Consider the following 72089-nt stretch of genomic DNA (forward strand, 5'->3'; position numbering starts at 1 on the left):
ACACCAGCCCTCCAGGATCAAGTCTGAAGAACCCTGTCCTTAACCGATCATCACAGGCTCAAGTGTCTTACGTCATTGGAATCCTTGACTCACACGAGACAAAATGCACGCTTCTGATTCGTTTGGCGAAATTTTCAGGTATTTTGCATTTTTAAAAAAAAAACTACTTTTGCGATGTAGTCCTACGTTTTTCGCCAAATCGGAACTAAACCAGTGCAGAAAGATTCTCTGGAGAGTGAATATCAATAATTATCAAAAAAGTTGAACTTTCGACTCACAGTCGCAAAGGGACGCCAAAACATTTGAAACGGGCAGGGCCAACTTTACTAAAACGGCTATAACTTTTGAACACAAAGAGACATCTTCGCCAAACTCAGAACTTGTATGTAAGAGCTTAATCTAAGTTCACATGAAAAAAGTTGTAGAGCTTGGCCACTTGGTGGCGCTATAAGAGGGAAAAACATAAAAACAGCCATTAATAGGCAGCCGTTTGTCTTTTTGATGGGAAAATCACACGCTCTTGGCCCAATGTGCCACAAGTGGCTACAAGGACATTTGCATATCTCAAAAAAACATGGCTGCCATAGATCAATGAACTTTGAGCACCTATTAGACAAGGTTAATAGAGGCCGATAGTAATGAAAACTGGACTCTCTAGGTCAATAATTATTAAAACGTTGAAATGTACCCTTTTTTGTTAAGCTATAACAGGGTGGTTTAGAAAAGAGCCTGTCCAAATTTACCCAAAAGCCTATAAAGCCTAAACAAAAACTTGCGCACATGCAACACGTGATTTTAAACAAGCATGCAAAGTTTTAGGGAAATCGGACAACAGCTGGTGCTATAATAGTCATAAACGTTAAAAAAAAACCCCATCATATTTCTATTGTAAATGACCTGGATTTGCCAAAAATGCTTTATTTTATCATTGATTTAGGTCGTTACAGGCTTGATAAATAATATGTAATATGTCTTTTTTCATGTCCTTAAATGCCTTAAGGCTTGAACCCTGGTAATTGTTGCTTGCAGCTATATTGTTTTTTTTAATGTCATATGGTCACCATTCACTTTCACTGTTTAGAAAAAGAGCATCAGTTTCTTTCTTCCATAGAATAATCATGAAAGAAGTTTGGAAATGATATGAAGGTGAGTAAACAATGGCAGAATTTTAATTTTATAGGCAAACCATTCCTTGGAGTCACTCACTTTCAAACTCAGAATAAGACTTCAACACAAGCTGTTGCATATAAAATAAAAGCTGATACATTTATTGATGCATTTGAGCTATAAATTTGGTGTTGACTAAAGCGCAATGCAACAATCCCAATCATAATGCATGCCTTTGGAGAAAACAGACATACAGCCAGTGTTTCACAAATCCATCTCCGCTGACCCGTGCTGCGTCTCTCAGAACAAAAGCAACGTTCCGGAAATTAAAATTTACTGCAAGCGTCCCATAAACATGAGAAACAGCGTTAAATTCAAATTGCTGTATACTCTGCAACCTTCAACTATATTTTCAGCCGTATAAATCAAAGCTGGTACTTTTGTCTTGGCTTGTAGTCGGCATCAGGGTTCACTTGGCTAAAGTACGTGTGGTGGAAGTGATGCATCAGCCACTGGCAGGGAGCCAATCATCCAAAGCCACCGTCTGATGCATTTGTAGCATAGCACCTCGCTAAGAAGGGTCATTCACACCGCTATAAATAAAGCGTTAACAGCTACGCCCGGCTTTTACACTGTAAGCTTTGCATTATAATATTTAATCACGCCTACTAACCTGCGGTAAATGAGAGAGTCAATTTCACCGTAAACACAATTTATGTTGTAAACTCATCAGCAAGAGTGATATTTACAAGGTTCTTTATGCGGTATGAAGGGTTTCGTGATTCGTTCTTCAACAGCATTTTATTGGATGTGATTTTTGTAGAGTAACACAAGCGATCTGTTGATCTTCCCCATACTTGACCATTGTTTTAATGTACGGTCATCTCATTACAGGAAGCTGAACATTTATAGCATCTCTCTGAGGTACATTTTAGGTGATTTATATATTTGTGTTCGTCTTTCATTTAAAAAAATGCATTGACTTGCTTAGGACGTGAAGAAGAGAACCTTTTCAATACATATATTACATTATAGCTTAAGTCTGACGCTGTACTGAGTACCATCAGGAAGATAGCAGCAGTTTTGAGCCACTTCTGCCAAGCTGCATCAATGATAGAGGACAACAACATTAAGTAACAAAACTGGCCATCTATCAGCTCTTAATAATATAATTTCATCTACAATTCTGGTGGACGTTTTTCGCCGTCCCTTTCAAAAAAGCTACACTTCAAAAAGTTCTACATAAACGCCTCCTGGTACAAAAAGCAACAAAATCCAAATAGTGTCATAAAAATAAGAGTAGAGTGTAAATATATATTCATATTTATACATTTCTAGATGTATTTACAAGAAAGGCTGTCAGTCTGATAAACCGCGTGGAGTACATTTTCTTACGAATTTGGTCAAAAGTCCTTGTTATTTGAACACTCCCAGCATCCATTAATCTTTTCCTCATTCGATGATGCTGATGTCTCTACTGCAGATGGCAGGAAAATAGTCTAGAGAAACACACGTGTGCCACTTTCTGCTCAAGTGCCCTATAGCTTTATCGCAACAACAGGTAAAAGGGTCTGTGAAGGACCAGTTTGTTCTCTTCCAGCTTTGTGAAGCTCGCTGTCTCATTATGTGGAGTCCGTGCCGAGCTCTTGGCCGCTCTGTAGTGTGCTCTGTGGCAAAGCTTTGTCTCCTAGAGTTCACGAGTTCATGAGTCCAGCCAGGTAGCACACTGGAGACTAACTGAAGGCGAGGGAGCTCAGCGCTTTTTAAACGCCACTCCGCGGTTGGGATGAGGGGGGAATTTGGGCAGGCAGGGCTCATCAGCACCGGGGTCGTGGGAGAACACAGAGTCTTCACCGGAAGAGCACGTAGAGCTGCGTGTGTCGGGGAAATTTGGAGAAAACTGGTCCAGAGACACAGACAGGTCCAGATACTCCTGAAAATGTAAAATACACAGAAAATGTATTATTTTTGTTAATACAAAAACAAATTATTATTATTATTATTATTGATATAATAATAGTATATTTTAACTAACAATTACTCAGTAACAACAAATATAAAATATAAAAAAAATTGACTAATAATATTAATTATTGAACTACTACAATTATGATACAAATTATTACTACTACTACAAATGAAGAACAACAACAAATTATGTTACTATTATTTGTTATTATATTGTTATTATTGTAGTTATTATTATTTGATCATTTTTTCTTACTGACTTATTAATCCCTGAACAACATTATTATTATTATTATTAGTATTATTGTTGTTGTTGTTGAATATTATTACTAATAATTGATAATTTATTTGTATTATTATTATTATTATTATTATTATTATTATTATTATTATTATCATTATAATTTCTGATGAAGATAATTATTAATATAAATAGTAGAAGTTATTTTACTATTATTATTATTATTATTGTTGTTGTTGTTGTTGCTGTTGAATATTGTTAATGTTAATATTATTGAACAATTATAAAAGTTATGTTATTATTTGATAATTTATTATTATTGACTATTATTATTTGACATTTTATTTGTATTATTATTGCTGCTGCTGCAGATTATTATTAATATGTAATAATAATATTTGATTTTATTACTATTTAATAATAATAACAACAATAATAATAATAATAAATTAACAACTATTTGTTTAACACAATTTGTCATTGTGTTATTATTTGATAATATAATAATTTGATCATTTTTATTATTATTGATTTATTAATCCCTGAACATAATTATTATTATTGTTATTATTATTACGTTGTTGAATATTATTACTGAACAATTATAAGTTATTATTTGTTATTATTATTATTTGATATTTTATTATTGACTTATTATTTGACAATTTTATTATTATTGTTATTATTATTATTATGATTATTGCTGCTGCTGATTATTATTAATCGTAGTAGTTATTTAATTTTATTCATACTATTCTTATTATTACTGAATAATTATAAGTTGAGAATTTATTATTTTTATTATTATTATTATTATTATTATTATTATTATTATTATTACATTATTTCACTATTTATTTGTATTATTATTATTTTATCATTATTATTGATCTTTTATTATTATTGACTTATTAAACCCTGAACAACATTATTATTACTACTACTACTAATAATAATAATTATTATTGTTGTTGTTTTTCCTTTTTATTATCCTTGATGATAATCACTGATGATAAAATGATTATTATAGTAATTTTTAATAATTTACATTTTTAATAATAATAATTATTAGCAGTAGTAAATAAAAACAACACTGAATAATACAAAATGTATCATTATTGATATTTAATATTCCTATGCTGTTATGCAGGGTTGCACTTTTTAGAAAGTGGATTACCAACTGTCGTGATGCAGTTTCTGTAGGGGCTCACCTGATTGGATGTCATAGAGAGGGTGCGGTCTAGATCTTCCACCAGCTGTTTGAATGTAGGTCTCTGAGATGGAACGGCATGCCAGCAATCTCTCATCATCATATACCTGCAAGAAGAACACGGGTTTAAAAACTGTAGGAAGAAACCTCTCCCATCATGACAGAAGATACAGCATTAAAACAAACTTACAGTTCGTGGGTACACGAGGAGGGGCGGTCCATGCGGTGACCTTCCTTTAGCAGTTTAAAGAGTTCCTCCACAGGCACACCTGGGTACGGTGAGCCGCCAAGAGTAAAGATCTCCCACAGCAACACCCCAAAAGACCACCTAACATGCAAAGAATGACTATTATTAACAGACAAATGCATTTAGTATGCGAGTGAGTTTGAGAGAATATATATATACAGACGTACACGTCACTCTGATGGGTGTAGATGCGGTCGAACAGAGCTTCAGGCGCCATCCATTTCACTGGTAAACGACCCTGTGGAGAACACAAGCATTTCATTTACTTACTCATTATCTGTTTCTGATTAAAGAACTGATACATCTGCTTGTGACAAATGCTGCCTTCAAATCTCATCCCAACCCGTTTGTCACAGACCCACAAATGAGGCGTCAAATCATGAGGCTTATTAAGAAGTGGTGTGCTATGACTTTTATAAGTGACCTACATTACCGTTCAAAAGTTTGGGGTCAGTACATTTTTATTGTTTCTTTTTTTTTTTTTTTTTTTTAGAAATTAATACTTTTATTCACCAAGGATGTATTGTTAATAATTAAAAGTTTATTAAAAGTTAATAATAAATAATTTACATTGTTATAAAATATTTATATTTTAAATAAACACTGTTTTAAACTTTTAAACTTGTTATTCATGAAAGAATCCTGAAAAAAAATTACAGGTTCCAAAAAAATATTTGGCAGCACAACTGTTGATATTATCCAACATTGATCATTCTAATAATAAATCCGCATATTAGAATGATTTCTGAAGGATCATGTGACACTTAAGACTGGAGTAACAGCTGATAAAAATTCAGCTTTTCATCACAGGAATAAATTCTATTTTTAAGTATGTTAAAATAAAAAACATTATTTTATATTGTAAAAACATTTTGCAATATTACTGTTTTTTTTTTCTATATTTTTAATCAAATACATGCAGCCTTGATGAGCATAAGAGACTACTTTAAAGACTATTACAAGTCTTACTGACCCCAAACTTTTGAACGGTAGTGTATATCTCTACATCCGAACATTGTATAGACATGGTGGTTAGCTCTTTTGACTCATGTGAGCAAACAGGACTTCCAATGTTACACATGCTAGCACTGAAAAGTTACATGCTAACAGCTGCCAAGCCACTCCCTAACAACCAAACAAAGTACCCTAGCAACCGTTTAGCAGGACCTATATCTCTGCATCAGAACATGGCATAGACATGGTACTTGTCTCTTTTGACTCGTGCTAGCAAACAGGACTTCCAACATGTTACACATGCTAGCACTGAATAGTTACATGCTAACAGCTGCAAAGCCACTTCCTAACAACCAAACAGAGTACCCTAGCAACCATTTATCAAGACCTATATCTCTGCATCAGAACATTGTATAAACATTGGGTTGGGTCTTTGGACTCATGCGAGCAAACAGGACTTCCAACATGCTACACATGCTAGCACTGAATTGTTACATGCTAATAGCTGCCAAGCCATTCTAGGGCTGCACGATAAATCAAATTAGGCAATTGCACGCAATTGCAATTAGGCTGCGATTGTCATGCACATCTTGTCAGGGAAGCACAGTTCTGTGATCAGTAGTAAATCTCCATCTGAAGGCCAGAGCATGCTCTTGCGCGGAAACAGAATACGCCCCGAAGAAGAAACCCAGGAAATCACGATCGCTGCAGCTGAATAAACAGAACATTTAACTGCTTTCATTGATTCAACGTGACTAATAAACACATGACTACGACAATATATGGTTTATCTGAGTTCTTCTTATTATAATTTTCCTTATAATAAAATATATAATAAAGCAATGATTTATCAGTGCTTAGAAACCTACGAAATATGTTGCAAGCCTTATTCTATGTAAGAAGCCACATCATCTCACAGAAAGATTTATTTCAAACACTCAACTTAAGTTATGAAGTGAGTTTGGAGTAAAAACGTTATTAAATGTGGTATTTTCACACGCTTTCAGATGTAGCAGCATTTACTACACAGAGCCGTAGTTCACTGAGAAGCTACGCAAACACCTGTCATTATCGCAGAATGATGCCTTTGACTTCTTTATCACGTGATTAAATCGTCTACGATAATGAACCCGATATCGTGTGGCTTGTCAGTGAACTACGGCTCTGTGTAGTAAATGTTGCTACATCTGAAAGCATGTGCTGGAGATTTACTACTGATTACAGAACCAGATTTACTGACAAAACACCTATGACAATTGCCTTCAATTAATCATGCAGCCCTAAGCCACTAGCTTACAACCAAACAGGTTCTTTGTAGCCACTAGCTTACAACTTGGACAGGTTCATTGTACTTTAAACAGCAAAGAGCAAATTAACATTTCTATATTTAATAAAGTGACTTTTCTTATGCCTCAGTCCAAAATTCTTACATTGGTGGTCTTCTTGTAGTAATCAATATGATGGATGTCTCTGGCCAGGCCGAAGTCTGCTATCTTCATAACATTATCTTCCGTTACCAGGACATTACGGGCAGCCAAGTCTCTGTGAATACACTACAACAGAGAAAACACATATGCATATTAATCAAGCAAATAATTCATCATATAAGTCATGTGTTAATTTGACTGATATGAGAACAGAAGCATTTGAGATGCCAACCTTCTTGGATGCGAGGTACTCCATGCCACGCGCCACCTGGTAAGCGCAGGAGACCAGGTCTTTAATTGACATGTTCTCCACAGGCACCTGGTCGGGGTTGTAGCAGTACTCCATCCCAGGTGGACGACGTGCACGCAGATACTCCCTTAGATTGCCCTTTGCAGCAAACTCCACAATGACGTAGAGCGGACCTGACAAATAAACATATGAACACATTCCAGTCACACAATTTATGGAGAAATATAACATAAATGATCAAAATTAGTGGTTAAACGCAGAGTTTTGCTAATGAAGGTGTTTCCACCTTAGTGGAAAGTCATTATGATGCCAGTTTTATATATATCATACAATATTATGACAGCAAATGTGATTTAAATAAACTTTTTTTTTTTAATAACATCAATTTTACAAAGGTTGGAGTTAATAAAAAGCAACTGCAATATTGTAAAATATTATTACAATTTAAAAGAACAGTTTTTTACTGTAATATATTTTAAAATGCAATTAATTCCTGTGATCAAAGCTGAATTTTTAGCATCTTTAATCCAGTCTTCAGTGTCACATGATCCTTCAGAAATCCACAATATGCTAATTTGCTGCATTTATTATTATTATTATTAATTTTGAAAACAGTTGTGCCGCTTCATATTTTTGTGGAAACCATGATACATTTTTATTTTTCAGAATTTTCGATGAATAGAACGTTCAAAAGAACAGCATTTATTTGAAATAGAAATCTTTTGTAACATTATAAAAGCCTTTTGATCAATTGTTGATCAAAGATTTTAGCATCCCTGCTGAATCAAAATATTTTTTCCTTCCAAAAATATAAAAATATAAATATCTTACCAAGCCAAACTTTTTAAACAGTATTTTTAATGTTTTGAAAAAAGTGGAAAAAAAGTGTTTTTATTGTTAACTAAAACTATTAAAAACATTTTTCATTATAAAGCTGTAAATAAAATAACATTAGATTAAAAACTTATCTTAAAAAAAAAAATGCAGAAATTTCGCCTTGGTAAATTACTGAAATAAAATCAGTTTAAGCTGAAGTACTATGACTACAACTAAAATAAAAATGAAATCTAAATAGAAATAGAAAATAACTAAACTAAATAACTAAATAATTGAATAATAAAAAAAGACAAAATTACTAAAATTAAACTGAAAACAAAATATTAAATCTATTTTAAAATGTTAATAAAGACTAAAATATAAATATATAAAGTTTAATATAATATAATAATATTAATATACATATTAATAAGTAGTAATCCTAAATAACACTAAAAATTCTAAATAATACTAAAAAATAACAGCAGTGTACTAAATTCATAAAAATTAAAACAAATCAGTGTTTTATTTTATATGGACGTAGCCTTGAACATGCTGCTGTTTTTAATCTAGGATTTACAAGTGATTCAATAAGGAAGTTGGGTTAAATTTATCTAGCATTTGCAATCACAATAGCTGGACTGATGACAACATCCTGTCCTTTTGAAGTCAAAAAGCAGCATGCCTAACAAATTGGTTTTGAAATATGAAATGATTTACGCCCATATCGCATTATCCCTAAACGTCTACCTCCGCCCACCCGTCTCCCTCCCTCCTTCATGCTTTACTCACCATCTTGTGTGCAGGCCCCCAGCAAGTTGATGATGTTCTTGTGTTTGCCAATAATCTTCATCATTTCCATCTCGGAGATGAGGTCTGACAGGTCCTTCTCTGTGGCGTCGGCTATAAAAGCAATATTGATGAACACACATATATCTTAGTATGACAGGTCACGAAACCTTCAGCCTCTAAGCTCTAAGGTACAAACGGACTGTGCAGATGGGTGATTTTATTTATTTCCTTTTTCATTTATTTCCGGTGTCGACGTGAAATCAACTTAACAGTATGGAACATTTAATTTAATGCATTTTTCAGTGAAACTGAATTATTTGTAGAAAATAGTACAGAGTGAGATCTGATTTTAGTGGATACTAAAAAGTAATGCTATTACTGTAATTTTATACTGAGTGATGTGTATTGATGAATTGTGTACAACAAGTCCAAAAACATTTATTATGCTTGTTCAGGTTAACTTAGTTTGTTACAATTTATAATGGTGTTCAGAAAAATACTGCCTATGTATGATGCATTACAGATCAGTGAGTGAGTCAGATGCTAATTAAGTGAATGAATCAAATGGATAATGAGTGTTTGGGAGTTTGTTTCACTAATTCATCTACATAATCAATTCATAAGACTCATTTATTTGTGAATGAGCCAACACAAATATGACAGATATGATTAATTTTGCAGTAGTGCTGCAATGCAGGGCAGTGCTAAAGTAAAACGCAAATATTACATTAATCTGAATAAACAGCTGCTGTGGTATGGTATGTAACACAAGAGCTCGATTAACATGCTTCAGGGTCAAGGTGAAATACAGATGAGAGCTCAGCAGACCATCAGATTCCTCATGAGACACTGAAATCCAGACAGAGTTTGCTGGCATACATTCATTTTTACACCACACACGCACACACACAACAGTTTGCTAACAATGGCGGGGTAAAACACTTACATTTGAGCATCTTCACAGCCACTTTGGTGACACGACTGGGTTTGTCTTTATCCATCCCGATAGCCTCGGCCATCATCACCTGCCCGAAACAGCCCTCGCCGAGCGGCTTCCCAAGAACCAACCTGAGACATAAACACACACAATATTAAATATTATACCTACATTTCGCCCGGCCATATATAAGATGGTCAACAAATGATGAGTAAAATGTGTGTATGTGTGTGTTACCTGTCTCTGGCCACCTCCCAGCGTGGATCCTGGGGTAGTTCATATTCAGAGACCCCTGAGAGCATAGGGGAACCACTGGAAGACAGGCGCGAAGGCCGGACAAGCATCCCACCAGAGTGCATAGATGAGCTGGAGTCCACAGACACCTGTATGAAAACACTTACAACTTACTCTCCATACAACACAGCAATAGAAATACACATGAAAAGACGTGTGTGTGTGTGTGTGTGTGTGTTAGTTACTTGCTGAAGAGCCACCGATGCAGACATATGAGATGAGACTTACTGACATTATACAACAGCAATTCTCAAAGAAAATAGAACTACACAATTTAATATTTAATAATCAGCTCAACAAAAATATCAAAAGCCATTTGTGACTGGCATAAAAACTTAATGATTTCAAGATGCAAATTTTGCATTGGGCTCAAGATGGTTTCATAGATTGACCTCTACTTGGTTTAAAGTTACTTTATACTTCGCTAGACTACTGCCAGTAAGTTTAAACTTGAGATTTTTAATTCTGAGATTTTAAAATTTAAGATATATTATGCATTTACATTAAAACACCAGTGGGATTAAAGTTAAGAAGACATCAAATTGACATCAGAAAGACATTTATGTAAATTGAACTTCAAACATTTTGGTCTGCATATGCATTAAATTAATTTCAGTGTGGGATTTCATATTTTCACCCAATTATCACTGAAAGTAATTGACATCAAATGTTGTTACAGCATCTTGATCAAGTCTTGACTAATTTTTGATGTCATATTGTTATCAAGGTGCCTGCTGGAAAGCCGTATGATGTTTTTGGAAAGGCGAGGTAATATTTACCGATTTTGATTTTTGCTGGTAAAACACATTCATTTCAATTGGAATCCACATGAATAGGAATTTCACAAGGGTGAATGATTTTCTCATGCAGGTTTCACAACTCATTCAAGTTTGTCACATAAATTTAGACGTTTGAAAGTGACTTCATAAATTGCTGTGGGCAGCTTCCAGTAATTTCAGTAGGAATCTACATGATCTGGAATTTCATATGACAATTTTCCCATACAGGTCTCATACCAGGCTGAGGTCACGCAGATTCTGCTTGGTTTGCAAGTATACGTCATATACTTTTCAACTTATATACGTCAACAGATTATTGACGGCAACCTTGAGTTTAAATTGCATGTTCCCCCGGTTCCCCCTAGTCCCAGACTAAAATGTAAGTCTGAACTATTTCAAATGAAAGAAACGTGCACTGACTGATCTTAAAATATATCAGTGCCTTTGTTTTGTCTCAAGATGGGCACCAGTAATGTTTTTTTCTAAGGCACTTTTATAAAAAAATACTTAAATTGCCTAATTGAACTATGGCCTAATTCTGGCTTAGTCTAACTTTGTCTGTGGAACCAGGCTCTTATATTCAAAGCAATAAGAAAGCTTTGGAAAGATGCAGTCATTGTTTGAAGCATTTTTTGCCTGTGAAATACAGTATTTTCAATAAGAATCCACATGAATATTAATTTCTCATGAGGACGGATGATTTCCCTTGCAGAATTTGCATTTGGTTCAAGACTGTCACATTGCTTGGTTTGTATGTGACTTCATACATCATTTCAGGCTAAATCCTGTAGTTTCATTAGGAATCCATGATCAGGAAATTTGCTTAACGATTTCCCCATGCAAGTTTCGCATCAGGTTCAAGTTGGTCACACGGATTCACCTCAGCTTGGTTTGAAATTGAATTCATACATCACTGCACATGAAATCCAGTCTTTCAGTAGGAATCAATGTGGATTTTGCATGTGGTCAAATGATCTCCCCTTGAAGCAATTTCACAATGAGTTTAACTGGTCATGCACATTTGGTGCTGCTTGGTTTGAAAATGCTTAAAACGTTGGTACACTATAGAATATAGACTTCCTCCCTTTCTGTCATCAATTTTATCAAATGTGACCTACCTTAGAGAACAGAACTATTAAGATTTTGGTAACACTTCAGTTTAGGGCAGGTCTGTCCTGGAGGGCCGCCAGAGTTTAGCTTGCCTCAACACACCTGTCGGGAAATTTCTAGTATGCCTAGTATTAGCTGGTTCAGGTGTGTCTAATTGGGGTTGGAACTAAACTCTACAGGACACCGGCTCTCCAGGACCGAGTTTGGGCACCCCTGGTTTAGGCAACAATTCTCACTATTAACCAGTTACTTATTAGCATGCATATTCCTGATACTTCATATCAGCTGTTGATTAGTATTGATAAAGCGCATATTAATGCCTTATTCCGTATGACTATATTTCAGATCCCTAATCTTCCCCCATAGCTAAACTTCACTACCTTACTAATTATTAAATACCAGCAAATTAGGAGTTCACTGAGGCAAAAGTACTTAATAGTAAGAATTGGTCCTTAAACTAAAGTGTGACCAAAATTTTATTTACTGAAATAAACAGATTTTTTTATTGTTTAACATTAGAACTAAATGTGACCTTGGACCACAAAACCAGTCATAAGGGTAAATTTTTCAAATTTAAGAATTTAAATCTGAAAGCTGAACAAATTTTTGGTTAGGATAAGACAATATTTGGCTGAGATAAAACTATTTGAAAATCTGGAATCTGAAAAAAAAAAAAAACAAAAAAAAAAAAAAACATAAAAATGTTGAGAAAATTGCCTTAGAAGTTGCCCAAATGAAGTTCTTAGCAATGCATATTAGTAATCAAAATTTAAATTATGGTAGGAAATTTACAAAATACCTTCATGGAACATGATCTTTTCTTAATATCCCAATGATTTTTGGCATAAAAGAAAAAAAAAATAATTTTGACCCATACAATGTATTGCTACTGCTACAAATATACCCCAGTGACTTAAGACTGGTTTTGTGGTCCAGGGTCACAAATATCTTCAAACTGTATTATAGTTCTAGACGACCTCCGAAGGTGACCTTTTTTTTTTTTGGGAGAAATACTTTCAGTGTCCATCACATGCTTCAAGAAGTTCCACAGTTACACTGAAATAAGAAGCTGTTGAAATGAAATGTTTATGTTTAGTGGCAAAGAGATCAAACCCCCTATCTACTTTCTGTTACCTGTCTGCGCAGCGGGATGCTCTTGGCCAGCTTGTGGACAGCCAGCTGGCTGTTGAAGTCACTTTTCTTGGACGAGCTGTGCATTTTGGCTACCACGGTGGTCACCACCATCACACAGATGAGGAAGAAGCCCACGCAGTAGATCAGCACCTCCAGGTAGGTCTGGTTTGGCAGTGGAGTTGCGGGAATTTCTAGATTATGAAAGAAGGGAGCAATGCAAGGTGGCAGAAGGGAAGGAAATAAGCTTGCTGAATGCTGAAGGGATGATGTGTTTATTTACCTTTGTGTGCTAAGAGAGAAATTCAGTCTATAACATAAACCTGAATGCAAATATACAAAGACACACTGATGCACACACATACATGCACAAACCAAAATAACAAACAAAATCCTCTTAAATGAAATCTGGAGATGTCGTCGTTCACGTGAGTGGTGCATTGCAATGAACACAAACTCCTATTGTAGCATGATAATTACTTCTTTCATGGATTGGGTTTCATGGCACATTCTTCTGCTTATGTGACTAGCAGGAGAAGGAAACCACTGCTCATGATACTTGGCAGCTCTCGCTTCAAAATTAGGCCAAAAAATGGCCTTATGTAAACTCATATGAGACATTAAATTTGCAACACAAATACAAATGTAAATTGAGAGGAATGGCTTATCTGGGTGGGTAGAGAAAATCTGAGCGGGTATGCATTTCAGTATAATTGGAGAGGTAGGTTATGGGGGTAAAATTACATGAGAAGTCTGCCTGATACAGATATTTCCTATGCTGTTTGCTTGGTGTTTGTCTGCCCCAAGGCTCTGGTTTATAATACTGGGTTTCTTCCACACAATTCATGCACACAAAAGATGTTATTGTGTCATGTATACATTTCACACAGCACACAACAAAACACATGCAAATGCATCTCATTTGACACATCACTTCTCTTTGCCTTCTCTTTTAATAGCTAAATGGACAATCAAATATGAATAGTGTAGTATGAACATGAAGCTTAAGCTTCATTAAGCCCACAATTGCTGACTGCAACATGCAAGAAAATCAACATTCAACAGCAAGAATGAAACTTCATTCTTAGTGTTGAATGTGTTTAAGACTTGGACAAGCATCTTGATAAATCGAATCCATTTAAATACATTTTAAACAGATTCACCCTCTAAGTGAGGCATTTATCAAACCTGAGCCAAAGAGGAAATGACGTCAGCATAGGGTTTATGCTTAAAAATCATGCTCTTTGGGATGCTTGTCAAGTGTTCAGGCAAACAGAAAAGTTAATTGGAAACAGACTAATTTTGAAAAACTAGGAAAAGGGTTTATGATGGAAACAAAGTTTCGCCAAACCACTAGCCACAGTATGTCATCTGTTCTCGGCTGTTATTTACTATGCTTTACATAACTTATTTTGCAGTTAAATTACGGTTTCTGACGTACATCGTGAAAATAATTAAAGATGTTTGCCAAACATCTCTAATTAGGTTCAAATTTTTTGCACTTTATTTTACAGTCCTGTTCTACATGTATGTACTGCAACTAGGTACTAAACCTAAGCGTAAGTCCAAACAGTGAACCTGTATTACTTAGTAGGGTACAACATCATTGTACAAGGCGCCTTTGATATTATTTCCCTCTAAACCACTCGATGACAGAAAAAAAGTGGCGTAGCACTTTCCGAAACATTCGCTTTTCAAGATACACGTGCAAATTTGTCTGATCTTTGACGCGATCCCGGGCAGCAGTGCAAAGTGGATTCTGTGCTTACTTGATCTAACATTTGATGTTTTCAAAAATGTTGTAGATTTAAGTAGCAAATGAGAATCGCTAAAATTCTTGAACATATCTTGAACAAAGGTCTTCTTAATGATTTCCAGATGTTTAATATAATTAAAACAGCAGTTTTTAAATAGCGAAATAATATGTAAAAGTATGGTATTCGGGGTCAAAATCGCCCCTGCTGTTGGGGCTAAAAGGCACAATATTAACATGATAATTAATAGAAGGCTGATTTTTCCATTTGTTGACATGACATTATTAGATTCAGATCGTAAATATATATCATGTTGGGTGTGGACAAGATCTTATCTTAGAAATAAGCACCATGTTTAAAATGAAACCATCATATTTAAAAACATGCTATTAATCATATCACATAATAAAATATAATTTGTTGTTATTACTGTAAATCTATATTAAATTACTATGGGATCTCCTTCAATGCTTTCAGAATCTTTACATTTTAAAATGATTTTATTTCTGTATTTTAAAATACATTTTTTATATTAACATTTTAATGACAGTATATTTACTGAACAAAAACTAATTATTTTATTAATCAAAATAAGCAGAAAATAGTACAGACTTTGTTAAAGTAATTGTTCTGAACAAGTATTAACTTATATTATAATATTATTTTAGTTAAAGTATTTGCATCAATACTTTAGCCCCTCCTTGCCACTTCATCCATTTATGAGATTTTTAAAGAAAATAAACAATTTTTACAATTTATTTTCTCACAAAATCTTGCTCCATAAATGTTCAATACAAACATATATATTTTTCTGCAATCATACACTTTGGGAGCAGTGAAAATCACATTTTTTTCTTAGGGTGTGCCTTTAGCCCCGTTGTACTCTACTACCGTAAGTACTTTGTAAGTGCATGTACTGTCAAATAAAATGCAATTGCTCTTTACCAACCCCAGTCGGCCATAATTATTTTATTTTCGCAAGTGAATAAATAACATAGGGTTACCAATAAAAAGCAAGTAGCATTCATCTGGTCATGCAATCTCACTAGACTGAAACCGCTTTTATAAAGCTACTATTTTGAGTCGTTAACAAATGATTTTTCAAAATTACTGTTCCGGTCTCTGAGTAAATATTTACTTTGTGCACCTCTAAACACAGTTCAGTTTTACTCTGACGTTATGGGTGGTTTGGCTTCGCTCCGATTCCATTTTTCTAAAGAAAGACTAGAAACATGTCATTTTGACATGCTTCGACTGACATTTCGAGTGTCAGTCAACACCCAGATGAATAACAAAACCACAAAGCAGACACAAAGGGGTTGAATAATGGTGCGGTTCACAAAGAATACGTTTGCATTGTTATTTGCTACAAAAGCACTGCATTGGTTGTAATGAAAGTAAACACACGTAAACACAAGCGAGTGTTTACTGTCATTGACAATGGGACTATTAGGCTAATTTAATAGTTTTAAAAATATTAATGACATTCACGCTATACATTTTGTTTTTGTCAAAATTTTGTCAGATGTTAATCATATTTATGAAAAGTGAATGTCCACTATGTGTTTCTTTGAACCAGTCAATTTTAAGTCAAGCCTTCCACTGAGTCAAAGTATTATTTGGTTTAATGGAAAACCAACACAGTGATGTGACCAAATTCAACCCACAATGTGAACTGCCGCTATTAGACAGAGAAGAAACCATCAACCAAAAGCAGCACCACAAGATACCTTTATAGACAGTCAACCATGCAGAGTGATGGGAGTGGCCGATAGAGTTCCCAGCCAAGCAGGTGTACTCTCCAGCATCCTCTAAAGACACATTCCTGATCTGCAGTACCTCCATCTCCTTATCCGTGGTGTTGACGCCTGCCGTCTATAGAGAAAAGAACCACAGGATGAAGCCGGAGAGCTCCGGGAAAACCCACCAGAGGAGAGACAGAGAGATTTTGGATAAAGAGCGGTGAAGATTTGACAACATAAGAGAAAGGCGTTGGAGAAACACCCTTTAGGTCTGCTCCCTGATTGGATCCTTCGACGACCCTGCTGACAGATTTGAGGTTAGCTGGAGAACAGAGCGCACGGCTCCACCTGTTAGAGACCCAACACCTGAAGACAAGGGCGACGTCCACCCCTCGCCACCCTAGAGTCCATCTCCACATGCACAAGACGGGCCACATGGAACATTACCCAGCAGAGACTGTACCGAATCGCTCGCCCATAGGCACGCATTCAGAAAACGAAGCAAGAAAGGCCTGTTTAAAGGATGTTTGTGAGAGTCAGGATGCCAAAGGTACTGGAACTTCAATTACTGGAGCGGTACTATAGGACCTGTTGAATTTGCTATCCAAGTGCTGTCAACACATTAAGAAAATATCGGCGTGCACTATTTTGAAAATTGTGGCCATCTTTGGAAGTGAGTATTGTAGGCCAGATGAGATAAAACAAAGGCTGGGAAAATAGCATTAATTTTTACAACTGATGTGGACTGTTTGAATAGTTTTTCCTCAGTTCCCGTATGCTCATATTAATTGTTGACATGTTGTTGCAAAGAACAGCTTTCAGGTTATGGTCTTATGCCCCTGCATCGCCCTCCTAGGAATTTTATTGCACCTGACAAGAATGAATTGCGATTAATCACAGAAAGCTATCATAGATATTTTGAAGACTCTTGGTAAATGAATAGCTCTTGATCCCAACAGACTTCCATATTATGGAAAAGAAAATACTGTGGAAGTTGTTTGGTTACCAACATTCTTCAAAATATCAATGACATCAAGGTGAGTAAACGATGACCAAATTTTCCATTTTGGGTGAATTACTCCTTATTATGTACAGTTGAAGTCAAAAGTTTACATACACCTTGCAGAATCTACAAAATGTTAATTATTTTACCAAAATAAGAGGCATCATATAAAATACATGTCATTTTTGTTTAGTATTGACCTGAATAAGATATTTCACATAAAAGACGAGAAAGACAAGAAAAAAATAATAGTTGAATTTATAAAAATTACTCTTTTCAAAAGTTTACATACGCTTGATTCTTAATACTTTGTTGTTACCTGAATGATGCGTCGCTGTTTTTTTTAAATCATGGTTGTTCATGGGTGCATTAAGAGCCAGGGGTGTAAACTTTTGAACAGAATGATGTACATGTGTATTTTACAAATATCTTCAGGACAAACAAGGGACTCATGAACAACTATCACTAAACAAAAACAAAAACAAAACAGCTGTGCATGATTCAGGTAACAACACAGTATTAAGAAACTAGTGTATGTAAACTTTTGGTTTTTTTTTTAATAAGTTCAACTATTATTTTCTCTTGTAGACTATACGTAAACGTCTTATGTGAAATATCTTATTCAGGTCAGTACTAAATTAAAAATAACATGCATTTTGTATGATCCCTTTATTTTGGTAAAATTAACATTTTGCAGATTCTGCAAGGTGTATGTAAACTTTTGACTTCAACTGTATGTTTTCTAATAATTATTAATAAAACTGTTACAATGATTGCAATTATTATTGTTATTCTTAAAACACAAGCTGCTCTGGCTTTATCAAATAAAGTACATTGTTTATTAACAGTATGTAATCAGTACATTGAAAACCAAGTCACAGGTTAATCAAAGCTTTTTACTGGCCAAAATAGTAGTCATTTATGTCATGATAGACTAATAAATGTGTTTTTTTTTTTTTCTTCACAATAGCAATCAATACTTGAGAACTTGATTAATACATAAATACTGCATACTTTTAATTGCATTAGGAGATTTATATTAATATGTATAGCTAAAAAAATGTGTTTTTTTTTTTTTTCATTTAATATCAACACATTTTTTGCAGTGATATGAAGAATTGTGAATTTTCACTGGTATTTGTACCAATTCAGTGTTCGCAACTGTGGCAACCCTATGAGGAAGAAAGAGACTGTAGAATTTAATTATGGAAGCAAAGCAATAGCATAGTGGAGCCAGGTAGAAAATAAGCCCCTGAGCGAGCTGAAGGAATTTAGACAGGCACATTCCCAAGGTGCCACTGAAAGGCTTTTGAAGTGCAAGAGAGCGCAAGTAATCTTCAGAGGGCATGAAACACACCCTTATTAGGAGGGCAAAGTGTAGCACAGAGATGGAGAGAAGGAAACGTCCAGTGTAAACAAAAGCCAAAATGCTTCCAGTTGCTCTGCTGGGATTTTCCATGGCGTCATTTACGGCACCACAACGGGCACCACAGAAAACAAAAAGGAGCGACGAAGTGGGAAGATGAGTTGTGGGCATCTAAAAGCCCGATAACCGCTGTCTCTAACTGTGTATGTCTGCCTCTTTCTGCACTGATGAATCTCTGTAGCAGGGGTCGTGTGTTACCTTGCAAGTGTTTAACGACGGTGAGCCATGCTGATTGGTTGGCTTGGCCTATATAATTGGCCACTTTACATATATACTCCCCACTTTCTTCTTCGGTCACGTTGTACAGCGTCAAGACCTGTGTGTCCGAGCTGTTGACCCCAGAGTGCTGCGGAGGTCAAACATATGTTAGAGGTCAAGCACAAGTCAAACGCTGAGGTCACTGAGATCCCAGCAGTCACTGAAGGACAAAAACGTCCATTACTGCTCTTATTAAATACATTATGACAGTCTGCCAAGAACATGGCTCATATTTTCCCTAAAAGCTGTTAGTCTTGCTCCATTTGCTCAGGTGATCTGTTTATAGAGGTGAAGTAATATGGTGAAAGTTACTTTGAAAAAGATGCGGACAAACAATTGTGGACACAGACGTTTAACAGCAACAGAAAAGGTAGGGATCTATGGACAACACAGATTTCTGATATTTGTGTGCAACATGAGCAATGTCAGCAGTATGTTACAACATCAGTTACCACAGAGATGAAAAATAAGTTTTTAAAAAATTAATAGATTTAAAATGCATTTATTTTAAACCAAGTATAGTTCAAGTCTGTTAACATATTTACAGACATATTGCTTGAGACTTCCTGATATAAAAATTGTAATAAAACTTTATTTGGAGTACTGCTGGTGCACAGTGCACATTTTTTAATATTAAACCTAAAATGCGTTTTAATGTCATTATTGATGAGGATTGTATGATCTTTAAATAATATCAGTCTTTAAATGCAAAATAGTGTACCTAAAAGTATACTTGTACTTTAGCACAATTAAATATACTTCTGTAGATCTTTGGTTGGAGTTTATGGGGAAATTGGTTTATGTTTGCTTCATAGACATCCACTGGCAGTGTGTCAACATGTTTATTTGTATGGCAGTGCTATTGTTAACTGAAACTATTTACAATTACTTAAATTTAGCTGAAAAAAATAAAATAAAATAAAATAAAATAAATATATATGAATTTATATATTATTGTAATATATATATATATATATATATATATATATAAAAAAAAAACAATACCACTGATGTACAGTGAGTTTGTTATTTGAATCACTGCAGACAATTAAATATTGTAATCTCTGCAGTCATCATGTTATTATTAACACTTTCTCTGCAAACATTTTTTTAAAAAGTTGCTAGCCACCTGCAGCATTTTTGAAAAATTTCACAAAACTTTCACGGACCCCAGAATATTGTGTTATATGAATATTTGAACATACATTATTTCAACAGAAAGCAAAGAGCCTTGATTATGGGCAAGTTAAAAAAATAACAATAAAAAAAATAACATTTAAAGTTTTAATTAATTAAATTAAAAAAAAAAAAAAAAAAAAAAAAGCCACATTTTGAGCAAAAAGCTGATGATCAAAACATAGATGGAGTCGATCACTTCCATCAGCACAACCAAAGCTTGTAGTCCTAAACCACTTCCTAGGTCAAAAATTTCATTTGGTAACATTAGGCAGTTTTGATTTATATGTTTTTTAATGTTTGATGATGGCAATATTTTATATATGTATCTGTTTGCATATGCTAATACTTATTTCTGTCCCTTCTTCACCTGTTTTGATACAGACATACTGTACTCTTTAAAAAGATGTGTAAAATCACTTCCAACTGTATAACAGTGAAAACACAGAAAGCAGGAAGATTCAGTCACCGGCTGGGAAGCATCATCTCATAAATGATAGAAAATTTCATTAATGGCAGGGAGAGAATTAACTTACATGGACAACACTGACACACTTTAATCAAACATTCAATCTGGTGTAATGTTTTACCTTCAATATCCGAACATATGGTAGTCCGTCAGGGCCGACTCTACTGCCGTTGACCTCAATGTGCTTCAGCCACTGGATGTGAGGCTGAGGATCGCTGAAGACTTTACATTCAAACTCCACGTCACTCCCCACCTTTACTGTACGGTTAGCAGGCAACCCAGCCTGAAGAATCGGCCTGTGCGGTGAACGCTCTGTATAATACACACAGTACACAGTTAGTGTTATTGAAGTGATCCCAATTAACATAAAAACTCATGTTAATCCTTTTCCCCTCTTAAAGAAATCAAAACTGGAATCTGCATCACGGCAAATGGAATTTTCAACAGATGTTCAATAAACACTCACTCATGTCATATAGCCTGCAGGAAGCAGCCGCTTTAACATGTAGGCTAAACATTTATTATAATTGCTGTAATTTGGTGGAAATGAGTGGAAATGTTATTTTAAGCCACAACCCATCTCTCAGACCCTTAGACCAAAAATCTCTAGTGTAAATCCACAGATAATCTGAAAAGTGCTGTCTAAACGTAAAATGTTATGTTTAGTCAACTCAAATATAGTTGAGTTAATACAATTTAAACAATTGAAAAATTTGACTAAACTTCACATTTTAAGGCAGCACAAACTGGTTTACTGTGGTTTGGGCATCTTTGTTGTAGTTGGTACACTATATGTATATATATATATATATATATATATATATATATATATATATATATATATTTTTTTTTTTTTTTTTTTGTTTTTTGTTTTTGAGAAAATAACTGATCGTTTCACTAGATAAGACCCTTCTTCCTCGGCTGGAATCGTTTACAACCGCATTTTGGATGGTTTGAAGCCACATTTAAACTGCATTTTGGAAGTTCAAACTCGGGGCACCATATCAGTCCATTATATGAAGAAAAATCCTGAAACGTTTCCCTCAAAAAAACATAATTTCTTCATGACGAAGAAAGAAAGACATCTTGGAGGACAAGGGATGAGTACATTATGTCAATTTTTGTTCTGGAAGTGGAAATTTTTTTTTTTAAAGTTTTAATTTAAAAAAAAAAAAGCCACATTTTGAGCAATACGTTGATGATCAAAACATAGATTGAGTTGATCGCTTCCATCAGCACAACCAAAGCTTGTAGTCCTAAACCACTTCCTGGATATATATATATATTTTTCAATCTCTGTGGCTGCAAAAGAATACATTCAGCATCAACAGCCCTAATTTGCATTCTTTGCTCTTCAAAAAAAACCATCATGATGGAAAAAAAAAATTGAAAGAAAAATTTACTTGCTCAATATGTCCATTTTTTTTTTTAAAGAAAAAAATCTAAAAATCACACACATGACATTACATCATAATTTCAACCTCTAAACTCATAAGTAGGACCTTCCCAGGAGGACTTGATGGCACAAACATGCAAGTGTCTGTCTTGTGTGTGCTAAATTCAAACACTGTCTTCTCATGAAAGTGTATGCATGGTGCAAATGATGTCACAGTGGGCTCCGTCTACATGGGTGTAGCTCTGATTTATTTGCTACTTAATGAAGGCGATCAATCAAGTCCACGTCAGCCAATCAGTGCTTAAATTACTTTATTCCAAATACTCTGATCTCATCTTGAGCCACTAACCACATCTCTAACTCATCCACGGCATCAAGTAAACACTTTGTATTTGCAATGGATCATTTAACACACACCATCAACGGAGTCCACGTGCCTGTCCTTGACAAGCACACAGACACTCGCACGCAAAGTGTAAAGCCACCCGTTACTTCGGTTCATTTCAGGGAAGTAATGGTAACCATTAGTGGTACTGCGCCAAAGCATTAGTCGTATGGAAAACAACACCCATTTGCATCTGATTGACTCGGGTAAACATTGCAGTGGTTCTGCGACCCTCCCTTGGGTATCATTTGCTATCTCCTGTGCTTTGCTTTAACAAAAAAACGTGAATCGATTTAATCAGAGGTTTAGCTATAAATCATTGCAGCTGAGTTAGTTGGGAAGGGAAGAGCAACATAATTTGCTCTCAACCAAAGAATGATAAAAAACTAAAAATAAAAGCTGGAGTTGAAAGGAAAATGACATTTAAAAACTAAATTTCAAAAGGCTGAGGTAAAATGAGAAAAGAAGAATGACTGACCGACTACGTCCAGCTGGTAGGTGTGATTGATGCTGCCGTATTTGTTTTCCACCAGGCAAGTGTAGTTGCCTTTGTCTGATGGTACAACCGACTCCATAATGATGGTCCACATGTGCTCTCGAACCTGTCGAGTAAAACAAAAAAGGTGAAAAAGTGTGCAGACCTAAATTCGCTTACATTTATCACATACTCCAGGAACCTAAAATTTCCTAAATGTACATGCACACTTAGGTTTGTTTGTTAATCAATTAGCCTATACAGTTTAGATCAGTGGTTCCCAACCACATTCCTGGAGGCCCCCCAACACTGCACATTTTGCATTTCTCCTTTGTCTGAAAGACCCATTTCATGTCTTGGAGTCTCTATTAATGAGCTGATGATTTGAATCAGGTGTGTTTGATTAAGGAGACATGGAAAACATGCAGTGTTGGGGGGCCTCCAGGAACGTGGTTGGGAACCGTATAGGCTAACTGGTTAACAAACAAACCTAAGTGTGCATGTACAGCATCCATTCAGTCATCAAAACATTACCAAACACACACGCACACTGCAAAGACAGTGCTGATGTTGACACCCGCACTTATAGCCAATCACGGATCAGCAGACATATGTGATAATTCATGAGTGATGGATTTTTAGCGTAATAACTGATCAGATTTTGAATGTGTAACTAAATTATGATATTTAAATGAATAACTTTAAGTGTTCACAGTGCCTATAAGTTACACGGTAAAGAGCGGGAGAGTGATTCATTTCTGAAAACATGAATTACACTTGTGGAGGTAGATGACATGATCTAAATCAGAGCACAGTTTAACAATTTAATCAAAATTGAAACTAAATATCTGGGTCTATACAATCTTGTCTTTTATCTTTTAAAGGTCCAGATTGGTACTATCCTTGAAAGCTGCTGGACTTCTTTAGTTTTGACTGTGCAAAGTTCTGTATTATGTTCTACAATGTACTTCACGAAAGACTTCCTCTATTTTGGTGTGAAGTTGAAGTGCAACATGAAGGTAAGGTTGTTGTTAATTTTTTATTTTCATATTATCATACAGTAGGCTATAAATCAATGAATGACAGTTTTAACTGTCATGGTGTAAACAAGTGTGAAATATCTGCTAATTATGTTGCTTTTCCTGATCACTTATATTGGGCACTTTTTTTGCACTTAAATTGGCTTATTCTGACTGTTGACATTGAAAATGCTGCATGTATTTTTTTTTAATGTCATGTGTTTTGACAGCGTCTGCTTGCATAGGCTATTTTAACCATATTTAAAATTAAATATTTCAAATTGTAACCATATTTAAAATTAATTCCCACTAATGTATTTGCACAGATTTGATCCGTTTACCTGGGAAATGTATCTATATGCATATTATTTTGGTGTTATTATTTTGTTTTAAGAAGTTAAAAAATGGTCCTCATCAACAGTGGTTGCCATGGTAATAACATTCTATCACATTTTTTTGACAGTTAAAGTTTTGTGCGTTTTTTTGTTGGAGTGGGTGGGTTTTTTCGAGCTTTTGGGCTCGAAAACGTCCATTTAATCTGGCAACACTTCCCAAAAGACTAGTTGTCTGCGAAGACAAATGCACAAGAAGACAGGACAATGCAGAGACTCTCAATGTGGAATCACCGCAACACCGCTGGAATTGCTTGCTAGTTCAATGCTGAACAGGGTAAGGATCTGTCTCAGCATGTTTAAGAGGAATCAGACTAAGAAACCAAAGTTATGGCTAAGAAACCCACTAAAGTAACTAAACTATGGAAGAGAACGGAAGAAGAGTGGATCAAGATCACACCAGTGCAGCCTGAGAAACTAGTGATGTCCTGCGGCCGCAGATGTGCTGAAGTTATTCAAAGCAAGGGCCTCTACATTTCCTACTAATTTTTGACAGCTGTAACCCTCCAAAATTGTAGTTGTAATCATCTTACGTTCTACAGTGGTTACTGTTCTCTAACTTTGATCAATGAATAATTTAATAATTTTGATCACTGAATAATTTAGGTTTTTGTTGAAATGCAAACCTACAGCTAATATTCCTTCAAATTTTGAATGATAAAGATTAACAATATTTCAGAAAAAATAAAATAAAATCAAGCATTTACAGATTGTTCTCTAAATTTGATCTCCACTGTATAAACTTCAACGAAGAAATTTTTTCTTGCAGCCCAACAAGTAAAAGCAGAAAACTGCTAGATGCATTAAAGGACTGATTGTCTTTTAAGATCATTTCACTGAAAGGCTAAGAAAGTTTAACGGAGTGAGTTGGCAGCAAATCCCCGTCAGGTCAGTTTAACATCAGTCAGGCACGAGATCAGAGCCGTGGAGAACAGTGTGTTTCATGGTGGAGAGTGGGAAACAGGCCACTCCATGTCCTCTAGTACAGACCTCTTCTAAAGCCAAAAGCTCTATGAACTGCCAGAAAACATCAAACTTCAGTCTATTAAAAAACATATGTCTGCTAAACAGCATGGACCTCTACAAAGCAGCAGAATTTTTTAAAAACATGCTTATGTTTTTTTATGTATAATATGTTTGTCACACAAAGTCTTCAGAAGCACGCAAGTGTAATGTTATGGTTCTTAATATACCCTTCTTTGTCCTTGACAGCTCATTTTGTGTTTCAGAGAAATATAGTGTCATTTGGGTTTGGACTGACACAAGGTTGAGTAAACAACGACAGGATTTCTATTTTCGGGTAAACTACGCCTATAAAGATCCAGCAGACAGAGCAAGTGTTCGCTGCAGTAACAGCTCTTCTTGATTAAATGAGATTTGGGTCGGGCAAAATTAATAAGAGGTTATGGCTTCTCGGCCTCCAGAACCCCAGATGTGAGCTGCTACACTCACAGTCTGCCCGACTTCCTTTTCACAATCACTTAATGTAAATGAACAATTGTGCCAGACTCTTGTTAAACAAAAGAAACCACAAGAGGCTATGAAGAGCGCTGGGGGAGGTTACTACGAAAAGCTGCAAGGGCCCCTTAACGGAAGCAGCTCACACTCCTGGAGCTCAAACACACGTTTGGATGAATGTATGTATGCTTTGCTATAGCTATGATATGGCTCAGTTAAAAAATAAATAAATCAAAAATAAAAATGAGAGCATATTACTTAGTTATACCCAAATGTTTGTATAAACCATGTTGATGCACGTTACTGTGCGTGCGTGCATGTGTGTATGCATTGCAGTGGCCTCAAACACACTCCAGATGGTAAAGTGTGTATGCGGTGAGGAGAGGAAGAGGACTAATGTCTCCCAGCTGGAGAACACCTTGATGAGAAACACAGACGCTACAGGTCCACAATGACACAAGCAGAAAACAGCAGAAAATATCATGTTGAAGAAAGTAGAAAAAAAATGTAATTAAAGAAATGTTTGAACTCAAAAATTAAGATTCTGTTCTATTTAATTATGTTGATTTTTAAGAGACATTATACATTTTCACAAAAACCTTCACACAGTAGTCCATGCAACTCACGCTATATTCAGAGTAAAGGCCCGTTCACACCAAGAATAACAACAACAAAATAGTTTTTAAAAATAATTTAAAATTTAAAATCATAGAGTCCATACCACAACTATAATGATAAACATTGGAATCACTTTCAGAACATTCTTCCAGCTGAAGAACAATAAAAACACTGACAGCAAATCATATCCATCCTGTTTTAGACAGCATGAACATTTAAAGTGACAGACCACAAAACTGCAGCACACACTTATAATAATAAGAGAGTTATTGTGCACTGATGTGGATGCCTAAACAGCTATCATTATACTCATCTTCATAGTTCTTGGTGTGAACGGGCCATAAGGCTGTCAAATGGAAGCTTAACCATGATTGCTTGATGTGCAAGAGCCAATGAGTTTTTTTTCTTGAGCTGCTATTGACCATATTCAATGTGCTGTAGGTATGTGGATTGATCAATATTTATATTACTGTGCAAAAATAATTTTTTATCTTTTGCTGTAGTGTGTCAGTAGGAAATATCAGTTTATATCTTATATCTTTTTTGTATTAATTATATTAATCCAGTAAGATTTTAGCATGCACAAGGACTGTGACAACAGCCAGTGCTCCACACAGAGATCTGATCATTCAGATCATCTGGAATGACATGAAGAATAAAACAAAAATAAATAAAGAAACAGACTAAGTCCAGAAGAACCGTGGCAATGTCTCCAAGATACTTTAAGAAACCATCCAGCAAAGCTACCAGACAAACTATGCACGAGCAGTGTTGGGGAAAGTTACTTATAAAAGTACTGCATTACAATATTTTGTTACTTCCTAAAAAAGTAACTAATTACATTACTCAGTTACTTTTTATGGAAAGTAGGGGTGTAACGGTACACAGATGTCACGATTCGGTACGTACCTTGGTTCGAGGGTCACAGTTCTATACAATTTCGGTACAATAGAAAAAAATAAATAAATCTACTGTGCTAGATTTCTTTTAATTTATTTTTAACAGACAGTAGTACAATTTTTTTTCCACCTACATGTGAAAACACTAAATATTACATCAAATTATAATGTCATATACAGGCTATCAAATCTGCAGTACATATATACCTACAAGGAATAAATACTTTACATATATTTAATTTAGTTAACTGTTAGACAAGGGGGAAAAACAGTGTGACACATAACGTAGCCTATATTTGCTGAGTTTCAGTTCAATTTTGTGACAGAAAGGAAACTCAAATGGCAGAAAGCGACATCCTATTTGTTTTTTGTTTAGGTTGATTTTGCTGGTATGAGGAAAGTTGAAGTAATCGCGCTGGCGCGCACAAACACAAAATATATACATGAGCGCGCCGCCTCACTGTGTCTCTGTAGGAATGCATCAGCATTTGGATACATCCTCAATATGAAAATATTATGGAATATTTGGATTTGTGCCGAATGAGAGAGATAGGATACAAGAGCATAAAGCTCCATTTCACAGACAGTTGAGGGCGCAAGCCTTTAAAGTAACGTTATACTCATTTGTCAGTGAGAGACGTGTTCAGAATCAGCTTTGTTTTCAAGTGCGCAACTCCTATCATTCGCTGTTCTTCTGTGGTCGGTTATCAAACAGAGTTGCATTACTGCGGGCGCCCCCTTCTGGATTAAGGGTGAATTGCTTGTATTCGTTGTAAGACCTCATGCACCGAACCGAGATGCCCGTACCGTGACAGTTCGGTACGAGGACATGTATCGTTACACCCCTAATGAAAAGTAATGCATTACGTTACTTTTGCATTACTTTTTAAATCTGGGCTTCCGATTTCTTTTAACATGGGGACAGGAAAAAAGCTGTTTTCAACGCAAATTGTGCTTGCACCTAATATTAATTTAATTTAGTTAATAGCAGTCAATTGCTAAATACAAGCAATTTATGACAATGTTTTTGAAAGCATCCTAACATTACAGCATTTTCACACCAGTGCCTAAAACCTTTAACAGTACTGTAATTTTGCAGGTTGGTTTCCTCACAGCATCTTGGAGATGATGTAACAATTGTTCTGGATTTAGTTTATTGTAATTAAATTTTTATTACATTTTGGTGAAATATCTATTTAAGTTCCATTAATGACTCTGATATATTTTGTTTTTGGTCCTTTTAGAGCTTGGAAGACGTAATTACTATAAATAGTTTTTAAATGGACAACAGATGCATGAAGAAAATTCTCTTTTTGTGTTCCAAAATAATTAATCAATTCCAAAATAATTCATTCAATTTAAAACACTATTGTGCATAACTAAAACAACTTTGGGCTGAACTACACACTGCATAAGTGTGAAACAAGTGAACTGAGGCTGAAACTCAAACAAAGCACTCAAACTAATGATGCTTGGCTAAGAAATCAATTTAAAATGTTTTGTTTCTTTGGGTCTGCTGATATTCAACATGGTCAAATGACTTAAAGGACAGGGTTGGATTATCCTGGACTTAATTCTCATCAGTCTGAGCACAACCAGCTGTGTAAAATGAGGACAGCCAAGTAAGAGCAGGCCGCCTCCACCAGAAACTCACAGCTCCAGTGTCTGCCTTCCAGGCATGGCTATTCAGCCTCTGTCATGCTACAGTGAGGTGTCTGGAAGACAGATTCGTTGAAGACGGGTGCCCTTTTAACCCCCAAACCAGAGTAGCTGGGTAGCAAACTGGAGTTTGGTAACCAAGATATTGTATGTTTCATGATTTTAATGGGTTGTAGTGTTGTGCCCTCACCTTGTAGCCTCCTATTCGCTGGTCTTTCTTAAACTCTTTGCCGTTTTTGAGCCACTTGAGTGTTGGTGTAGGGTTTCCATTGGCCTGGCAACGAAACTTGACGGTTTTGCTGGCAGGAACAGCATGGAGCTTCTTCTCCATCTTATCAGGTTGAGCCCAGGCAGGCGCCATTGCTGAGGAACAGATAGAAAGTACATAAAATAAGATTGAGAAAGTTAGATTAGTCATTCAAAGGCCTGGGCCATGACTATTTTAAAAGTGTAATCCAATGCGGCAGATCAAAGTGTGAAAGATTTGGGTGTTGGTTGGTATTTTCACTCCTTTTGACTGGCTTGATAGTGCCTTCGGGACTCAAAGCGTGATCCATCAAAAGCAATAAAGGCTTTTCAGTCTAATGAACAAAGGCACATTCCACAAGACGCCTGTGGTTTATAAGACAAAAATGTGCTCTATTTCCTGTTATAATTCCTGCTCTGAAGGAAAATATTAACAATATTGTAAGGAACAGATACTGTTCCAGAGACTGACATAGTCAGAGTTTGGAGCACAGACGGAGGAAGGTGACTCACGAAGCAGTTTCTGGTCACTTGATAGCTTGGCCTCTTCCGAGGAAGACTCATCTTCTTCGTCATCTTCTGAGGAAGCCAATCCATCTGATCAAGAACAAAATTTAGGTAAAATTCTTTTGTTGTTGTTAACAATATGAAAATCAACCCAAATAATCGTTTCTCACCTGTAACGTTGACATTGAAGTATTCTGTATGGTTGCTGTTGGGTCCCTGAGCAAAGCAAGCATACAGACCAGAGTCGGCCGGCTCTACCGTTTCAATCTCCATCTGATAGTTGCGCAGGTGGATGTGCTCTCCGTCAACCAGGGGAACGTGGTCTTTAGTCCAAGTCACTTCCTGTGTCTCCTCTTTACCTTTACAGGTCAGCTCCAGTTTGTCCCCCGGATACAAGGTGTACGGCGTCGGCTCGACCAGGGCTAACACTAAAAACAGAAATGCAAGAAATTAGTTACATTTAATACAATTAATTAGGGATGTTTAATAGGAATCAGGGGCATAATTAGTGCACAAATTATTAAAAAAAAAAAAAAATTCACTGCACTAAAATAACCTAGTTATATCAAATCAAAAATCTTTCTATAAACTTTAAAATAAATGCTTCTAAGTGAAATACTGTTTACTATCTCATTTTCATTTCATCTCTATGCACACTTGCTACACAGTAAACATTTGTATTTTATCCAATTTCTTTTATCTGTTACAGTTTCACAACACATTCTTAAGAATTAAATTTGTCTTAACTGCTATTTTCTTCTTATTTTATAATTTAAAAAAAAAGAATAAAGTTTAGAATTCCTAGAAACATTTCTTAACAATGTTCTTTTCTTTTTCTTAAGAAGGACAGAACCTCAAAATAATCCCAACGTCTTCAATTCAAGGTAAGATATTTAATTAATTTATTGGGTTGTTTTAAATATTAAGCATTACACTATCCACACATAATGTGACACTATTTCTAGGGATGCGCACAAGTACTCTGATGTGACGCTAATGATCGACAATATAAACAATGAGTGGTCATAATCATGCTTAACATAACTTTTTGCTGAAATGTGGCTTTTTTGGGGGTCAAAATTCAGTAACAACTCTACAAAAATGAGTCAGATAGGAATCTTACAAATGAATGCAACAAATCTTTCAATCTTGAGACAGGCTTTTTAAAAATGTAACACCAATGTGACACCAAGTATTAATGGAGAAGTTGATTTCCAGAACAAAATTTACAGATAATGTACTCAACCTCTTGTCATCCAAGATGTTCTTCAGTCGTAAAGAAAAACATTACAGGATTTTTCTCCATACTGGACTTCAATGGTGGATTTTGAACGTCCAAAATGTAGTTTAAATGCAGCTCCAAATGGCTCTAAACGATCCCAGCCAAGGAAGAAGGGTCTTATCTAGCAAAAAGACTGGTTATTTTCTAAAAAATATATATACAATTTATATACTTTTTAACCTCAAATGCTCACTTCACTCATCTGCCTGAACTTTTTTCCAGTTCATGACAGTTAGGGTATGTCGAAAAACTCCCATCTCATTTTCTCCTCCAACTTCAAAATCGTCCTACATCGCCATTTTACCTTTTTTGTAAAGGGTGTTTGATCATCTTTACATGTTCACTTTGTAAACACTGGGTGGGTACTTTTGCAGCGATGTAGGATGATTTTAAAGTTGGAGGAGAAAATGAGATGGGAGTTTTGACATACCCTAACTGTCATGAACAGGAAAAAACAGAGCTCAGGCAGATGACACAAGACAAGCATTTAAGGTTAAAAAGTATATAAATTGTAATTTTTCTTAGAAAATAAGCGATAGTTTCACTAGATATGACACTTCTTCCTCGGCTGGGATCATTTAGAGCCCTTTGAAGCTGCATGTAAACTGCATTTTAGACGTTCAAAATCAGGGGCACCATTGAAGTCCAGTATATAGAGAAAAATCCTGAAATGTTTTCCTCAAAAAACAATTTCTTTACGACTGAAGAAAGAAAGACATGAACATCTTGGATGACAAGGGGGTCAGTAAATTATCTGTAAATTTTTGTTCTGGAACTGAACTAATCTTTAAACTACCATCAAATCACTCGCAAAGGAAATATAGTGTGTGTTTTTAATTTTTATGCAACCTGCAGGCAGTGCAAAAAGACTGTCGTGTTTTACATTAACAGTTGATGAGTAGTTTTTTAGCAAGAAGCCATTGAACATTTCCTTTGAGAAGTTAATTTTTCAAGAACTGTACTGTTCTTATGAACAGAGAATTATGAGAATTTATCTTAACGTCTTAGATGTAACTGAGCCCCAGAACATTAGAGTACTGATGAGCGAAAACACCTTCAAGCATCTATCAAAGATACCACCTCAGTCACTGCTAAATCAAATCTGTGTTTGTATTAGTCAAGGGCCAATTGTCAGGCCAATTCTGAGAAAGAGCTCAAATGTGATTATGGGATGCAAGGTTGGGGGCATTGCCACAGACACCGCCACCTGAGCCCACCCGTCGCTCCTGACGACCAGCAGAGATGGGGGGGAGGTCTAAATATAATTACGCTGATTCATTGTCCATCAACATTATGTCACCCGTCTGCACCTTTCAAGCAACTGGCCATACTCTTTTAAAAGGGGGCCTGCTTCTTAGTAGTGTACTGGAGAATTATCCCTGTTGGGGGTCCTCTTTAAAAGAATAGACTGATGTTGTCAAAAAGCACATACTGACACCATATGCTAATTGTGACTCTTTACTAACTGCAAGCTGAGGTGAGATTTTCACATTTACAAAACAAATGGTGACTGCCTCATATTCAAATGGTAATTGGATTCATTTCCCTTCAATAACAATGCATTTGACATGCCAACGGCATCTAAATGCTTGGTTTCCTGTAAAAGATGCACCAAGTCTTGACGACTGTTCAAAAAAAAAGGTCAAATTTCTATGGAATCCTGCCTCCCGCTGAAGACGACATTTACACTATTGTTTAGAAATGTGAGTAAACCCAAAGAAACAACGCGTGGCCTACATCCTACTCAATGTGGTAAAAAGACTCAAAAACAAAAAAGGTGAATGCATAGAAAAATCACAAAAGAAAAATTCTTCTGTCTGGCAGAGGTCTACAGTTGTGAAAAAGCATTCATTTAAAAAGGATTTTAAGGAAAGACGCAGCTTTGGTGATACTGGTATGCTCATTACTGACACGTCTGTAATAGTAAACAGTGTAAACGTAAGCCAGGTTTCCTCCTGACTAGTTCTGCTGTAGTAACTCCGCCCATCACTACCATTAACTCTGCTAATAAAGGCGAGTGAGTGAGAGGCCTGTAGCAGCAGGTTTTTGGGCTGGTATCCATGGTGACCTCAGTAGGGTCTAGTTAAGGTATTTCCTGCTTCGCATGTGTCTAACAGGCTCTTAATCCTGACAGGAACAGGGGCCAGGGAGAGATCAACTTTCCCCACCAATACACTGCAGAAAAGAATGAAGGAAGGAGAAAAGAAGATGAGCTAGCATAGTCTGATTTAGAGACAAAAGGAAAGTAAAATAGGGCAAGTTATCAAACTTTGAATCCTTTGAACGCTTATCAAAGTTTGATTGTTTTCAAGGTTGGCAAGTCCATTTTTATATACCTTGATATCCATACTAGCTATTGAACATATGCACACTTACTCCTCGAGAAAAAAAAAATTTGAAGGTGCTGTATGCCATTTTTTTGACTGTACTTAAAGGATTAGTTCGCTTCCAGAACAAAAATTTGTAGATAATTTACTCACCCCCTTGTCAGCCAAAATGTTCATGTCTTTCTTTCTTCATTCGTAAAGAAATTATGTTTTGTGAGAAAAACATTCCTGGAATTTTCTCCATATAGTGGAATTCAATGGTGCCTGCGAGTTAAACTTCTAAAATGCAGTTTAAATGCAGCTTCAAAGGGCTTTAAACAATTCCAGCCAAGGAAGAAGAATCTTATCTAGTGAAAACGATAAAATAAATGAATTTTTATAAATTTTTAAATTTCTTGTCTTGTCTAGCTCTGCGATGCACATGCATTTGGTTCAAGACAGTTAGTGCATGTCGAAAAACTCCCATCTCATTTTCTCCTTCAACTTCAAAATCGTTCTACATCGCTGCAGAAGTACCAACCCAGTGTTTACAAAGTAAGCGTGCAAAAAAGATCAAATGCCCTTAAAAAACAAAACAAAAACAACAACAACAACAAAAAAAAAAAAAGGTAAAACAGTGATGTATGGAGATTTTGAATTTGGAGGAGAAAATGAGATTTGAATGAGATGGTTTTCAACATACCCTAACTGTCTTGAAAATGAAAATGACAATCTTTGAAGGTGCATTCTGGAAGTTAAAACTTGCGGGCACCATAGAAGTCCATTACATGCAGAAAATTCCTGGAATGTTTTCCTCAAAAAACAATTTCTTTACGACTATAGAAAGAAAGACATGAACATCTTGACTGACAAGAGGGTGAGGAAATTATCTGTAAATGTTTGTTCTGGATTTGAACTAATCCTTTAAGCAAAAAATACCATAATTTGTTTTCAGATATTTAGGAAACATGTACACATATTTGTTTCTTCAAAAACCAATGCTACAGGCAGTTATTCTTCTTTGAAATGTGTGTTCTGTGTCAGAATGTCAGTTTTTGTTTTCCTTCATGTGATTCCACCCACTGCCAGTTTAACCAATTGTATTTCAACACCCCGGGTTGCCAGTTGGTGGAAAACACAGCGTACTGCACCTTAGTCATATTAAAGGTGCTAATACTTGTGCCACCCCTTGAAATTTCAGCAGGGCATATGAGACATGTCGCCATTTTACTGGCTGGTTGGACCAGTCTGGAATATTATCAAACAGCATACATACTGCTAGCACGTTTGTACAGTATTTCTTTGTTGCTCTAACAGCGAAGAAGATGTGATTTCCGATTTGTAGCGGTAAGCAAAGCTAGCGGGCATAACTAGGTCATAAGGAAATGGTATCGGATTGGTACGTGGGTTCAAGTACTCGTCACTGATGCCAGAATTTTTTGTGGTATCGGTGGCATTTTCGATACTTGTATCAGAATCGGAACAACCCTATCAAAGAGTGCAGATTCTACCTGACCTAAAAAAGCCTTGGCATCCAACTTAAAAGCTCTATGACCAGACGCATAAAAAAAATAAATAAAACTCACTTGCAGTGTAAGGCTCGTCGCCTTCCATTGTCAATTGACCCTTTTGCAAACAGCTTGATTGACAGGTGATCTGAACAATCATAATCAACGATCATTTTGTCCGACAAACAAATCAGACAGGAGAGTAGATTAACTTCGGTGGACTTAAACTTAAAAGAAATAAGTATGTATTGACTTCTTTCCACGGTTGAAATAAAATACGTTCTGATGTTCATTCATGTTTATTTCGTGCTTTGAGAAAATAAGACGATCGGTTCATATGTCGACTAATCTAATAAAGCAAAACAGTGATCTGTCATGACATTAAAGAGCCACAAAACTATTTATTGTTTGAATTTCTTTGAAAAAAAAAAAAAAAAAAAAAAGACAACATTTTAAAGCTGAGACCTTGTTTCATATCAGAAGTAACCTGCTTTTTCTTGTCTGTTGGCGTATTGTCAGTTTTCTCTTTGTTTGGCAATTTTTTTTTTTCATGTGAACATGTGTAGAGTGAGAGCAGCATTGTTTGTCAGACATAGCAACAGTAACTAAAGAGGGCGGGTTTTTGCAAAGGGTCAACTGCGCTCGTTCCTGTTGAGAATCCTAAATCTGGCAACCTGTGTGACCATCTAGGGTCATTTGCTCGGAGTTTAGCGCCAACCTTGATCAAACTGTCCTGCCTGTAACTTTCTAGTGATCCTTAAAACATTGATGAACTTGTTCATGTGTGTTTGATTAGGGTTTTAGCTAAAATATGCAGAAAAAGTTGAGAACCCCCCGATCTAGTCTGAGGAGGGAGTGAAAGAAACAACTCTCTCCAATATTTTGAATCTGGACTGCAGTACCAATTTCAACCACTAGCTGTCAATATGACATACTGCACCTTTAATTGTCCCTTTGTGACAACATGCCCCAGTAGCAAACACTACATGGGGTAAGTTGTCACAGTCGAAAATGCCATTCATGAAACCGTGACAATATAAAACATAACAAGCAAAATAGTTTTTCTGCCAATTAAAACTAGAATTAACAAATAATGTTTATTTACATAGTATGTGGAAATGTATCCCCACCTGACATTAAAGAAAAATGCTCTTATTTGGATAAAAGTTTTAGTCTTTTTGTTAAAATCTAACTTCATTATAACTTCAATTAGCCTCTAGCTTCTGAAAACAGTGTGCTTTCATTGTGTTCAACTGTTTCCCATGAACTACGTAGAAATAGAGTTACTGACAGAATTTATAAAAATTATTCTAAGAGAGCTTTAAACTAGATGTTTGAAACCAACATTTAAAAAGAAACACTGCTAGAGACAACACATTTGTGTACTAGCATAAAACCAGTCTTGACAACTAACCCGGGGCCATTTGTAGACACTTCCACCCTAAAAACAGCACAGCCTCATTTGACCTCAGTGTCTGCGAGTCAGAAATTCATATTACAGACACACTGACTTATTGTACGCTCATGACAGTGAGGTTGTAATTTCCTCTTGGCATTTTCGATTGAGCAGCGCAGATGCCGAAAACATTTTGCACCAGTCACTAGAGAAGCTGTTTACTGTGAGGTATCAAGTGAGAGTATTCTGCAATAATCACACAAGGAGAAAATTATACAGCTGCTTTATGATTTATAGTCATTAATCGACATGCTTCCTTCCAGGATATTAAATAGTGGCATCTTACCAAGCCATAAGTCACTTCAAAGAGCAAAACGCCATGCAATACAAGCTGAAGACATGCACCGGTGTGCAAGCTATAGAGTCCAGATGTCGTCTGGCGCAACTACTGCACTGGGGGGAAAAAAAACAATATCAACTGGAAAAAAGAGAGGAATTTTTTTTTTTTTTTTTTTTAAATCTCATCTAACACCTCCGATGCTAATTACAATACGCAATTTTAGACCTAGTAACTGATATGGCAACTCTAATTCTAACTCCACTAACTTTACGAAAAGATGCACCCTGTCGTGCCGAGTCATTCCTCATGGAATCTCGAGGCTGTTGATCTTCCAGATCCTGAGTCCAGATTAGTTTGGATTAAAGTCCATATTTTCGGGAAAGCAACCCAGCTGGAATAGCCATTGCATTTTTTCTTTCCAGCTTCAAGCCATTCGGAAAAAATGATTGACATCCTTGAAAATCAAGTTAATTACAGAAAATCATGAAAGGGAAGTTTTTTGGCGATGGACAGAATGAGAGGTGAGCAAGTGAGACTTGCGCAGTTGCGCAGGAAGGGCAGAGGGGCCTTTCAGAGAGAGACTGGAAACAAGAAAGGAAGCAATACATGAAGAGAATGACCACAGGGATTTCCTTTCATGAAAGAGAATGGTGGTCAAGTCCAGAGAAGAGGAAAAGATATAGAAAGACAGAGCCAGAGCAAATGCAAAAAATAGTCTGAAAACGGCCACTCCTTTATCCCAGTGATCTGCGGCGGAGATATCAAAGGTTTAGTCTCAGTAACAGACGACCGGAATGTGCACAGTCGCACAGAATTAAACACAGAGAAGCTGGAATGTGACTGCTAAGTTCATTTTGTGACCAAATTTGATTATTCTGACTAGCAGACATTGATTAGTGAAGGTGTTGGCTCAGCGTGACACCAAAAGAAACACACACACCTCCCCTACCATTAACCTGCCTTGTCTTACGCTAGCCTGCGTCAATTAAACCCACATCAGGACTTGGATGCTAATGGCATTTGTTCACAATGGCCACGGTTGTACAAACATAATCACTGCTTGCCTACACGCAAATGTGGCCATGTACACACGCACATGGTCTGCAGGAGGGGTAGGAATGAGATCAGCATACCCAGATGAATCACAGCCATTGTTTCCCCAAAGTATTTATTCATCTCCTTCTAGATAGTCAGATTGTTTTACAGAGCGTAAGAATGATGTGGCAAGAATAAGGAAAGAGTCACATTAAAATGCATCAATGGAAATTAACCATGAATATGAATCAGACAGATGGAAACACATATTTAACAATGCTTTTCTATATCCGTATTATATATATAGTGATTTAATAGGAATATTGGGAACACTACTGAGTGGCAACTCATTGAGTGATTTTTGATGTGTTGAAACTATTAAACATACTTTTGAAAATAAAATTACATAGTGTTCGTATTAGACGACAAACATTAATACAAATTTTTAATAGCTGAATTAAAATAGGTTCAAGCACTAAAATAACTAAATAAAAATGAACTAAAATTGATTAAAACTTAAAAACTATACTATTAATAACTATACTAAAAAATAATATACTATACATAAAATAAAAAACTATACTATAAATAGCTTTACTACACTATACTATACTACACTAAAATATACTACACTACACTAAATCTGCAGCTATGGTTCCCAGAATTTTACAGTTAAAAAAAATGGTAGCAACGTTTTTGGTTTTATGGTTTTAACTTAAATTTACATCGAAATACTGTAAATTCATTAACCTATTGAAGTACTGAAATCTGTTTTGTACCTTTGGAATACACTGATAAACATCAAAAGCAGGTGGTGATGAGAAAGTCACGTGACGAACGAAAGCCCATCACAAGCAGCTTTTAAAAGCTTTTTAAAAGGGGTCATCGGATGCCCATTTTCCACAAGTTGATATGATTCTTTAGAGTCTTAATGAAAAGTCTATAATATACTTTGGTTAAAAATTCTCAGTGGTAGTGTAAAACAACACCCTTTTTACCTTGCCAAAATCAGCTCTGCAAAAGTCATCTTGTTCTGGTCAAGGCTGCTTTAAATTTTAATGAGCTCTGCTCGCCCCACCCCCCTCTTCTCTCTGTGGAGTGACGAGCCTGTTTACTTTAGCCGCTAAACTTGCTAACTAGCACGTTATTAGGAAAGTTAATTGCAGCGATTCATTAAAAAAAACAAAAGTAATCTACTGCATCTTTAGTGGCTCAGATGTCGGGAGTAAATGACGACCACTATGTTCATTATTACATCCAGCAACACAACACCTCAATCACTCAATCGGAGATATTCTTGTCTAACTTACAGCCCTGCACCAGCATCGAAACAATGAAGGTTGGATCGCCTCAGCTGATCTGAGGTAAGACGCTCATGTCAATCAACTATCGTGGGAGCGGCCTCTGTCGGTGTGATGCCATTTTACTGTAAATCATTTTCCACTTCCATAAATGGTAGACGATCGTAAACTTACATGCAACGTCCAAAACAGTTCTTCACCATATATCGTAGGAGAAATTACCGTTAACCATTTAAAAGTTTTTTTTTACGTAGCATTTTTACAGTCTTTTACCATTAAAGTCACTGTCATTTTTTACATTGTAACTATACTACAAAATATATATTATAAAAATTTTTAAAAAATAATTAAAATGCAAATTAAACTGAAAAAGAGATTTAAAAAAAAATCTATATTAATATACAAATAAAACTAAAATAAGACTACCAAACTCACATTTTATCATTATTAATCACAGATGAAGTTATAAAAGCATAATATATTAATTTGTACAAAAAGAAAAAGTAACATTTTTAAATGACTTTCAAATAAGTCCACATTTAGATTTCAATTAAATACATTTTGGGCCTTTGAAAGTGTCTGATCCCAAACCATTTTGGAGTGTTTAGACAAATTTGAAACACTACTTAAGAAAATCCTGTTGTTTGCGCAGGTTGTATTCCCACCTAGGGAAAAAACAAATGTAACCAAATGCTGGAGTGTCAGTCACTCATCAACAGCTGAAACTATCATTTACACCACAGGAGGCCTGAGGGGAGAGAGGGAAAAGTGCTCTCTGTCCTGACAGGAGGAAGAAGGGAGAGGAGGAGTAGAGGAAACGCGTAGACGGTATCAGCATGCCTGGCCATTTGGCTGTCAAGCATTAAGTGGGTAAAAGGTAATCCATCACATTCTAGTTGGGGTTTCCTCCCTAGATTACAGTCACAACAAAATCTTTTAGGGAAGTATTCAAACAGATAGCCAGAAACTGAAATATATTACCAGAATAGTCAGAAATCACAAAGGACGAAACTGTATTCCGGACGAGCCCCCAATTCGTTAAAAACCTGCAGTGAGTCTACAGGATTTAAAAAAAAAAATAAATAAATAAAATAAATCGGCATTCTTGTTAACATTTACCAACTTTTTCATGCAATTCAAGTACTACCCATAGGTCTATGCTTCACAACTCTGCACTCAACCACAAGAAAACGTCCTTCGTTTTCCCAGAAACACGATCTCCACTGTGGAATAGCACCACAGGGCGGAGTACTTTCTGTGTCTTCTTTTAAAAGCAGTAATTTATAGCGTCTCCGGTAGTCAACTCTTGACAACAAATACCTTTTCATTACAAAAGGAGGATGGTGAGACAACAGGGAGGGAGGGAGAAAGAGAGATAGAGGGGGAAGAGAAAAGTGAGGTATTTTTGCATAGCCGGAGGGTACAGATGGCAGCTATTTCACACCTCCAGCTCTGGGGTAAATTCAAACCTACTGTGTTTATTTAAAGCCTCCGCAGTCGGCCAGAGCAGAAGTGACCGCTCGCTTTATAATAGCGGTAACTGTAATGTAAGGCATTTAGAAGTCTCCCGGGAAAGCCGTATTTCCGAAATCCAAAAGACGATGATGAAGCTACGGAAGCACGTTTGGGCCTGTGAGAGCCACAGGCACTCGCTCTGCTGGAATCTTGCCAAAGGACACATTTTTCAGGGTTTTATTTCAGCTGGTGTTGTTTTTTTCTCCAACCCGTTTCCCTTTTTCACTCTCTGTCTATGACTTAAGTGCATGAAAGTCCTTAGGGTTTTAAATGACTATTTTGGATATAAGGTGGAAATGGAGAACGAATGGTATCCAAGTGTTAACTTCCACAGCTCAGTGTAGAATGTGTTTCCCCCCCTGGCACCACACTAACATACAGCATATTGCAGACAAGAATATGGTTTGAGAATGTGCATATAGTTATAAGACACATGATCAACTTGGAATTGGATAAATTCGCTCCATTTTTACAGCAAATGCGAAGAAAACTATTAGAAGAAGCCCCTATTATGCCTTTTCAAATATGATCTTTCATGTAGTGTGTCATGTAGCTGTATGTGAACATAAACTATCTGCAAAGTTGTGAAGCCGACAGTGCACGATAAATAAAGTTATTGTCTATCAAAAAAAAGTCAGCTCACATTTGCCTGAACGAGTCGTCAGGAATTCGAATCTTTTTCTGTTATGGCCACACGTCACGAAGTAACACATTTGCATAATATCCGTCCACGTTCTACATCGTGAACAACTTGCCCGCCCATAAATTTCCATGTGGTTTACGTCACATGGAAATTTACACGTACATTATACAGAAGACGCTGTGAGTACAACTGTTTTATATTCACTTCCAAAAGATGATGAATTTACAAAGATTGTATTTTCTAGCGATTGTTCAAAATAAGTTGTTGTGTATGTTATGTTGTGTAACAACCCTGCACATGTCATGCTAACCGGCTAAATCACACTTCTGTAGTTCTGTTGTTCAGCCGTGGACCCACTGTAGTCTGACAATTTGTGACTGATGCAGCTTGACTGTCTGTCTGTCTCATTAGTTTAAGTAATGATAAAGGATGGCGCACGAAGCGGCTTTCACACCGAATGCGGAAAGCACTGTGCTATGAAACCCATTCGTTTTAATTGCTTCCGCCACGCGAGGACGGCTTGTTTCTGCCTCGACCAAAGTGCATGCGCAGTGGAGACAAAGTTCAAATGAGTTGTTCAAATGAACTTTTGCTGCTGCGCTCTGAAGGGCTGCACTGAACCCAGCGGCCAGCGCAGCGCTTTCCGCGTTCGGTGTGAAAGCCGCCTTAGTGCATTATACAATGTTGAAGTTTACAACATAGAGGTGTGCCGGGTTCGCTTACATAAACAAATTGCGAGCACTTTAGACCGTGCTAACTTGTCGATCAGCCACTTCAACCGTTTCATCGTCAGACTCTGGCTGGAATTGTTATGATAAAATCGATGCCATCTTTTCTTTGTATTGACAAGTCTCCAGGGCTGTCAGTCAGTTATGGCAATGGGCGTTCCGTTTTTTCCGACACGCTGTACACGGTAGACCAATCATAAAGGACTGCGCCATCTGACCAATCACAGCAGTGAGGGCTCACGGAAAGGAGGGGTTTAGAGAGACTGATTCTTCGAACTGCTTCTCACGAGTTGTTTATGAATCATTTAGAAATGGGGTAAAATTAAACCTATTTTTGGAGAAAAGTGAAGTGTTTTTTGACCTTGCATACATGTAAACCTGTTTTGGGAGTCTATTAAAAGAATACTAGCAACCTTTAAAATGGCATAATAGGGGCACTTTAAGACTGATTTGTGGTCCAAGGTCACAAATTAGGTCATTGTGAAACCTTAATGGTTCATTTATATGAAGAAATCTTAATGGTACTATTGCAACAAACCGTCTGCTTAATTTAGGCTCAGACAGAGGGTGGAAAACATTCACACCTGTTTTGGCGAAAGAAACCTCAAGCAACAATAAGTGGATTAAAGAGGAAAAACAGAAAAAAACCTGGCATAAAAGTGTAGGATATGACCAATTTAAAAACTATTTCAGGTTGCATAATTGCAAAGTGTCTGAGGCATGGTTTATTATTAACACACCTTCAACTGAGACACGATACAACATGAGTACTTCAAAAAAGACTTACTCTCATCGTGGGTGGCCGGTCTGCCCTGGGACTGAAGAGCCTGAGTTAAGAGTACTGAGATCAACAGCAACATGGTCTTCATCATCATTATCATCATTATCAAGGATTCTCTACATCTGAACTCTGCATCCAGCCCAGCTCTCCATAAAAACAGCTAGGACCATCAGCACTGGGATGAGACGGAAAGAGAAAAGCAGACAGCAAAACAATTAGTAAATGATTAAAGACAACATGAATCTTTCATATTGTGACATTTGAGTGAAACAGAATTTTTAGTTGGAAACAACATTGGGCAGGTCTTGAATGCAACCATCTGGATTTGACTGGATTATTAAACAAAGGCTGCGATGTTATTGGTTAATATATTTCTCCACCCACACGACCATTACTATGCAAGCAGTCTGTTCAGAAACACAAAATATACTGAAATAATTCTTCTAATCTTGAGAGTAACTTGCACTGAGGAATTGTACACATTCACATAAGGACATTTACTGACATTATAAATCTTACAGTTTAGTTTTTATTGTAGACAAAAGCTGACAATAGAAAAGTATCCCTGACAGAAAAATTCCTGTAAAACTCCTCTGATGTTTGAGCTGCACAGATCAGAGCTTTTTTTTAATATAAACAGCCTGATAAACTCTCCATCCATTTTAGATGTTGCCACGAGGCCGACAAAAACATAACTTTGCTGTATAAGGTCAAAAGTGGAACAGCACGTCCTTTAAGAACTCAAGGATTTTAATCAGAGACTTTTCCACTACAACAGAAAGGAACATTCTGAGTCTTTAAGTTTTCATCAACTAAATCACTTTGAACAACGTGGCATTTTTTTTATTAGTATATTAATGTACTAAGACGGCTAATGCGTAAACCTTGACGTGCATCATTTTATAGTGGAAATAAGATTTTCGTAGCGCAGGGTCACTCCATCTGTTTGCTCTTACAAACACATGCAGTAAAATACACAGAAACACAAATGCACTCCTCCAACCCTTCACAGATATCTGTCAACCCTATGCTGGTTTAGACCCCAGCATGACCCCGACACGCCATTTGTCCTACGAGCTATCGGAACTCATCATTTACACATTTCAACACACACCCCTCTACGAGCGGATCGGTCAGAAAAGAACAGCGTTTCACAATTCGCCAGATGTTTTTCTTTCAGAAAGTTCAGTTGTGTTAATTCACGTGTCTTTGTTAATTGGGATTCTGTCTTCCCAAAATGTTAACAAATTGATAGAAATCTTAAAGGAGAAGTCCACTTCCAAAACAAAGATTCACATATAATGTACTCACCCCCTTGTCATCCAAGATGTTCATGTCTTTCTTTCTTCAGTCATAAAGAAATTATGTTTTTTGAGGAAAACATTCCAGCTTTTTTCTTCATAATGGACTGGTACGATGACCCGATTTTGAACTTCCAAAATGCAGTTTAAACCCGGCTTCAAACGATCCCAAATGCGGTTGTAAACGATCCCAGCCAAGGTAGAAGGGTCTTATCTAGCTAAATGATCGTTATTTTCATTTAAAAAAAAATACAATTTAAATACTTCTTATTCTCAAATGCTTGTCTTGCCTTGCTCTCATTGAAACTCCGTTTCAAACACCCTTTACAAAAAAGGTAAAACAGCGATATAGGATGATTTTGAAGTTGAGGGAGAACATGAGATGGGAGCTTTTCAACATACTCTAACTGTCATGAACCGGAACAAAAACAGTCCAGGCAGAGTAAGACAAGACGAGCGTTTGGCATTAAAAAGTAAATAAATTGTATTATTTAATGAAAATAACATATCGTTACGCTACATAAGACCCTTCATTCTCAGCTGGGATTGTTTACAACCACATTTGAGATCATTTGAAGCTGCATTTACACTGTGTTTTGCAAGTTCAAACTCGGGGCACCATATCAGTCCACTATATGAAAAAGAAATAATAAAAATGCTGAAACGTTTTCCTCAAAAAACATAATTTCTTTACGACTGAAGAAAGAAAGGCATGAACATCTTGGATGACAAGGGGGTGACTACACTACACGTGCATCTTTTTTGGACTCCTTTAATACGGTTAAAGCTAATATGAAGGTAGACTTGCTAAATTAACTAACTGAAAACTCATCTTTGCACCTATTTGACATTAACATGGAAAAAAAAAGCTCAGGAAATATCCTGGAGAGTCTGGTATGTTGTGAATGGTTTTTAATTCTCTAGACAGATCAAAACCATCATGTCCATTCAAACTGTCACATTTTTGACCCAAGTAGATTTTAAATGCAACTTATTCTGTAACAATAACTAATTATTCCCATTTCTGTAAAAATAACCAGTTACTCCAATTTAAAAGAGCTGCTTTTTAACTGTTTTTCATTACTCCTGTCTACAGTCACATGATTCTTCAGAAATCATTCTACTATGCTGATTTGCTGCTCAAAAACATTTCTTATGATCAATGTTGAACAGTTATGCTGCTTCATAGTTTTGTTTAAACCTTGATCTTTTTTCTAAGATTCTTTGATAAATGGAAAAGTTCAAAAGAACAATTTATTTGAAACCTACTTTATATTTGTAATAATGTAAAATATTTAGTGGAACTTTTGGTCAATTTAAAGGAAATGTTCACTTCCAGAACAAAAATTTACAGATAATGTATTCACCCCCTTGTCATCCAAGATGTTCATGTCTTTCTTTCTTCAGTCGCAAAGAAATAATGTTTTTAAGGAAAACATTTCAGGACTTTTCACCATATAATGGACTGATATGGTGCCCCGATTTTGAAAATTCAAAATGTAGTTTAAATGCAGCTTCAAAAAGCTCTAAATGATCCCAGCCTAGGAAAAGGGTCTTATCTAGTGAAATGATCAGTTATTTATTTTTTTAATTACAATTTATATACTTTTTAACCTCAAATGCTCATCTTGTCTAGCTCTGCGTGACCTCTGTGTATTCCGGTTCACGACAGTTAGGGTATGTCAAAAAACTCCCATCTAATTTTCTTCTCCAACTTCAAAATCGTCCTAAATCGCTGTTTTACCTTTTTTTTTAAAGGGCATTTGATCTTGTCTACTTTGTAAACACCGTGTCAGTACTTTGTTGGAGGAGAGAATGTGTTTTTCCACATACCCTAACTTTCTTGAATCTCTTTTTTTTAATGAAAATAACCGATCATTTCGCTAGATAAGACCCTTCTTCCTTGGCTGGAATTTAGAGCCCTTTAAGCTGCATTTAAACTACATTTTGGATATTCAAAAGTGAGGGCACCATAATTTCTTAAAAAGAAGAAGAAAAAAAACACATTGATCACTTTTGAACAGTAGTTTTACTTGTATATATAAGACTTGAAATCCCTTGCACGGTAATACAAAACTACAATAACATATCTTACAGCTACATCTTTTCTAGTAGTGCCTCTGTAAAAAGGAGAATAATGCCCTTGAGACAAATATTTTACAAAACAATGCAGTGAGATGTCTATCACCTTCACAGCTGCTCTAATAAGGACGAGAAATTTGGACAAACACCAAGAACTGAGATTTGATACGCATAAAATTGTTCCCATAGAGTTTGTGTTGGTTTCATTTTCCAAGCAATGTCTGCAGCTGGTACAAACCAGAAGAACAGACGAATGGAGAGACGGGCGAACGGTCAGCCAGGGGTGACAGAGTCTGAGCTTGTGCCAACTCCAGTCCCCTCCCAAACACTGCAAAAGACACTTACGACATACCAATAATCATCCCCGGGCCAAAAACATATAGATAAAAATCTGACTAGATGGAAAGGCAGCGAGTCAGCAATACTAATATGAATCTGTTTTGCATGCCAATAATGTACTAAAGTGTAACAAAAGGCAACATGATATAAATAAGAGATTTAGGCACCACCGTGCACACAAAACTCAGTTTATATTACCATAAAGGGACATTGTATACATTTCTAATTCATTTAATCATTAACTTCTCAACTGTTTATATTAAATTTCCTTATGAAGCTTTAAGAAACGTAAATACTACCAACGGGAAACTCCCCACAGGGCAGGTGAGCAAAGAGGAACTGGACACAGTAAACAGCTGACATAGCTTTGCAAAGATTATCTTTGAAACTTCAGAAAACATGTTAGTTCAATGAATTTCCTAGTAATTTACTAACTCCAAGATGTTCATGTCTCCCTTTAGTCAAAAAAAAGAAATTAAGGTTTTTGAGAAAAACATTCCAGGATTTTTCTCAATATAGTGGATTTCAATAGGAGCCAATGGGTTGAAGGTCCAATTGGCAGTTTCAAAGGGCTCTACACGATCCCAGCTAAGGAATAAGTGTCTTATCTAGCAAAACGATGTAATTTTCTAAAAAAAAAAAAATAAATAAAAATAAAAGTTCATACACTTTTTAACCACAAATGCTCATCTTGCACTAGCTCTGCATCCACATTACGCAGTGTGGAAAAGCACTGGAAAGCATTTGTGGTTAAAAAGCATATACATTTTTATTTTTTATTTTTTGGAAAATGATCAATTGTTTCACAAGACAAGACGCTTATTCCTTGACAGGGATCATGTAGAGCTGCACTGAAACTGCAGTTGTGACAGTTGTGAAGTCCAGTTTTCCTCAAAACCCTTCATTTCTTTTCGGCTGAAGGAAGAAAGACATGAACATCTTGGATGACACGGGTGTGAGTAAATTATCAAGAAATTGTAATCCTTTAATAAAAAGTGTAAGTTTTAGCAAATCTCTGCCCATTTTTTGTTCAGTCTTGTCTTATAATGATTCAACAGGTTGTGTTAACTTGAAGGCTGGAAAGACTAATGTACCCTAAAGTAGTTTTAGCTGTTAACACACTTTTATTAACATGGAAAGGGGAAAAAAACAAAAAGTAGGAGAAATAGTTTATGATCGAATTACTTGGCTGAGATTATGCTGATGTAAATGTTTAAATATTTTTGAACAGAAAAAAGCTCCTTTGTTTACATGAGCTATTTCTTAGTAAAACAAACTGCAGAACAAACATCCAGCTGATTATATTTAAAGTCTTTCCACAGCGTTCACTTTGAGAGGGAAAAAGAAAGGAGGCGCAGACAGACGACGGAGAGAGTGCACGGAATAAAACGAAATAGACCAAGTCAAGTGGAAAGAGAAGTTAGTACCCTAATTAATGAAGCCCAGCGTGCTTTTCTCTCCCTCTGATCATTGGAGGGGAACACGGCGAGAGCATACAGCAGGCCCAGCTCATTACCGCTGCCTACTACTGGAGCGGAACATTCCAGAGAACAGCATTGGTTTGTGTCGGAGACGGGACGCCTGACCTCACTCATTGCAGTGCCGGTGGGAGCCAGAGCAATAGCCGGCCCACCAAACCAAGAGCCTGCCACTCCATGGGGAGGCTATTAGGGCCAGGCTGATGAACTTTACATACAAAATCCCTTCCTGCTCCTTTATCTCTTCTGCCAAATCTCTAACTCACCGTCTTCAAAGGTGCTGTTGAAAAACCAAGATCCCGGACGAACCCCCAACCAAACCTGAATCTAGTGTCGATAAAGGCGACAGACATTTTGTTTAGTCACAGATGTAAACAGAAAATGGCTCTGTACGCATCTCTCCATTTTGAGACCTAAACCCCACCTAAAGTTTACGCCAAAGCTCTCAGACAGTTGTGTAATAGTAACTTTCTTTTTAAAAGTGCTGGGCGATAGTTTACTGTGCCAACCCAACCCTGCCAGCCCAGTAAATTAGAGGGCAGAGAATTCCTGTTCTCTCCAAACTCTCAACACAAACTTCCACCGGAAGAACACCCACGGCACAGCACGTCTTTTCTCCTTCATCCATTTGCTTCCTTTCATTTTCAAACAACAGAGCATTTCACTATAAAGCGGCCACTGTAAGATCACCACAACAAACCCAAACGAGCGTTTGTGAGCGTATGCAACACACAAGCGCTGGCTCAAAAACATCCATTACCTCATTGTGGTTCGAGGTATTCCATGATAAACAAGCTTACTGATTTTGATTAATGCAACTCAAACTGTCATTCCCTCTATGGAAATACCACTGATGCTTTACAATATACTCTAACTTCACTGTAAGACGAACTGATGACCTGTCTGGAGCGGCTAACAGTAAAATCACTGCTCAGATCCTAAGGGACGAGCAGCCATAATGATTTCCTCTCTAATTTAAGTAATTGATGTAATTATGGACTTAAACAACTACATTTTCACAAGGTCGGTTACAGTTTTTTAGTATTTCAGTGGCTGAATAGAGGAAAAAAAACTTTAAAAGGAAAGCACTAAAACGGCTTTATGAATAAAGGAACTTGATATGATTTGAAAACATCATTATCTACCCTGCTTTGTTTTATTTTAAAGGTAACTCACTTGCTACAATATGGGTCTTCTTCAGAAAACTTATTTTCAGCAAACTTTCTTCTACGTACTGCCTAAAGATGTTCATATCTAATTGACTGTATTTTGCTCACATTTCTGCACCGTCTTGCAACAAGTCTGGGTCAAGTCTGCGCATGCAGTCGCCAGCCAGCATGTCGCCATTTACAAATCAAGTTCTTCACGCCGGTGAAAAGGTGGAAACTATCTGTGAATGTGTTTCTTTGAAATGACAATGGTCACTTAACAGAAGAGAGTTTTTAAAGGTTAAACTGACTGAAAGCACGTTTGCAACTGTAGCATATGTAACTGGGTAAATGTAAAGGTTATAGCAATGATCAGAAACTTCTAGACTCCACTAGCCCAAGAATGAAGAGGGGGGTTACTTTGCAGTACTCTGAAATTATCTAGTGAGTGATGAGGAAGAAAAGAGGGAGTGACACTGTGAGGTGGGTGCAGAATTACTTTGCTATGTACAAAGTGACAGAACACAAGATCTGAAGCACAACAACATTCAAGAATGTTGAATGATAAATATATGTACATATATGTATGTATTTGCGCGTGTGTGTGTACGTATGCATCATTCAACATTCTTTAATACTGTTGTGCATCAGCACATTGTTGTGTCAGAATATAATCTACATATACAACAGAATATAGTAAATATTAATCTCTGTCAAAGGTACATTTGTTCAGCTGCCCAAATAAGGACATAAATGTGTCTTTCAGCTGCAGAGTCTTTTTCTGACATTGAAAATACTGAAACGCTTCCAGGATTTAATGTGTCTCACGTATTTTACAATGTTTTTTATAAATTACCCTTCCGCCACAATGCCATCCAAACTCATACTTCAGTATAGTTATGCTGTTTGTCCTTTACTGTGGGAAGATAAACAACTGCAAGAACGAACCTGCCTTTCACATCAAGATAACCTCAGGCATTTATTTTGGCAAAGGGAATCTGCAAAACTTCAAAGATGGAGGGCCAATATTGCATTTACACAGTAACAATAAATGTAAATAAACTAAATAACACAACAAACATTACAAAAAATAGTGTGAATAGCGAAAAGCAAAGGTAATTGCCAGGGGCTCAATTCTGACTAGGAAAAAATACCAAGAAATTAATTAGCTTCATGCTGAACAAACCAAAACACCTTATCCACAGAAGCCACTAAGTGAAACCGGAAAGATTTTATATACCTGTGTCTACAGGAGAGATACAATATCTTTAGCTACTCTTGCTAAAGTTGCTGATAAATTATTTTTTTGTCCTACTGTACTGGATGGCTTCAAATTTGAGATGTTATGCGAGAGCGCGCATGGCTGTACAGGCACGCGCATCAACTTGCTCTCATATCAGATTTGGAGCCATTTGATGATGAAAGCTGATGAGACCCCACTGCGTCCTAAAGGTAGTCAGCCTCAGTAAGAGACAAATGTACACATTTAAACAAACTGCCCACACAAAATGACTTTGCATGCATTTCAAATCAATTTTAAGAAATGTATTAATTAATACATTAACCTCTTTTGTTGACGAATGTAACACATGAAAATGATTTACGGCATGGTGCAAAATTATGGATAAGAAGAGATAAGAAAATGATATAAACAACCTAAACAGTATGCGCCTTTCAGGAAACTTAATGTAACTGTCATCTAACTCTTCCCAAAAAAGCGTGTTTTATGAAAACACTAGTACACTATAAAAACACTAGGCTACTAGTAGCCTATTACTCAAATTCCATATAACAGCAGAGCATTTGTAAGCTATTTTATTACACAAGAACATGCTAGAGTCCATTTACAGGCGTTACTCACCTTTTCCTTTCTGGAACAAATCCTTTCTGAAAAGAGTCAATCCCAGATCAGATTCAGAAGTTCATAAAATACAGACTCCCAAATAGTCACTGGACGAAACCCCACATTTCTTCCTCCGTCGTAGCCTTTTTGGTTTTCAATAAATCACTCAGATGTTACTCAGTTTTTTCTTTCGACTCGTCCGAGAATCGCTTGAAATCAGTGAAAATACTCAGCAGAGACGCGTGCTCGTCCTCAAGATCGCGTGAAGATGATTTCGTTAAGTAACATAACGTTTAAGACTCACTTACAGAACCAACGAAGCGATTTCCGACCGAGTTCATTTGTTTTTCTTCTGAAAATCCCACCCGTGAGGTTTTTGTTTGCGCTCGTTCGAAACGAAGGTAAAGGGAAAAACTTTTACCCCAATCTCTACTTCGCTCGGCAGTCGTCTCAAAGTCAAAACTAACCAAAACGTTCAAATGCTATTTTGCTTCAGTCGCAGTCCTCTGTAAAAATCGGTCTAGCCTCCAGAAACTAACTTTACTTTGTATCTTTTAACTGCTTTGTAGATAGTCCGTGCCGTCGGCCTCCCCCAGCACTTCAGAGGATACAGCGAGATTCCGCACTCATGGATGGAGGAGTGTGAGCAGAAAGACCTGACTCCCCCTCCATCACTAACACCTCAGGACTACCAAACAGCTCACCCAGTGCATCTTGGGATTGTAGTTTCTGTCACGCCGAGCTATTCTTAAAAACCCTTTAAAATCCCTCACTCAAACGAAAAACAATAACATCCTACATTTTCAAAACAGCTAAAACATCATTATATTATATTATATATTGAAAAACTGAGACAAAAATTTACAGACTGGTCTAGCCAGGTAAATTATAAAATAATTATGTCCACATTATGCATTAGCGACCCATAAAAATAACTCTGATAACATTCTAAATGCTTAAAAGACAATGTTCGATACATGGAATTCATTAATGATTGATAAGTCCCATTTCTTTATCCTGAGTAGATAAAGCTGTTCCGTTCCTTCTTTGTGTTTGTGACAACAATGTCCACACACCCCTGACACGGTTTGTGTTTGCATAGTAAAGATGAGCACAACAAAGTTAAGAGCTTGCAAATGAATTATCTCAACAGCAGGAAAAGGTTCGGTCAAACTCCAGATAACATCTCCTGTTTTATTCAAACTCCAATTAGTTTGGAGGTACTATAGCATAGAAAACATCCGTGGTTCCTTGAAGCTTCTGCTTAAGTAGCAGCACAGCCATTGTTGGGGGCCATTGTCCTGGCTCTGTAATGAAGGGGGCCCCACTAAGGTCCTCTATGTTAGAGCCTACTCAGTGAGTTCAGGAAAGAAAATAAAGGGCCAGGTTTACTAACAGCTTGCACCAGTGAAAACCAACTTTTAGCGGTAAAATTGTACCGTCAGGTTTTGCTAAAGACGCGCAATGAAGAATGAGGGCTGAAAAAGCGTGGACAGTTATTTTTGTGCCTGACGTTATTGAATATGCATTTGTAGGAGTTTACCTTTCGGGCGCAAAATGTATGGAAGGAGAGTTTTCAAATGAATCACGCATTTACGTTATTTAAAGGAAAACTCCACTTCCAAAACAACAATTTACAATTAATTTACTCACCCCTATTGTCATCCAAGATGTTCATGTCTTTCTGTCTTCAGTCGTAAAGAAATTTTGGTTTTTGAGGAAAACATTTCGGGATTTTTCTGCATATAATGGACTTCATTGGTACCTTGAATTTGAACTTCCAAAAATGCAGTTTAAATGCAGCTTCAAAGGGCTCTAAACGATCCCAGCTGAGAAAGAAGGGTCTTATCTAGTGAGCCGATCGGTGAGCCGATCGGTCGTTGTTTTCGAAAAATAAAAATTTGTATACTTTTTAAGCACAAAAGCTTGTCTAGCACAGGCTCCGGGATGTGCGTTCTTGAACGATTCGTTCATTTTGAACAAATCTTTAATGTGACTTAGGAAGAACGAGTTGTCTCAGGGAGTGATTCGTTCAGTCGCGCATGCGCAACATCATATTAGGTTCTGTACTGGAATTAGTTCATCTGTTTCAAGTCTTCGGGTTTAGAGTCGTTTTTTCGTCTTATGGGGCTGTCACGTGATGCTGATTTTGCTAAAATGAACAAAATGACTTGAAAAAAGATTTGTTCATTTTGCTGAACGAGACTCAAAGGTCCGAGTCGGTAAAATCCAAACTACTTAAAAATTAAACACATTTTTATTTTCCGTTTAGAGCCCTTTGAAGCCGCATTTAAACTACATTTTGGAAATTCAAAATCGAGGCACCAATGAAGTCTATTATATGGAGAAAAATCCTGAAATGCTTTCCTCAAGAAACATAATTTCTTCATGACTGAAGAAAGAAAGACATGAACATCTTGGATGACAAGGAGGTGAGTAAATTATTTGTGAATTGTTGTTCTGGAAGTGGACTTCTCCTTTAACGCTCAAAAAAAACATTTCTTAAACTAGTTTGTGCTTGAAATGGCTGCAGTTATTGTTGCTAGGAGGAAACACCACAGAGAGCGCCGTGGTAGAAGGGAGAGGATTTTTTCCATATGTGTTAATTTATTAGGAATGCCAGAAGAACACATTATTTGAAAATATCATTTGCCAAGCCATGTTATTTTTTAATTTGCTTCAGGAAATAAAAGACGACTTGGAACCTTCAACTACGAGTCACGCAATACTAGGTCTATCAACACTTCTAGCAAACCTTAATTTTTTGGCCTCTGGTTCTTTTCAACTTACTGTGGCTTCTTTATTTCTTTATTCTTCTTCTTTATTTAGTGCAACTACCCTAATTTGCACTGTAAATGAGATGTTGAATCTGTGTTCTTTAATTTGCGATTTGTTAGTAAATCACCTGCAGAAATTTTCCCTCCCATCTGCGCTGTTTTGAAATTGCGCTATCGCGCTAATTTGCCCTGTTTGGTAAAACTGGCCCAAAATGTTTGTCCCATGAATTTTTGCAATGGACCTGAGTGGCAAATCTATATTAAAAGACATCTTAAAAAGTAAAATCAGCAACATTACAATAAAACAAGTCAAGTGTGATGTTTTCCATTCTGAGAAACAGCAGTTTCACAACAGTTTCCTCTGAAATTCCAATTTGAACTTTGTTTATTTGTTTGGCAGTGTTCTGTTCACAGTTGCAAGGTTTCCTCGCAAGGCTTGAGGTGACAATTTTCTCTCTACTAAAACCTTTATTGACCCAATTTGCTCTCCAAACAACAGCAAAGTCCAAGAAGGAGACAGCAGACGCCTCTGCAGTGTGTGACACACCACTCATGTTCCAAAAGGGCCTCAGGACTAATGTTTCCTTGTCTGTTTTATTCTCTTTTGACACGTTTTATTGAAACATCAGTTACTTTAACATTATTATTTTCCCGGCGACAGAGAAATGACTATATACCCCTACTGCCCATTAGACCATCAAATGGTTTAGTCATCCCTAACTCCACTTATGAGACCAGATGCTGGTAAGACCCAAAAGATACATTCTCTGAAATGAGGAAGTGTTCCTCTCAGCTTATTTTCCACAATGGCCAAGCCTAGGAATAAATCTAACTAATTGTCTGTTAGTCCCCCTCTTGTTCTTCTGGCAAGCAAGCAGGCAGCTGAATCTGAAAGGGTCCCATTGACCTACTAAAGGGGGCTTATCACCAAATACAGCAATGAATGGAGGTGGCAATGAGGTGTGAACCGACCTCAGTGAGACTAATGAGGGATAGACTGGAGGAAAGAAGTGGGGGAGGGTGCAGACAGACGCAGTCTGAGAGATGGAGAGGGAACATGTGGTCAAAAACACAAAAGCACATTTTTTTAGATAACTCGTCCTGCAACGTTGGTGCTACCTCTATGGTACATTTAATCACGCATCTTGGTGAGAAGAACTATGCTAGCACTTTGAGTGAGCAGACGATTTTCGCCAGATGTACTTGGTACAAATATGAAAGTTTGATTGCTCCCCCTCCTACTCTCCCTGCTGGTTTCTTTTCACGATTGTATTTTTGAAGTCAGAACCGCAGTACATTTGCAGCAACCCATGAAAAGATAGCAAAATGGATAGTGTTTCAATCCTTACCTTTGAATTTTGGTTTTCTTTCCACAAATAAGTTCTAAAGAAGTTTTTAGAATGGAGTCACTGTTTACACCTGGCATTAACATCCAGTTTTTTTGAGTGGACCACAAGTGGTCAGTGCTAAATACACGTCTAAATATGCTAAATGCAAGGTCTAAAACATTTGGTAATCAAAACAAATAAAACTACAGAGGTAGTCAGAAACGCATGGGACCAGATTGCATGTGTAGTGCTCATCTGTCCTTAATATGTCCTGGACCACACTCTGCCCACTTGGCACACACTCATATAATACGTTATTATTCAGGAGTGTGTTGTGAGAAAGCGCACCAAAACAAGTAATTTAGAATTTAGAGTTGAGTTGTATCCAAAGAACGCAGATTATGGCCAAAGTCAAAGCTTTATTTTTCTCTTTCAAGCTGGTGCTCACTCATAAGCCATGGAACATAGATCGGTTAATCTTAATACCAGGTAAAAACATGGTCTCAGTCCTGCTTGTCAGGCATCATCAGTAGCACTTCACTTCTATGATTTATTATGATTGCTTTCACATCAGCAGGGAACCTTAAAGGGGTCATCGGATGCCCATTTTCCACAAGTTGATATGATTCTTTAGGGTCTTAATGAAAAGTCTATAATATACTTTGGTTAAAAATTCTCAATGGTTGTGTAAATCAACACCCTTTTTACCTTGCCAAAATCAGCTCTGCAAAAATCATCTCATTCTAGTCAAGGCTGCTTTAAATGCAAATGAGCTCTGCTCGCCCCGCCCCTCTCTTCTCTCTGTGGAGCAAGGAGCCTGTTTACTTTAGCCTCGTTTAGCCACTAAACTTGCTAACTAGCACATTATTAGGAAAGGTGATCGCAAAGATTCATAAAAAAAACCTTATACTCACTTCTGCTGTAAGTGAAGCTGGATCACGAATAATTCGCGCGAACATAGACGGATATATATGTAGATTGGGAGGCGCATTCCCTTCACAAACAAACATAACCCACTGCATCTTCAGCAGCTCAGATGTCGGGAGTAAATGACGACCACTATGTTCATTATTACATCCAGCAACACAACACCTCAATCGCTCAGTCGGAGATATTATTGTCTAACTTACATCCCTGCTCCGGCATCGAAACAATAAGGGTCGGACTGTTACAGCTGGTCTGTGGTAAGACGCTCATGTCAATCAACTATCGTGGGAGCGGCCTCTGTTGGTGTGATGCCACAACGACAGGCATCTGAGAATGGCTCGATCTGAAAAAAGGAATATTACTTTTACAGTTTAATTAAAAACTACTACATGGATTTTTATCATTATCGGGTAGATTTGTACATACACTGCCAACACACATTAATGTTTAAACAACATGTAAAAGTGAACTTAGCATCCAATGACCCCTTTAACAGTTCATCTGAACCTTAACCCAGACCACTGTTCATAGTTATGCACCTGAACTTATCCAAACTAACTGAACTCTGACACCAAATGTGCTAATTTACTCTGAAGGAGGACCCTGTATACATACAAAGTTTGTAACAAAACTCTAGATGGCGCAGGAACAATAGGTTCTATCCGATATAATCTCATCATTATTTACATAGAGCAGCTGATTGGTTTTAGCTGCATCAGCAGCCAATAAGTTTGCTACTCAACATTAAAATGCTTGGCCAATGCTTGCTGTAGCAGTTGCAATGTGCAACCCTCCATCTTCCACAGTTCCACCTGTATAAATCTGCTACACACCATTATAGAGGCATTGCAAAAGGATTCTTCAGAAATTGTAAAAGAGTTGTAAAAGTTAAAGGTTACTAAGTGGGCAAAAACAAGTGGTTCAGAACTGTTGTAACTGCACAAGCTTTGTCATACAGCACACCAAGACAAAAGATATATCTGGAAGTGATATTACAATCATCTAGTTTTCATATCTGTAATGTATTTCTTGTACCCCCATATGTGTCTTTGATGCTCAAAGTGAACTCATTGCAGCTTCATCTTGGATAAGGCATGTGGGTTCAACATTTGCCTGCAAAACGATGCTGGCGTTTCTTCAATAGAATCTGCAAATCATCTTGACTGTCAATAAGAGATGCTGTGTTTGAATGCAAATTCTCTCTCTGAAGTAAACATGCTTTAAAGGACAGTGCGATCCCTTTGTATTATTCGCTGCTCTTTGTAGTGTAAATTCTTCTACTGTACAAAGGTCATCATCACTCAATGGATTTATTGTTCATATATTTGAGAACCTTTAAATGGATTGTAGCTTCACAGCTGTTTGACCAAAATCAATTGGGATTATTGATCACCAGCACCAGACAATCCATTTAAAAGGAAAAGCTTGTCTGTTCTCACCTCACCGCTTTTCCCTGTGATAATTATTGACGCTTTTTAATCAAAGAGCTTTACAAAGTCATGCAGAGTGTTCGCATGTTATCTTAATTAAACTAGATCTGTTAGACTGGCCAACCGGAGAAAATGAATCGTCCATAGGTCTAAGTTTTAGCACTAAGTTGGACACCCTACATGTGTCCAGGGAGCTTCCCAACCCATGCTCAAGACACTGGGATTGGCTCCAGCATTCCCGAACCTACATAGGTTTTGAAACTTGATGGATGGATGTTAGACTGGTTTGTTGTACACGAGAGCCTGGAACTGGAATGAAATGCATAAAACTTGCTACTGCAATTCTAGGGTGTTCTGAGACTTAAAATAAAAGGACCCTTGGTGCATTTAGTGACAACTAGGGTCCCCACACCTCTTAACACATGAATAATAGATCTTTAGGGTAGGGTCCATTCTGATCACTTGGGCGGTTTTTAACCACATGTAGCCCCTCTACTTGGGCCCCAAGGTTTTACAGTGCGTGCGAGATAACTGCAGATCAACAATTTGCAACCTTGTTTAGTATCCAAATTTGCCCCTGCATGTGCAGAAAGAGTCTGCCGCATGGGGAATTAAACAGGTCCACAATTTGCAGTTTAGCAACCAAAACATGTAGAAGGAAGGAAGGTAAGTTGAAATCGAGTTGGCTTTTCGTGCCAAGGCCCAGGACAACAGGTCAATTTGTCTTCCCTTTTCGAGCCCTGGACTTAAATGCACAAAACTTGCTACCACAAGGGTGTTCTGAGTGTTTTCTAAAATAAAAGTTGGGCCCATGGTGCACTGAGTGACAACCAGGGCCCCCACAACCTTTAATGAATAATGTATGCCAAATACTAGATATTTTTGGACCCTCGGTGCATACATGTGATGACTACTTGGGCCCCAAGGTTTTTAACCACATGCAGGGTGCACCAACTACTAGGGTCTTGGGCCCCTCGGTTTAAAGTGCAAAATAAGTGCAGACAACAATTTTCAGTTTAGTTACGAAAACATGTATTTCCTTGTTTAGTATCCAAATTTGTCCCTGCATGTACAGAAAGAGTTGGCCACAATGGCCGTCAGACAAGTCTGCAGTATGCAATTTTTTGGGAAGGCTGGGAAAGCAGAAGGATGATCTGGAAGGTTAGTTGAATTGGCTTTCTAGGCCCCACTCAAGCCCAGGCCCACAACAAGAGGTCAATTTGTCCTCCCTTGTCGCAGCCCTGGCAGCAGGGTTTGGGTTGGCCTCCAACATATGTATACCCATGGGACTTAAATGCACAAAACATGCTACCACAAGGGTGTTCTGAGTGTCTTCTAAAATAAAAGTTGGTCCTATGGTGCATTTAGTGATGAGAAGAGCCCCCACACACCTTAACGTATAATGTGTGCTGAATACTAGATCTTTTTGCCGCCTCTGTGCATACATGTGATGACTACTAGGGCCTCAAGGTTTGTAACCACATGCAGAGTGTGCCAGACACTGGAGACCCAGGTCCTCAGTTTACAGAGCTTTATAAGCACAGACAATAATTTTCAGTTTAGCTACCAAAATATGTATTTCCTTGTTTAGTATCCAAATTCGTCCCCTGCGTGTACAGTCTGCCACTAGGGCCTCCAGGAAGGTCTGAAGTATGCAATTTTTTGGCGTGGTTATAAACACTTTATGGGAGAGGGAAAGTCCACCTTGGTTGATATTGTGTTGATTTTCAGGCCCCCCTCAAACCCAGGCCCAGGACAGGAGGTCAAGTTTTCCTCGCTTTTCACGGCCCTCACAGCAGGAGGTGGGTAGTCTCCAAAACATATGTATCCATGGGTCTTAAATGCACAAAACTTGCTACCACAAGGGTGTTCTGGTTGTCTTGAGACTTCTAAAATAAAACTTGGGACCTTGGTGCACTGAGTGACAACCAGGGCCCCCACACCCCTTAACGCATAATGTATGCCAAATACTAGATCATTTTGACCCCTCGATGCATACATGTGATGACTACTAGACATGACTAATACCACATACCCAGGCCCCTCCCCTCAGCTTATAGTGTCAGAAAGGGCCCAAACAATTTTCACTTTAGCTACCAAAACATGCATTTCCATGTTTGGTATTCCAAATTTGCCCGTCTTATACAGAAAGAGTCTGCCACTAGGGGCAGGCAGGTCTGCAGTAAGCAGTCATTTTCAGGTCTTGGTAGCCTCCAAAATATATGTACCCATGGGATTTTGCTAGGTGATGAATGGTTCTTCAGTAGTGTGGTTCTAAGGTATGTTGAGTGGTTGTTGGTGCATTGCTATGAAGTTGATGTACTAAGATGTTTTGGGTGGTTACTTACAGGTCAAAAGAGTTCACCGAATGTCACTATAATACTTTATGCCCTGGGTCTCTCCTATAATGTTAATCTATGGATATTTTATCTTCTGCTAAGTTAAAATTAAATGCAAAATAATACTTTGCTAACCCCACATACTGTATGAATAGTGAAAGTGAGGTTTGCCTTAGCCAACACCATTAGCACATCGTAACCTAAATGCAGTGACCATACAGTGGCATGTATGGCTTCCAGCTGCAGTGGATCATGACAATAACCAAGTCCAAAAACCACAAGGCATTTCAAATGGCCCACAGACATTCCTCAGATCCTCAGAACATCCTCACCATCCGACATGTGTTTAATTCTGTGGAAGCACATGGAACTTATTTGCAGTTCAGATCTTACGCTAAGCATTCACACAAGGTCTGTTTGATTAACTGTATGAAATATGCAATGCATATCTGAGTGCAGTATGTGGGTGAATCATACAAGCCTGTTCGTCATCTGCACAGTTACAATGAGACTGTTAAGTGTGCAATATGTTCAAGATTGCTGATAATGTCATTCCAGTGCATTGGTCTTTGAACTCAATGATTTAGCGTTTGTGTATAACACTGTAAAACACCCCGGGTTTGATTTAGAGGTGCAGAGGCAACAGCTGAGGCTAAAACTTTAAACCTCAGTGCAAATGCAGTAATAGTTCTTTGGTCAGAATCACCTCAAATTAATTGCTCTCTCCTGAGACATTGGGGTTTAGGGGAGGGTTGACATTTTAACGGCTACACAATGATGTAACATTGCAAATTATATGGAGACTGAAAGTATGGGGCTTCTGTCAGATACAATAAACTGGCACTGTGTATCTGGAAATTTCTGGAAGACTTGTCTACACAGAGCCTTAGCCTAGAAGGAGGAGGAACCATTGATAGACAATAGATCTGTTCCAAAACCTAATGGTTTTCCAAACCTAATGGCTTTTCACTGTCATACTGTTGCTAAAGATATTTATGTTGTACACTCTTCATATTACAGTCCTAAAAAGATGACAGAAAATTCATTCACAATTGCTGTCTTGTGGCAAAACATGAGGGCAGCTGCTTTTTAGATCAAACGTAAGTGAGCGTGACATGAATGCGTCACTGAATGATGAGATATTTCCGTAAATAAAATAATCCTGCCAGACAATTGCGTCTGTATCATCTCAGTAAGCTTTTATGTGGTTTTACACATGCACATTAAGGCGAATTTAACAGTTTCCGACATTTCGGTGTGGATGAGAAACTTTTGGAAACCGCTTGAAAACACTAATGTGGACAGAGACCATTTTAAAACGAAAACTCAGTTTTTTAAATGTATCTGGATTAATGTAGATATAGCCTTTAAAGCAATAGTGTCCAATCCTTCTCTTGGAGAGCAAATTTCCTCCAAAATTTAACCTTAATTAGCTGGGTTAGGTGTGTTTAATTAGGGGTAGAGATAAACTCAGCCAATTTAGGGGTGTCCAGACCTATTCCTGGAGGGATGATGTCCCGCAGAGATTAGCTCCAACCTGCTCCAACACACCTGTCGGAAGGGTTCTAGTAGAGGCCCTAAAGACTATCACTGCATCTGAATATATAGTATGTTAAAAAAAAAAAAAAACAGATGCCAAAAGAGTTATACATACAAATTTATAGTGGTCAAAAAAGTAGACAAAAAGTACCTGTATAACTTAATACTTCCGGCCAGATTCTGAAGTAAGCATTCAGTTGACACTTCACTATCCTGTTAAGCCACAGGAAAGGAATTGTGAATGCAATTAAAGTGACACAACTGATGCTGGTTTCCAAATATTATATTCAATGGTAACAGTAAGTTCCAAACTGAGATTGCGTCCCAAAACTGGAAAATGCTACCCTCAGAGGATACATTTCAAGATGGGAAGGCATAAAAGCACGTCCAAATCCAATGTCAGCCTCACTTCCTGTGTCCCGAGATACCTTCATTTGATCGATTTTTGAATTTAAATGTTCACTTAAACATCATTACAGATCATTAAACCATTATGCTGCCTTAAAAGCATGTCCGAAATCAGTTTTGTGGGGTGCCTTTGTGCGCTAACGCTGCCATAGAAGTCACTGGCCAAGTCAGCAGCCTAGGTTTTCGGATGCAGCCCAAATGTACTACCTACTAGACAGTATGCGATTTTGAATGCAGCTATTGATTAGATGTTTCAGGTGTGTTTAATTAGTTTTGAAGCTCAATTCTTCAGGTCAGTGGCTTTCCAGGAGCAGGACTAGACACCCCAGTCCTAACTGAAAATGAACCTGTGTGAATGATTTGGAACATACATTTACTGCCACGAAAGTTTGACATTGGCACTTTGCTAAGCTAAAACACCATACTTAATACAACAGTTAAAAAAAATTTGAATAAATAAATGAACACATGGGACTATCACATACAAATATTGTGTCAAATTGATTTAATTGGATTACTTTTTTATTTTCCATCTATAATTTATTGTATTAACCAAACGGTACATATTTTTTTCATTTTTTGAAACCTTAAAAAAAATGTATATATATATAGAATTTTTTTTTTTTTTTTTTTTTTTTTTTTTTTTACGGAGCTTGTTGCAGTGCATTCTGGAATTGCATTCTCCACAAGGGAAACATGATTCTAGGATTTTCATTTTAGGGGGGCTCAGCCCCCAATGAGGATATAATAATAATAATAATAATAATAATAAATATATAAATAAAATAAAAAAATGTTTGACTAATAGAGGTGCTATACTACACTTACTGCAGTATTCCACTGTACTGCATAGATAGGTATAACATTTGAGTACTGAATAAGCCTACAGGTCTTCGTGATCTCACACAGACACCTGTTTTGCTAAATTTTTCTGTCTGCATTTCTACAAATCTCTTTCCTTAGCTTAAGTATGCAAACCACTTTGCCACAACAACTGGAATATGTATTATATTGAAAGTTAAATTTAAAAATGAAAATGGCAACATGGTCGTTTTATAAAGCATGCATTTATATGTGCTTCATTTTCGCTCGAGGAAACAGCTGTGGTGTGATGAGGGGTGAACACAGCGAAAACTTAGGCTACAATAGATGGGGGAATCGATTTTTCCCCCATGATATTTTGTAAACTGTATTTAAACTGCATATTTATAACAATCTATTATATCAATCTATCGATAAACACACACCTCTGGTTCTCGGCCTGCGGACTGAAAAATGTATTGAACGACGGCTGTTGAAAGCCCGAGCTCCTGCTCAGGACAAGCACATGACCAGCTTAAACCAGCTCAAACCAGCAGCCATGATTCAAAACATACCTAACCAGCATTTGCTGTTTTTTTCAACAGGGACTGTTTTTAAAAATGCAAGGTGCAGCAAAATGGAAAAGAATTGAGGGCAGCTGGACTTTTTTTAACTTGACAATGAGTCTTAAAAATGTTTTGCTGAGAAAGCAGCGAGACTCTTTCTGGACTTGCACTGGTCAAAAAAGTATTGCAATAGAATGAAATGGACAACCAGCACACAAAATGCTGTCTAAACAGGGAAACGCATAGGTTTTGTAACAGAGCTAGTGGTCGAGATCTGTAAAAAGGGCCATCCAGTGTGTGTGTGGTATGTAGGTGAACAGACAGCTGGGAAGTGAGCTGTAACTCCGTAGAAGGAACTTTGAAGAGTGCGCACACACAAGTCACTAGCCCCCATAAAGTGGCAATAAAAAAGAAGCCTTTGTGTTATTGGAGGTTTATATAAACTCTGCTCAGAGGTTTAATGATTGACCGTTCCCTGGGACCTCTGCATATCCTGGTAGTATTAGAAACGCAACGCAATAGCAACAGCTCTCAACCACTCAACACAATCTTGGTCATTCGACGGTCACAAATTTTTGCATAGGACAAATAAGACAGATGTCTTTGTCTTTTCAGGGACAAACACCTGCCACTAAACACCCATATAACTATTTCCCTTTAAAACACAGGCTGTTGACTTCTGCTTTGCTTCACAAAGACTCCGTCCTCCATGCCTATGCGCCCACTCCCTCCTTTATCAGCATAAGGAAATTCTGCAGGCACCAGTAAAGACAGAAACCCTCTCATCCGTGGAGATGAAAAAAGAGAAAACCACACAGTGTCATGAGCCGGAGCTAAGAGGGAGAAGATCCCTCTCTGAACAATGGGACCGTGGGATTATCTTTGCATACCGATTTTCATACTCAGCTTTTAGACTCTAACTGCTCCCACGGTCTTGCTTACCTTTTCCTAAACTATTTTCGTTTCCCCGATTTTTGTTGAGAAAATATTGGACATCACTATTATCCCTCATATTCTGTTTGAACACCAATACTATATATATATTATGGTAATAATGTTGAAATAAAATCCAAGAGTATTTAGAGAGGGACACAAAAGTACACTTTTAAAAACTTTACAATAAAAAACAATTAAAAGTTTTACCTGAAAGTACATTTTAAATCGTTTTAATAATATTTTGTCGTGTTTTAAAGAAGTAGACTTATTTTGATGTGTTGACTAACATACTAAAGCGTAATGTAAAGTAATTTTAATTGTAGTGTTATTCTGTATGAGTAAGTTTATAGATATTTAAGTGTATTACTAGAAATACATTTAAAGGTATAGTTTATTTACTCACCCTCAAGCCATCCTAGATGTATATGACTTTCTTCTTCCAGATGAAAACAATTAGTGTTATATTAAAAAATGTCCTGGCTCTTCCCAGCTTTATAAAGGCAGTGAATGTGTGTTAAGATTTTGAAGGCCAAAAAAAGTGCATCCATCCATCATACAAAGTACTCCACACAGATCTGGGGGTTAATAAAGGAGATCTACAGCGAATTTGTGTAAGAAAAATATCCATATTTAAAACTTTATAAACCGTAATCTCTATCTTCTGCTAACTGTCATATGCGCATTCACGAGAGAGAGGCATACTTTTTTATGATGGATGGATGCACTTTTTTGGACTTTAAAATCTCAACACCCATTCACTGCAATTATAAAGCTTGGAAAAGCCAGGACATTTTTTAATATAACTCTGATTGTATTCATCTGAAAGAAGAAAGTCATTTACACCTAGGATAGCTTGAGGGTGAGTAAACTATCCCATAAGTACATGATATACAAGTTAAAAGAAAATAGATTAAGGTATATTTTGGTTTACCATAAATTTTTGTCAGTATATTCAGCAGTACACTTTAACCATATTTCAAAGACAACAGAAATAACTAGATAAAAAAGTTTGTCAAGACAAACTTTAGATTGGCTTGAGAAAGTCACACCAGAAAGTTTAAAAAGTTTAAAAAGTTTTAAGAAAACAAAAAAATATATATAGATTTTTTTAAGATCTATTTTGTTTGGCATTTTGCCTTTATTGTGACAGGACAGATCAGACTTGACAGCCAAGTCGGAGATTTGTGGGAGGCGAGGGGGGGGTGGTTCGGGAAAGGTCCTCAAGGTCCTCATTCGAACTCGGGACGCCTGGAGCGCAACGATGCTGTATGACAAAAAAAAAAAAACACACACACAAAAAAAAAAAAAAAAAAAAAACTTTTAAGTTTGATGGTTTTCAGTCTGAAATAGTTTGAAGTTTAAAAATAGTTTTAAAAGTTTAAAGTTTTAATGTTTTGAAGGCAATACAGTCTAGACAGATACAAATACAGATAGATAGTCTCAGATAGTTACTAGCATGTTTTTAACATGATTAACAAGTTGCTAGCATAATTAGCAAGTTGCTAACATGTTTCTAGCATGATCAGCAAGTTGTTACCATGTTTCTAGCATGATTAGCAAGCTGTTACCATGTTGCTAGCATGTTTTCAGCTTGATTAGCAAAACGCTAACATGTTTCTAACATGTTTCTAGCATGATTTTAGTATGATTAGCAAGTTGTTACCATGTTTCTAGCATGATTAGCAAGCTGTTACCATGTTGCAAGCATGTTTTCAGCTTGATTAGCAAAACGCTAACATGTTTAGCACGTGCTAACATGTTTCTAGCATGATTTTAGTATGATTAGCAAGTTGTTAGCATGTTTCTAGCATGATTATCAAGTTACTAGCATGTTTCAAGCATAATTAGCAGGTGCTAACAATTACTAGCATGATTCTAGTATGATTAGCAAGTTACTAGCATGTTTCAAGCATAATTACCAAGTTACTAGCACGTTTCAAGCATAATTAGCAAGTTATTAACATGATTAGCATGTTAATAGCATGTTTCTAACATGATTAGCAAGTTACTAGCATGATACTAGCATGATTAACATGTTAATAGCATTCTGCTAGCATGATTAGCAAGTTATTAACATGTTGCTAACATGTTTCTAGCATGGTTAGCATGTTACTAGCATGATTCTAGCACGATCAGCAACTTACTAGCATGTTTCAAGCATGATTAGCAAGTTACTAGCATGATTCTAGCATGGATAACATGTTAATAGCATATTGCTAGCATGATTAGCAAGTTACTAGCAGGATTCTAGTTTCTAGGCTAGATAGATAAATAGATTAGAAATATTAGATAGAATGGAAGTTTGAATTGATTAGAAATAGTACATAGAAGGGAAGTCTTTCTCAAGCCAACCAAATTATGGAATTATTTATAATGCAAACGTGCACTTACTTTTTTGCTTTTTTAGTGAATACTGATCTAAATATTTAAATTTCACACTGCTCTTTACACAGTAATGTGATTTCAGAATACTTATCAAGCACAGATTGAGCACAAGTCAAATGCACTTTTGTCAGACTCCAAATTTTACTGTTGGTAAATCACATATTTAAAAAGATAACATCTTCATGACACAAAAGAGGGATAGAGAAGAGAATATGGGGGTTGAATATTAAGTGCTAAATGTGTTTTGTAGCCATGGGTGGTGTTGTTAGGATTTGGATGAGGTAACTTGTGCCAAAGCAACGTTGGAACCACCTCCACTTGTGATAAAGCTCATGCACCTGTCAACACCGCATTGTGCATTCCGTCAGCCTTTCTGTGTCTTTCCGGCATGTCTTTGTTTGGGACAGATTGAGCAGCTCAATGAGTGTGACTGTGTGTGTGTGGGGGTTACTTTTGGCTAATGTTTGAGGACAGATTTGTCATTAACTCCATGTGGGGAGATCTGGTATCATCCTCATTTTTATGAAAAGATTTTCAACTAAAAATGTAAAACTTTTTATGTGTTTTGTTGTTCTTTTACACGACAATGACGTTTGGGGGTCTGAAAATGCAAACATTTGAAAACAGAGTACTTTTTTGAAAATATGTTCATCTCTGTGTAAACTACAAAAATGCACATTTGTAAAAACTGTGATGTCATGCGCATGTGTATTACCTGTTTAATTTATAGGTATATGTGCAGGTACGTAATGTTTCTTTACAAATTGACATCGCCAACTACTGGCCTTGCATAAATAATAAAGCAGTTTTCGTGGATCCGTGTGAATATAGATTGTTGACATTTTTGTTAGTTTATATATGAAACTTTCAAAAATGCAAATCAAAAAGCCATTGGCTAAACTTTCCCCAATAAATGCATCAAATTTTAGGGGAAATGTTTTAGGGGTAAGAGGTAGTTCACCCAAAAATGATAATTCTGTTATTAATTACTGACATTGTGTCTACACAGTTGTCGCAACAGCTAAAGTCTGTCTACACTGGACGCGGCAAAGCGACTGTCGCAAATCATTTGAACTTTGCGTGAACACGTCGTAAATAGAACACAGCAGCAGTTTGCTATCAGCAGTTTGTCCTGTTGCGCTGTGCCGCATCCAGTGTAGACAGCATCACAGATTACAGTGGGTTCTACTTTATTGTAGACACGGTGTTAACCTCATGTTGATCCAAACCTGTAAGACCTTCAAATTAAGATATTCTTTGATGAAATCCAAGAGCTTTCTGACCCTCCATAGACAGCAACGTAACTGAAACGAAGAGTTTATGTGCAAAAACCAACAAACGCCACTTTAAAAAAAAAAAAAGAGCTAATTGCTGTACATTATTCTCCACATATCTAAACTCTAAACACCTTTTGTCAAAAAAGCCTGTATTGTCCACTTCTAAGGCATCGCAAGTTCACGTTTTAATGCAAAAGCCGACAAGCGAACTTGTTTGTGAACAGAAGACGGTAAGTCCATTTTAGTGAATTAGCACGCAGTATTCAGGTCAGGTGATAACCCATGACATCCCGTGATATCTTCTTCAGGGCGTTAAAGGAAAATAAAAACTGAAACGTTTTCAGGGAACCTTGTAAAAGCAGCGCATTACAATGGTAAGGGAAAAGCTCCGTGTATTTTGTGTAACATCCATACAGTCTATGATCTCAACAACAACAACGTTTGTCAGGCATCTACATTGTCATCTGAGGAGATTACAAAGATTAAACGAGTGTTTTTTTAAACTCTAAAACATTGCCACTGTTGGATTTATCTGCTTTTGCTATAAAACAAACTTTTAATATTGAAATAAATAAATAAATAAATACTTTCAATGAACTTTAATTTTGTAAATTACCTGTATTTGTTTAAGTTATCATTACTTAATCAAAACAACCCAACTGCAGTTTGATTGATATTACTTGGAATGTGCAATTAAAAAAACCCTGATTTCTGAAAAAAATAAAATGAAATTGGAGCGGTTTTTGCAGATGAACTCAGCAAATGTTCCCAGGCGCAGAAATGTAGTAAGGACATCGGTAAAACAGTCCATGTGACATCAGTGGTTCCACCGTAATTTGATAAAACTCACCTTATCGTGGTACTCTCGATGATGGTGCCTGACGTTGACTTGAAGGAAAAGAAATGTTGAATGAAGTCGTTATTTTTGTTTTCTTTGCACACAAAAAGTATTGGTTGAACCACTGATGTCACATGGACTGTTTTACTGATGTCCTTACTACAGAACTAGGAACATTACTTACTTACTAAGAACATTTCAGTTGCTCAGTTGCATTGCTGTCTATGCAGGGTCAAAAAGATCTTGCATTTCATCAAAAATATCTTAATTTGTGTTCTGAAGATGAACGAAGCTCTTAGGGGTTGGAGCGACGTAAAGGTGAGTGATTAATGACTGAATTTTTATTTTTGGGTGAACTATTGCTTTAAGGTTTTGTTTAGGGTTAGTCTGCAATATTTATGATGAACATTATATAGTATAAAAACATTAGATGTTTATAGTATGTCCTCATCAGTAACCTTATTTAGCATGTGTAAAAAGGGGAAAAAAATAGATAGAAACACATGACTGGAGTTTTTCTGATTTGCATTAGGATTCATTCATCAGCATGATCTCACACTTAAGACGTAAGGCTTTTATACATCACACATTAGCGTGCAGGGTGTGGGCTGCTGGCTTCAGTTTTAGCTTTAGGAAAATGACAGGGGAGGCTTTTACACCATTTCCCCTGACAGAATATTTTTAAAACTGGGAGGATGACAAAAATGAAAAGCTTTAGATGTTTTCTGCACGAGCACATAGCTGGCTGTAACCCAGCTCTGAACAGCTCAGGATACTTTTGACAGCAAAGTCAGTTGTGTGATGTGTGAACACAAGGGCTTTTTCACAGCTGGCAACAGTAGGTTTTTGTTGAATAGGCTTTAATGTGTTGTAGCATGCCTAGTGTTTAGAGTAATAGCAAAAGTCTGGCGAAACAGTTGTCTGGGGTGGTAAAACATGCAGTGTCGATATTTCTCATTTTGCTAAGAAGCAAAAATGTCTTTGACAAAGTACACGACTCATAATGTTCACCTTATGGGCCATTTAGCAATTCCTCAGTGTAATGCAAATCATTTTAAGATGCATATTACATTAGCTTAATCAAAAACAACACACAAAAGCACACTATTCTCGCGCTCTCCAACATAACAGGCGGAGATATGAAGTAAACATGCATCAATATCATGAACACATCAACACCAAAAAATGAAAACTGTACCCATGGGGTTTCCCAGTGTATAATTCTACTCTCCAAGCGATGATGTTATCTCCTCTGGCAGGACTACATTTTCCTGTGCTGAGATATGATCCTCCTCTCGTGACCTGAAATGAGCCCAGAGATGCTGATGTTAAGCACATACCGATATGCCAAAATTATAAGCTAGTGATTTATTTCCAACTGCTGCTATTACAAGCCTTAACTATTGGTTGAATCATAAACAACTTCATGGAAAATAACATTTTCCTATATATAACCTATATTGAGAATGGTGAGGACCTCTTCACGCAAAATGCGTTTTGTTGATCTATCCCGCTGCCTTGTTTTAGCATAGCTTAAGACACTAAGTAAAAAAAAAATGTACGTTCTGCTTTGTTTATTCTCATATTACGAGACACTGTGTTAGTTTTTTTTTTTTCACATTCAACTTTCGGCTCCATGGGACACTGCATTCGTTTTATTTACGTTCTACTTTCATTGCCATGCGACACTGCGATCAGTTTTTTTTCGTTCACCTTTCAACGTCACAAGACACCATGTTTCTTTTTATTTTTTAAAGGAGAAGTCCACTTCCAGAACAACAATTTACAAATAATTTATTCACCCCCTTGTCATCCAACATGTTCATGTCTTTCTTTCTTTAGTCATAAAGAAAGTATGGTTTTTGAGGAAAACATTTCAGGATTTTTCTCCATATAATGGACTCCATTGGTTCTCCAAATCTGAACTTCCAAAATGTAGTTTAAATGCAGCTTCAAATGGCTATAAACAATCCCAGCTGAGGAAGAAGGATCTTATCTAGCGAAATGTCATTTTTTTTGAAAAATAAAAATGTGTATACTTTTTAAGCACAAAAGCTGGTGTAGCACAGGCTCTAGGATGCACGTCCATGATACTACAAATTAGTGATGGGTCGTTCTTGAATGATTTTTTCATTTTGAATTAATCTGTAATGTGACTCGGGAAGAACGAGTTGTCTCGGGGAGTGATTCGTTCAGTTCGTTGCGCAACATCCTATTAGGTTCTGTACTGGAATTAGTTCAGCTGTTTCGAGTCTTCGGGTTTTTTTGAGTCGTTCTCAGCCCAAACCCAAAAACTTGTCAGATAAGAGTTGAGGTGAGCTAATCATAGACTAAAGACCCAGGTAAACAATGAATTAATCTTTTCTGTTTCTTATAGCATTATAGTTTTGTCTTGTTTGTATTGTGATCAGTGTTTGTGTAAGCAGTAGATGTGTTAGGGAAGTAACATGTAACGTGTATTAAATTTTGCTAAAATGAACAAAATGACTCGAAAAAAGATCTCGAGACTCAAAGATCAGAGTCGGTAAAATGATCCGAACTTCCAATCACTAATACAAATCACGTGTAAGTTCATCATCTGTGTACTGAGTATGGCAAAAAAATGGCATCTTATCTTCTCCACCAACTTGAGAGGAGGGCATTGTTGTACCTTCTTGTTTGTGTACTTGCACTTTCTTAGTCTTTGCGCGTTCACTTTGTAAACACTGGGTCTGCAGTTCTGCGTGACCTTTCGATGTGATTCAGTAGTACGTAGCATCGTGAACGTACATCCCAGAGCCTGTGCTACACAAGCTTTTGTGCTTAAAAAGTATAAAAAAAAAGTATTATCAGTCAAAGTAGGCAAAACTGTACAACTGTACCGGACTTCAAACGAGGTTCCTACTCTCAGATAAATGAGGCATACGATTAATCAGATGCAAATAGAAACACAAAACCAGTCCTAAATGAAAGAAAACAAGTTGACAAGAATAATTAATCCAATATTTTGTGAAAATATAGCATAATGACAGATTTATAAGCAATTGTTTGGAGTCCGGTCGTTTTTGACTGGGAACACCACAAGTGTGACAGGAATCCAAACACAACCAGAGGGTTAAACTTATATTAAATACAATTAGTTGAACTTAAGAGTGGTTAAAAGTGACTTTACTATGAACATCTTTGTATTCATAATTGTCTTTGAAATATCGTCAAAGTGTATTGCTGAATGTACTTGAAAGCATAAATTGAAAAAAATATATTTTAATGTGATTTATTTTTAGACTTTTATTTAATGAATTGCAATTTAATACATATAAAATACTGGTTGTTAACTTTTCACGTAATATTAAATACACTAATACTTCACATGAGCATTAGTAAGTCA

General features: G+C 36.8%; 1 protein-coding gene across 2 annotated transcripts; it reads right to left on the reverse strand.

The window, feature by feature from the left end:
- Positions 1 to 1151: 1151 nt before the first annotated feature.
- fgfr1a (fibroblast growth factor receptor 1a) lies at positions 1152 to 51856 on the reverse strand. 2 transcript variants are annotated; one of them, XM_051116896.1, is made up of 18 exons: positions 51190 to 51856; positions 42987 to 43155; positions 30316 to 30573; positions 30152 to 30235; positions 29583 to 29755; positions 23351 to 23474; positions 21213 to 21403; positions 19387 to 19534; positions 13267 to 13457; positions 10187 to 10332; positions 9959 to 10080; positions 9013 to 9123; positions 7387 to 7577; positions 7158 to 7280; positions 4941 to 5011; positions 4717 to 4854; positions 4528 to 4633; positions 1152 to 3040 (listed from the first exon to the last, which is right to left on the reverse strand). In XM_051116896.1, exons 2-18 carry the CDS (start codon positions 43081 to 43083, stop codon positions 2861 to 2863), a joined length of 2454 nt encoding a protein of 817 aa, XP_050972853.1. In that variant the 5' UTR covers positions 43084 to 43155; positions 51190 to 51856; the 3' UTR covers positions 1152 to 2860. The 2 variants fall into 2 exon arrangements, with proteins under 2 accessions (XP_050972853.1, XP_050972854.1); XM_051116897.1 differs by lacking the exon at positions 19387 to 19534 and adding an exon at positions 16748 to 16892 and having other exon boundaries at positions 51190 to 51854.
- Between the last annotated feature and the right edge of the window lie 20233 nt (positions 51857 to 72089).

Source organism: Labeo rohita, chromosome 8 (genome assembly GCF_022985175.1).
Source record: "Labeo rohita strain BAU-BD-2019 chromosome 8, IGBB_LRoh.1.0, whole genome shotgun sequence".
NCBI classification, from domain to species: Eukaryota; Metazoa; Chordata; class Actinopteri; order Cypriniformes; family Cyprinidae; genus Labeo; species Labeo rohita.

Coding starts and splice junctions, on each gene's coding strand:
- fgfr1a (XM_051116896.1), bottom strand. CDS start 43,083: ATGATGATAATGATGATGAAGACCATGTTGCTGTTGATCTCAGTACTC. Junction 29,756..30,151: donor AAGTGACCAGAAACTGCTTC/GTGAGTCACCTT, acceptor TCTGTTCCTCAG/CAATGGCGCCTGCCTGGGCT. Junction 4,855..4,940: donor TACACCCATCAGAGTGACGT/GTACGTCTGTAT, acceptor TTTGCATGTTAG/GTGGTCTTTTGGGGTGTTGC.